This window comes from Excalfactoria chinensis, chromosome 11, assembly GCF_039878825.1.
Source record: "Excalfactoria chinensis isolate bCotChi1 chromosome 11, bCotChi1.hap2, whole genome shotgun sequence".
NCBI lineage: Eukaryota > Metazoa > Chordata > Aves > Galliformes > Phasianidae > Excalfactoria > Excalfactoria chinensis.
In genome coordinates this window covers 4,297,539-4,368,313 of record NC_092835.1, presented here as the reverse complement: position 1 = coordinate 4,368,313, position 70,775 = coordinate 4,297,539, and the positions used below count along the sequence as shown (strand labels likewise).

The 70,775-nt window shown below is 41.8% G+C and overlaps 5 protein-coding genes across 6 annotated transcripts in view; 3 read left to right on the top strand and 2 right to left on the bottom strand.

Moving 5' to 3' along the window:
- Positions 1-21,683: 21,683 nt before the first annotated feature.
- Positions 21,684-30,587, bottom strand: CMC2 (C-X9-C motif containing 2). The gene is made up of 4 exons (XM_072346538.1): positions 30,430-30,587; positions 27,177-27,301; positions 24,549-24,620; positions 21,684-23,456 (listed from the first exon to the last, which is right to left on the bottom strand). The coding sequence occupies exons 1-4, from the start codon at positions 30,452-30,454 to the stop codon at positions 23,382-23,384; spliced, it is 297 nt and encodes a 98-aa protein (XP_072202639.1). The 5' UTR covers positions 30,455-30,587; the 3' UTR covers positions 21,684-23,381.
- A 96-nt stretch (positions 30,588-30,683) lies between these two features.
- CENPN (centromere protein N) lies at positions 30,684-37,825 on the top strand. 2 transcript variants are annotated; one of them, XM_072346558.1, is made up of 11 exons: positions 30,684-30,776; positions 31,034-31,215; positions 31,560-31,605; positions 32,296-32,352; positions 32,666-32,742; positions 33,107-33,283; positions 34,021-34,122; positions 34,618-34,669; positions 35,116-35,228; positions 36,275-36,398; positions 36,674-37,825. In XM_072346558.1, the coding sequence occupies exons 2-11, from the start codon at positions 31,045-31,047 to the stop codon at positions 36,787-36,789; spliced, it is 1,035 nt and encodes a 344-aa protein (XP_072202659.1). In that variant the 5' UTR covers positions 30,684-30,776; positions 31,034-31,044; the 3' UTR covers positions 36,790-37,825. The 2 variants fall into 2 exon arrangements, with proteins under 2 accessions (XP_072202659.1, XP_072202660.1); XM_072346559.1 differs by having other exon boundaries at positions 30,734-30,768.
- A 127-nt stretch (positions 37,826-37,952) lies between these two features.
- Positions 37,953-51,640, top strand: ATMIN (ATM interactor). The gene is made up of 4 exons (XM_072346700.1): positions 37,953-38,170; positions 42,830-42,955; positions 43,973-44,172; positions 45,186-51,640. The coding sequence occupies exons 1-4, from the start codon at positions 37,967-37,969 to the stop codon at positions 47,014-47,016; spliced, it is 2,361 nt and encodes a 786-aa protein (XP_072202801.1). The 5' UTR covers positions 37,953-37,966; the 3' UTR covers positions 47,017-51,640.
- A 6,724-nt stretch (positions 51,641-58,364) lies between these two features.
- Positions 58,365-64,687, top strand: PPP1R3E (protein phosphatase 1 regulatory subunit 3E). Its single transcript, XM_072346832.1, has 2 exons — positions 58,365-59,976; positions 63,138-64,687. The coding sequence occupies exon 1, from the start codon at positions 58,508-58,510 to the stop codon at positions 59,477-59,479; it is 972 nt and encodes a 323-aa protein (XP_072202933.1). The 5' UTR covers positions 58,365-58,507; the 3' UTR covers positions 59,480-59,976; positions 63,138-64,687.
- A 3,199-nt stretch (positions 64,688-67,886) lies between these two features.
- The window catches only part of GCSH (glycine cleavage system protein H), a 7,561-nt gene continuing 4,672 nt past the window's right edge, over positions 67,887-70,775 (bottom strand). The window contains exons 4-5 of the mRNA XM_072346486.1: positions 69,782-69,913; positions 67,887-69,183 (exon numbers count right to left, since the gene is read on the bottom strand). Coding sequence (XP_072202587.1) covers positions 69,086-69,183; positions 69,782-69,913 — 230 coding nt within the window. The 3' untranslated portion in view covers positions 67,887-69,085. The remainder of the gene's footprint in view (positions 69,184-69,781; positions 69,914-70,775) is intronic.

Here is a 70,775-nt window from a genome sequence, read left to right as displayed (position 1 = left end):
TAGCACTCATTACCAAACATGCTTTAAAATACATCATACCCAGGGAGAGTTACTTTTAGAAATTACTTACTCCATCCTGACTGCAGTTCTAAACCTCAAACCTTCCTTGCAGATTGAGCTGTTTAAACTCTCATACTGAATAACTACAGCTTTTTTAGTATGACCTACGACAGAAGCTATGCATGAGAAGAATACACCTGACAACATCAGCTGCATAAATCAAAGGCTGAGTATCTCTAGAACTCCCTGCAAGACTCAAATGCAGCTTTATTTACTGAGCCTCCTGTGTTTGCCCATTTACAAACTAACTTTTTATGAGGTCTACCGGACTCCTAGTGTGAGAGTTCACAGTGATGCCTTTTGAAACAAGCAGCAGACATTTTTAACTGTGAGTATCCTAGATTAGCTGTGAGCTTCACATCTACTGCCCCACAGCTGAGGTCACTGCAATGTCTCTAACCACGGTTCCACAAGTAGATGAGTGGGAGAGATGGCACAGTTCAATTACTCATTCTTTCCAACATACATGTGGTCTTTTATTACAAAATACGTTGTTCACGTGGGGGAAGGAAAGTTATGCTATTAACATTCTTCAACATTTCTACCCTTCCAATAACTCATTTCAACAACTCAGCATTTCAAGTCATCTCTCTCCCTTCTGTTACCTTTAAGAGAGAGGGGTCACACCATCAAAACTGCACGTCTTTAAAATGGGGCACTCAAATCTCCGAGTTACAGAACACAGCTCCTAGTTTACACATACAAACAGAAATGTCTGCAAACTAAAACCTAAGACTACAGACACTCAGCTGTACTTGCATATTTTGCAAGTGCGCAACGAAAGGCAGTCTGTTCCAGGAAAGGGAAACACAAGCTACAGACTACAGTCTTTTGCATATAGTGCAAATGAAACCACAGATCACGGACAAGTTTCTCTTCTATTGTGCTCTATCTTTCCTAAGAATTTTAAAATAAACACAAAACAATTCCTGCTTAATGCGCCGTAACTATGCCACAAGATAGTCAATAGATTGGAAATATTAACCTCCACTACAGTAATATTACTTTCTGTTGTTACCTCTGTCAGCAGTAATTGCCAAAGGACATTTATATAAAATAAATTCTGCCCTGTGTCACCAAATAAGACCACAGTATTTAGGTGTGTGCTGTACAGTGGCCGGATATACATGGCCTTTGTTTCTGCAGTCACAAATTTTGATATAAATGACACAGTAAAACCTCTGCAGAGGTGCTATTAAACAATAAAAGATAGGATGCTTGGCTATTCAACACACTCGAGAAAATAGAGGGATACAAATATAGTGAAAGCTTAAACTAAACTGTCTTATTTTATACACAGAGTCAACCTATTGGCATGTAGCACGCATGAGACTCTCAGATGTAACTCATAGAACTTGCTCAGCAGTGAATACTGGATTTTTCACACCTTGAAACAAAATCCAAACTTGCTCTAAGCTAAGAGCAGCTTTAAGTGGTTAAATGCTCTTGTTCCAGGGCCAGCCACCAGACTGAGCTATGAGCTCACAGAGCAAGCTTGTATATTGCAGTTTTTATCAGAGAAAGTAGTAAGAGGTTACACAAGGTTACTCTGGTCCCATTTAGGAAGGGTTCTCGGCCTGATTATTTGCTTTATACTTTAAGTCAACAAATCATTACACATGAAGCCCAACAAAGCCTCTCTCACAAAAACATGCTTGGGTATTGCACAGCAGCAGCTCAGTAAGCTATAGCTATGCTACAGAAATCCTCCTGGCTTTGCAGCCCCAACAAGGTAAAGCATAGCACAGCAGCTCTGTTTTCAGATCATAATGTCTTTGCCAGACTTGAAACATCCAAGCCAGTAGTCAGTCTAGATGGAGGAGAACAGCAGATAAGCAGGGAAGAGAATTAAAGCATATTTGGCATGATAAGACTAAACAAGGGGGAGGGAACGCAAAGAACCTGGGAAGCACTATGCACAGTGCCAGCAGAACAAGTATTTGGGAAGCCAGTACGTAGTATAACTCAGCCCTGGATGATGCAATTCCATATTACTCTTTTCCTTTTGCTCAGGACAGTTACACACAGGGCATAGTCTGTTTGGAGAAAAAGGCTGATTCCTCCCATGTCATTGCTGAAGTCTGCAAGCTCATCTGAAATGTGATAGGCGGCAGTGGGAAGAGAACAGCAAGAAAAAAGGGGAAGTCTATGTTAGGGCACATGAATGTTGCATAGTGGAAATGGATTTCACCCCCACCCTCTGCTTTCTTTCCTCACAGATGGAAAATCTTTAGAATCAGACTTGTTTCACAATTCCAGAGCTTCTGAGTGGAGATCCTTGTAGGACATTTCTGAATGCTGACCAGCTGCAATGGGAGCCATTCCCTGATCATATGATGTACCACGTGGCGATGGAAAAAACATAATTCAGGTCCTGGGAGTCTCTGTTTATAGGCAACCAGAGCTACTTTAAACTGTCGTTAGGTTTGCTTTGCTTCAGCTCATTACCTGTAAAATGGGAATAGTACTCACACATTTTTTGGACCATTTTGAAAAGAAATGATGATTAGAAAACAAACACAGCAGAGCAGAAAGCCTCTGAAGGAATTAATCAGCTTGTCTACACCGCTCAGTGTGAACACTGTGCATAAGTCACTGGAAAAAAAAAGCCAAGTTGCTGGCCATTTAACATACAGGGAGTTCATTTACAAATCTCAATCTTGCAATTTGACAATGTTCTTTCAACAATATGCACAGAAGATTTATAGAAGGGGTACTGCGCTCAAGATTAAACTCAGCTGACATACGAGTTTAAAACAAACTGCAAAGAAGCAACACAAGTTTCAGCCTTTTGATGGAGGCAGCACATACTCAGACTCATGCATTTTCCAAGCACTGCACGATACGTTACGCAGCAGATCTTCCCCTGCAACACAACTTTCCTTAATGGAGATTATTTTACAATCCTCCTCATTCAGCTCCATGCACAGAAAGAACTACAGATGAATGCTTGCTGTTACAGAAAAGGAATTAACCATGAAACAACACTGAAAACTCAAAAAATAACTTACTCTTTTTGAACTCTAAGTACTCTGGAAAACACACACTGCCGGATAAGCATGCATTCATTACTGAAAGCCTGGCTTCCGAGCTACTGCCTCCATACTTGGCCATTACCAGCAACTGCAAGAATGGTTTCCACTGCTGCTGAGAGGAGGAGGAAGAAGCATAATGTAAAACGGAAGAAGTGTGTGCACTGCTTATGTATGTTAAAAACCAGCTGTGAATGCATGCATTCATGTGCAACAACTACTGCAGCAAATCCTATAACCACAGATAGAATTCAGACGATATTTCTTCTCTCCTTAGTCCCCATGTACATAAGCTCTCCTTGCTGACACACCCCAACACTTCCTGCATTCTGATCTCTTGGTCTTTCAGCAGTACTCACTATGAATTCCAATCCTCGTGTTCTAGTCAGTTGCACTCCATTGGATCTGCCAGGAGGCACTAACATTCAAACTGATACACAGAGAGGAATCTGAGACGTTCGGAGCATTTACAAGGTCAGAAATGCAGCTCTGCTGGCATATTTACTTAATTCACCCCTTACTTTTTTTGGTAGGTGGGGCAGATGAGAATGACAGCAGAACATTTCTTACTGATCTATAGGAAACAGTACTAGGATTTTATCATTCTCTATCAACTGCCAAAATCTACACGGATGTATCCGAGCGTACTGACACTCAATATTCTCCCCCACAGGTGTAAGCAAACACAGCAGGAAGCTGAGATCACATAATTTCCCAAACCAGGCTTCTCAGTTTTAAAAGCAATACATGACTCGGGTGAAAACTTTCCTTATTTTCACAGCCAGTACCATGCAGGTGCCTGAACACAACACTTAAGAGAGGTTATTTCTTCTCCCACATACTGTTCAAACATCACCGCTCTGGTGGGATGTATATTTTTAACATATTTTTAAATTATCTTTTGTTTTTACATAGGTATCTGCTAGTTGTTTAGCTAGGCTGTAAGAAGGATATAAATATCAGTGGCACGAAACATTGTACAAACTTTATTCTGAACCAGCTCTCCAAGTTGTGAATTATATACTGTGATCTACTGAAGTAAATGGAGCTGTAACAATTTACACACACGGAGAATCCTTATTGTATATGCAAACTGAAACATTGTTTCCCCCGTAGTGGTGAGACAATATCACATCTCGGATGTCTTTATTCCAAAGGTCTACCAGCACACTCTACACTGCACAAGGCATTCAACCCTAAGAAAAGCAGAACAGCCAGAAGTAACACTGCTAATTTCAGAACATGCAGCTGATATTTACTGTTAATCCAAGAACATCTCTAATTTTCCACCACCAACTACGACCAGCACTCTGAAAGGCTGAATAGCCAACTTCAGCTGCTACGATCTGCACAAGAGACTACTTCACTAAAATGTACTTGCTCCTATAATTCTTTAACATGAGTTTCTTCTGTACTAGATAATCATTTATCCAAGTTTTAATTTCCAAGCGCTGTGCGCTCTTGACATTTTACAACATTTTCTGAGGAAGAAAATAATGAAGAAAACACTAACAACAAAGAGAGAGGCAAAGACAAACAGAATCATGGACTCATAAAGGCTGTATGATCACCCACTCCAAACGTCAACCCACCCCCACCATGCCCACTAACCACGTCCTGCTCCCTGAACACCCCCTGGCAATGGTGACTCCACTACTCAGAGCAATCTTTTTAGCACACTGTTTACCTGCCTTAAGTTTGGTTTATGTTTATGTTTGGTTTATTGATACCTAATCAACAATTAATGGCACTGCACTGGCAGTTCTGCAAACACAACCTCTGCCACCAGCTCTTCTCTGCTTCATCTTACTGCAAATCAAGGAGTGGGAAGAGAAGGAAGTAAAAAAGTAAAATAAAGAGCAGTATCTTGCCAATACTTTCTTGCAACTATGAAATAAGAACTTTGTTAATCCTTCAACCAACAGTACATTCAAGAGCTAGTATACCTTCCTGAGACATGTCATACTACCACCTCCCTGTGCTCTGTATTCCAATCATCTAAAATACAGATTCTGCCAAATACAAACGGATAAGACAAACTAAGAAATGAATATGCAAAGATTTGAACACCAAGTGATATCTAAGGCTGTTGTAGGCAGGCACCTGCTTTATTAGATTTTTAGTTCAGCCCTGCAGAGAGAAGGAATTAAAGGTACAGATAAACACCCACTTTGCAAAGGCTCATTCTGGTGGAAAAGGTTTATCCCAAATGTTCATCACCAGTTCAGCTGCAGAGGTTACTGCCTTACAGAGCAGCTCTCGGCTGCTCCCTTTAAACAGTATGAAAACCACTTCAGGCAAAACAAACAAGATTAGCACAGACCTTCCTCTGGACACAGTCAGAAAAATCCAGATTAATCGAAGTTGGAAAGGTGTCCCCTGCCCTCACCCCTCCAACCCGCTTTTCCTCCCCCTCATGCAGTGAGCAGCACTTAACTGACCCCTTTCATTATCACTGGGTGCTGAACAGGTAAATAAATGACTTTGTATTGTACAGGCAAAAAATGGGGAAGGGGAAAAGCAGGGGAACACCCTCTTAAACTGCAATCTTGTTGTATCCTGCATTAGAGTAATCAAGAGCCATGGCTTCATAGCTTCAGTATATGAAAGGTAGAGACAAGAAAGGCAAATTAATTTCACTTAATGAGAAATATTACACGTCCTTCTGTCCTCCACACAAAAGAATGGTCTGGAAAGGAATAAAATAACTCTATGGCAAGAAAGTTTTAAACCATCTCAGGTCATCTTCTCCACTGCGTTTGTTATCTCCTAACATTCTCACAACAAGAAAATCTTTTACCGTGCAGCAATTTAGGAAGACATTCAGATTGCGTTGCATTTTCCAAACCTAAAACACCAGAGTGAATAATTAAAAGCATGTTCACCCTTGCTATTAGTTTTTAAAGCCCTCTGGGGCGAGCTGTGTAGTTCTTGCCTTCAAAGCTGAAAACTATTTTTCCTCCTTAAGAAGCCATTCAGAGAATGGCACGGTTTTGATCAAGAAATATTTGAAATATAGAATAAAAAGAATCCTTCATTATGAGCAGATGCTGGGAATCTCTTCCCCCCAACCTCTTCTCTGCCTTTGAGGAAGACAGATCACTAAAAGTTCAGACATACCAAAAAAAAAAGCCAACAGCAACATCAATTTGGAGGCAATGTATATTGCAGCAGACAGCACATCAGTCAGTTTGGTTTATAGAACCTCAGAAATGATGTTTTAACTTCTACTATTGCTACTGTCAGTGTAGAAAATATACGTAGTTTCTCTGCACTGGAGAACAACAGATAATACTGTCACGTTCAAAATTACTCTTATTGCTTACGCATATGGTAACTACATTTGTCCTGCAATTAATGCTGCGTGTTCTACTGCAGGCTTGGTGTATGTAAAAGCATTTATTAATGCAGTGTCCTCTTTATGGAAACAAAACCAAACAGCAGAGCTGCTGTACGCATTAGGAACACTAATTCAAAACTACTCTTAAGCTAATTACAGCTCACCTATGGCAACTGCATTTCTGCAACACAAGGGCAACAAGCTCAGACCAAAACCTCCTGAGCTCTTCAATTTCCTCCTGCCCGCTGCAGATAACAATCTCACCAACTGGCATTGCTCTTCCTTTGAAAAAGTAACAAAAGTTTTAATGCATTCTGAGGAAGTCTTGCAAGGATGAACTGAACCCAGTTCCTAAAACTGCTCTGTGCAGAACAGTCCAAGATTATTATTATTATCATTATTTATTTTTGTAACAGAAGATAAAGCCAGACTGACCTACTTTGTAACAGCAAATAAAAGGAGAACACATCAGGTTTGATGTATGCAGCACAGACGTGAACTGAGAGAGGAAGGTACCTCCTTTACACACATACTTCCTTGTAAGCTCTCCAAGGCAGAAGCTAGATATTTTTAATGCTGCAATGAGAAGCACTAAACCAAGTATGGCTTTGAGACTACTTTACTGTCAAAATAATGACAGCCTACTTTGTCCGAACACTGCTTGCTTGGTCAAGAACAAATATTCTGCCAAGAAGCTCCTCCTCTGCTTTTTTGCTGTAAGATTACAAAACCCTTCACCGGGTTAATCACTGGCATGCATACTTGAAGAAGGGGTTTCCTCGAGATGCCACTCATTCCTACTCTTGTGTCATTTTCTGTTGCTGACTTGGCCTTGCTTTTCTGACTCCTCCCCATTTGCTTTGAAGGAGAAGCAAACTGTATTTCAGAAAACACTATGAATACAGAAAGTCAGGTGTGCTGTTATCACGCAGCCTTATATACATGATGACAAAAAGCTCTGGTGAGTCCACCTTCCACATGTCCCATCCAGCAAGCTTCTGCCCTCTGGTCCTTTTGTCTTCAACAGGCATTTGAAGGAATGTGATGGCACACAGCAGCCTGCTGCTGGTCTTGGTGACAAACTCCCTCCCAGCACATCCACATGCAGCACTCCATACTCGTGCTCCTCAATGCCACGCACACTGTCCCTGCCCCAAGCAGTGCCTAGGCTAAAAGCCACAAAGCAGATGGGTAGTGCAGCCCCAGGTGACACAGTAGATGTGATTCCTGCCAGCATTCAGTAATGCACAAGGTAGAATCATTTGCTTCAGCAAATGACACACCCTAGTAAATTCATACCAGGGAAATACACAAGTCTCTTCTTTTTTTTCCTCTTTCAGACCAGCAAATGAGGCTATTCTGGACAGCTCAGGTATCTTGTGTCTGCAGATGAAGTTAATGCTTCTGTGGGGTTTGCACTACCAATTAACGTCCCCAAGTAATGAGGTACAAACCCCACAGGAACACCTGCTTCATCTGTGGGGCACTCCCTGCAGAAATGCAGCAATCTAGCTGTCTAAACTCAGATTCATGAGATTTGCTTTTTTAAATACTCTTTGAAAAGCTATAGGAAGGGAAATTTTACATGGGAATCCCTTCTACCGCTCTCTGAGACAAGCAGTGAAGAGTGTTTTAAGTGAGAAAGTGAACAATATTTTCTAACTGACGTTCACATATAACTGTGTCTATTAGAAACGTTCAGCCATCCTCTTTAGAAAACAATGAAGATAACTGACAGCTGAGTATTAATTTAGGGCTGCTATTATAAGAGTACTCAATTTCTCCCCTACTATACATACTTAAATTTATTATTTACTCTTGTTTCTATTCACTGCCACAGTAACAACAAAAAAAGTTTGGTAGTACCATAAATAGTTTCCCATTAACACGAATTGCATCAGCCTATGGACCTCTATCTGCCTTCACTTGAGCTCACATAAATCAGAAGTTATCCACTTTAACCCTTCTACATGAACTGTACCGACACAAGTTTAGCAATGAAGGAATCCGACACGGCCATTGATCTGGCATGCTCTTTGCTAATGAAACCAGCTCCACTATTGTTTGTACCCCAGCTGAGCACTATCACAATCGTTTGGATACAATAAATAGTTCGTGCAGATGGCTGACTGCTAAAAAGGACGGGGGGGAAAAAAGAGGTGTATAATGGCCACAGTAAAAGGCTTTGATAATAACACATTAACTTCATAAACTTGCATCCTGCAGTAATATAAAGGAACATTCAGCAACAACAAGTAACAAAGAGAAACACAAATGACTTCATCAGCCATAGAGTCTGCTGTGCCTTGATCTAACAGCATGATTCAAAAGTAAAATCACGGAAATTTGTCAACAAGCATTTCCTCAGCTCAGAATAATCCTCAATTGTTGTGGCTTTTACTCTGTGCCCATTTGGAAGTGTCTAACAGACCATGAATGGAGAGAATACTGAGTAGGCTGTTGCTGTGCTTTACCAATACCGGATCAATAAAAACTGGATCTGTATCAGCTTTAGCCAGGCTAAGACTGATATGTCATCACACTCTGAGGTAGAAAGGAGAAGAAGCAGTTCCATCTCTTCCTCCTTCACCCAGCAATTGGATGTTTGTACAACTCAGGTGAGGAAACCACTGAGGATCTCAGCCACTGTGGTCCTGAAAAGGTGCAAAGTTCATACTGCCATTCTGCAGTTCTTCGGTGGTGGGAATCAGACAGAGAACCAAAAATAGATGAAATTCGTTGTTCAAAAGTAAAACCAAGAAGTAAATGATGTTTTGAGGATGTGATTTATGAGACAGAATGACACAATCCAACACTAAGGAAAAAACAGCTTCTCAAACTGCCCCCGTACTTTCACACCCATTCTTTTTTTCCTTCCCTTAAATGTTAAAAGAGCTGAGGAAGAGGCCCAATGCACAGAAACTGCACATGGATACATACCCATTTTCCCATGTGTTTGTGAAAGAAGTCTGAGCTCTAGAGTATACAGAAAGAAACAGCACGTGCCAAAAATAATAATAATTTCAAGGCATATTTTACTACTTTATAGCCAGTAAGTATTTCTAAGTCATATACAAAGCAACATTTGACTTTTCTGATTTGGAATCTCCTTACGCAAATATAGAGGTAGTTTCCAATAGCAGCAAGAGCACTTCATCTGCTGCTTTACTGGCTTCACATTTTGCTTTGTCAATAAACTCAACCGTTTTCAATAAATAATCTGTGTTGAAATATTGTTTTTAAAACTTCTGATTTTAATCTAATGAACTGCAACACGCTCCGAGTTCTTCACTCCAGCTCCATCCTTACAAATCTACTTTTTGGCAGATGTTCAAGACAGCGTTTCTATAAACTGCAAGTGTAAAATGTCTCATAAAATGGTTTGCAAACAGGGAACTGAGGAAATGTTTAAGAAAACACAACCGAACAAAGCAGTAAAATGGATTATGGGGAGATTTTCTTTACGCACAGGTATTACAAAACATTCTCTTCCTGGCTCAGACACTCACATGAGTCACCTAACAGGGAAGTCCCTTTGCAGTTCCAATTTTCTAGTTTTTGAGTTTAACACGAACTGGAAGGATTACAAATATATATATTTACAAACAGAAAAGGAAAGAAAGAAAGCAAAATAAAGTAGCTCAACATACTCCACCCATGGCTGGTAATAATCACTATACAGATGTGAGGAAAGATGCAGACAAATAGAGTCAGACTCCCCAGACTCAGATCTGAAACCAATGGCAGAGTCAGGAACAAAAACCTTATTTCTAGCTCCTTAGCACCAAGCTACACTAAGAAATGTAAAAAAATATTCACAGTAAGCACAGTTTTATCCGAAAGAGGTTAAGAACAATCTCATTGAGGTAAAGACTTGTTTGTAGAGATTACTGCCTGTCTCACCAGCTCCCCAGTGACCACCCTGCCTGCACTCACAATTAGGGTAAGCCCCTCAGTAACTGCATGAGGTCATGTTTTCCTTTCAAGCAGCAGTATATTACCATGCTTGTTATCACTCCTCTCCATAGATTCTCTCAAAGATTAGATCATCTCCAGGGCATCGTTTGCTATTCTGAAATTTTCAGTATCATTCTCACAATAGTATTAAAAAGACCAAAAAAAAAATTAGACATCAGCTTTTAGGGATAAACAAAGATACGTATGTTCTGAGGAGGAAAAAGAATGAAAGAAGCAGATCATCCTAGAACTGCCAATTTTTTGTATCCTTTGAGGATTAGATCCAAGCTTATAATTTCAGTTCAATTATCTAAATAGAAATGCTCTAATTGCACTAGGATTGTGTTTTCCCTGGAGTGTTATTTCTTTCAAGTATCCTGCTGTTTATTTATATGCAGCTAAATAAAAGGTATGCTGAGCTACCAAGCGATTTACACTGCAGTAGGGATGCTTACCACTGGTACACAGGAGATTGCTGGTACAGCACAAAAAGCCCTCCAGGCTATTCTAACTTACTAGAACTAAGCCCATTCTAGTCTCTGTCTTAAAAACTCACAGTTTAATAAAGAAAACAAAGCAATTCTTTCTGGATGACAGTCAATGAGCTGCTTTGTTGCCTTTGGAATCACTGCCAGCTCAGGGAGAAGTAGGGAAAAATTAAGCATCGTGCACAACCACCCAAGGAAAACAGCTTAGCCAGCTTGGTACCCCGTGCAGCTGGAAGCAGCAGGCAGGGCAGGGGACAGACCATGCTGCAAACAAGCAGCCACACACATTGCTCCTTCAGCATGGCAGCAGTCCCAGTGACCACATCAACATGCCCTAATGGCTGCTACAGTCAGTACTACAAATACAATGGGAAAGAACAGCATTAAGACAAGCAGCCAAGGCATGAAAGACCTCTTATTAAAAGTTTTGGACTTTTTAAGAGCAGAAAGGTTGCAAGAATTGGCTGCTGTGGTTATGCACCTAACACACCACTGCACCAAAAAGGTTTTGTCTTAAAGATGTAAGACGAGCACACGTCAAAAGCGCTCCTTCATGGGAGACTGTGTCAACTGTATAAGCAGGCCCCTGTTCCTCCTTGTCCAGAATTATAGCAACGTGTCCAAAGGAAAAGCACTGAAGAACTCAGAGGTGGTTGAAGTATAGAAAAATTCAGCTGCAACATCACTCTGTGGTGCATCATTCTCCCATGGTCCGGCAGCAGAGGAGGGTTCCCACTGCCTATCCAAAGCTACTGAATATCTTAATTTGTGTTTATGCTTACACACAGTAATGGAGATGCAGAAATAAAAATGTGGAAAGGGACAAAACTAGAAGAGCTTAGAAAAGAATCAAACTCATGAGAACACCTGAAAATAACGCATTCTAGGTACTAAATATCAAATCAGGAATAATTCCCTAGAAACGCTTTATGTAAATCCTAATCAAGGGTAACAGCTTTATGTTAGCAGTAAAGAAGTAATGAGTAGCATGCTAATCTCTTCCTAATGTGCCACCATTAACAGAGAATTTGACAGGAGCACGAGGTGAAGAGGATCTTCATCTACTTTAAATATTTTATGTCTACATGGACTAAATCACACAATTCAGCTTAACTGCTTTTGGAACAGGACAGCAAGTTTTAGAAGCAATGGTCAGTTCTCACTTCAAACCAAAAAGCATGACAAATACGAGTTTGTATGTAAATACTATTTCTGTATTAATCTTCACCGTGCAAAACATGCAGAGCACCTGTTGATGAACCACAGGTTTATTCTTGAGACACAGATCTCAAGAATAAAGAAAACAACATGTTAACCAGCAACCAAAATCATAACAGCCAACAGATTCCAATCCCTGATGGGGGCCTGAAAAAAAGTTCACTTCAAAACTGCACCTACTTAGCGCTAATCTTCTGTGCCATTGTGAACATCAGCAGCAGAGAAACAGCATCTACTCACCTCTCCTTTAACAATGAGCAAGATTAATGGGAGGAAAATAAACATGATAATTTCCTGTCCAAAGCTGTCACTCAAATTGATGGAGCAACTGGATTTTTCCACAGCTGAATAAAAGGAAGCATGCACACCTATTAATTTTATTGCTTTTCTCTACTTACCTAACTAAGGGGAAAAGCAAAAAGGAACAGCCAGCGTGGGAACAGCTAAATGGTACTGTCAAAAACGCAAAACATTAATTAGTGGCAAAGGGTCAGCAGAAACATCCCACATTGAACAGAACTATTGAGCCAAAAAACCTGCTTATCCCACTGGATGTTCCTCTGGAGCAGCACTTCATTACCTTATGAGATAAAAGTATGAGTTGAGAAGTTCTGAAAACTACCTGTATCACCAACAAACCCATCAGTGCCTTCATGCTTCAAGGCTGCTCACAGGTCAGGCAGGACAGGTATGGAAATGCTCAGTTTGTAGCTAGAATTGCACTTCAAGCACAATGACAGCTTCCAACCATTCATTTCCTTGAGGGCTTTTTCAGGAGAGATAGCAGCAGACATCTGGATACCAAAGGAACTTGGTTAGTGGAAACATAAAGTGCCTCAAACAAAGTTTCCATACTTCAACAATGACTGAGTTAATGAGCTGTTCTACATCAATAAACTGCTAGCTCAAATCAGCTGCGCTAATTTCACTGGTTCAAGATCCAAGCTGCTTCTCAAACCATCATTACTGTGAGTTATGAGTTCTTCATAGCACTCATCCAAATTCTCTTCTGTCAGTGTGTTTATGCATCACTAGAAACGTTTGGAGCTGAGCAGCCTCTGCTCCCTCACTGCACACAGCCAGCCCAGCTCACCTCAAGAACACCCAAAAGGGCTGGCAGTTACCAAAGGAGTTCTCTTACTTTAGAATAGTCCTTGAAGCTGAAAAGCAGCAACAGCAAGGTATATGAAACCTCCCCTTTCAGATTTCTGTGCACCACACCTAGTCAGCTTTACAGACCTGTTTTGCAAAGCACCACCTCCAGCTCCACATGTGCTCTGCCTCATGTTACTGCAGTTCTATCTTTTAGGGTCTCCTCCTTTTCTGAACCACTTTCTGGTTCAGCAGGTGGGATTTCTACCTGTACAAGACAGAAGTGCTGATTCCAAAACACCTCCCTCACCCGCACTACAAAAGTCAGGATTTTTATTGTATTTTCAAGACAATCTTACGCTTATCGGCTCATCTAGAAAACAAGGAAGTTTAGAAAATTAAGATCTATCTAGAAAAGGAAATATTTTTTGAGATGTCTAATTTTAAGACAAAATATGAAGAAGAGTTTTCAGTGCAATCAATTCAAGGAAGAGGCTGCACACTGAAGGCTCACTCTTTGCAAGGTACTTCTTCTGCATTCCTCTATGAATTCCTCTCAGTTTGTACTCCAAGCTGAAGTTCTGCATCACCTCTGCTTCAGTATCTCCATCTCAGAGGAAGACGTGGTCTCTGTTATTAATGGCTGCAGCAGGGTTGTATTTCTGTTCATTATTAGCACAGTATTCGCTCACCACACATTTTTTTTTCTAGCTGCTGACTGTATTAAATCCACTCTTTGAACTGTACTCCTAATTTCCAGTGAATAAGGCTCTTATTTGCAGCTGGCTCCTAATACAGTTTTCTTTTCCTCATACATATTCAAATATCAAATAGAATTTCTATTTCTCTTGTATCTTATTCATATTTTCAAACACTAATTAAAAAAAAAAAAAAATCAAGATTTTTTAACACAAAAAAAACCCTGAAGCTGAGTGCCAGTTACATTCACCACATAAACCAACAGCAGAGTGCAGAGAATCAGCTGCCTCCCTGGTGGAACTTCACCTGGAGTATCAGTTGGTACACTGGTTAACGCAATGCAACCGATGTGCATCTAAACAAAGATATTTATTTACAAACACAGATACATTTATACTATCTTAGTGTTTAAGTGGCATAACTTAAACAATGGCACAATTTAACATATTTGTACTCGCGTCAGATCCACTCGATGCTTTGGGAAGGATTCTGCACAGAGTGAGAGGTGAAGGGAGGATGGGAGACCAGGGAGGAGGACGGCGTTTGTCATTAAAAAAGAAAGTTGGGAAAAGGCAATGAGTTGGAGCAAAGACTGAAAGTATGTGAAGAAATGCTATAACGGTACCTTCATCCCTGGATTGTTATTATTAAGTAGAAGGCAAACAAATGCTTATGTGCAGAAAGAGAGTTTGGAGCTCTGCCAGGAACGGTCACATATACCACATGTTATTTATGACTGTATAAAGCGCAAGAATATTAGTCATTTAATGAATAACTTGGAGGATGTTTGTTACAAGACATGAAAGGATCAGAACTTCTTAAAGGCGAAGAAAGTTAAAAATGGAAATTTCTCTGCTCATCCAGCTGTTGTAAGCTCATCACAGTCTCCACCTAGGGTCTACAGAAATACATCTTCCTGCTGACACAGCCATCACAGGCATCACTGATGGCCTTTTTACATTCATGTCTCAACGTCCTCATGTCTCTTGCAAAGCTCCATCAACATCTCTGACATTACAAACTGCCCATCCCTCACTAAGCCGCACTCTCTACACCTGATGAGTCCTATCCAGACCTACACTCAGCTATGATTTGCTCCTTCTCCTCCCTTCATGCACAGTGGCCATTTTCCACAGGGCTGTTGCCTTCCCACTTCTCCACATTTTCTCTTTCAACCCTTCTGCAGACCTCGATCACTATGTGTCCTCTCCTCAAAGTACAGACTGATAACCCTCTAATATCCCTCCTGCAGATACCCCCCCCCCCCCATTCTCTCCTCTCACAGACACTGCAATACTACAATACTAAATCTAACAACAGAATTACACGTTTATACGCCATATAACCTCCTTGCAACCACTGCCCTTCTCTCCAAAAAGGACTGTTTTGCTCAACCACTGACAAAGGTCTAGAAATGAAGCTGTAAGGTTTGTACTTTTCCCTGTATTTATACCTCATTTATTTTTCATTTATCACTGCTTCTGGTATTAAAAAATGCATATTAAAGAATTAATGAATGAATAAATAAATAAATGAACCCATAGCACAGAGCTCTCTGAGAAGAAATTCTCTTTGGATCCATATTCAAATTAGGAGATGAAATGGAGCAACCAAAAACATTACCTTTTGCTGTTGTTCTGAAGATACATGGCATTTCATTTCCATATGGAGCTATTAATAAATGGAATCTAGTTATAGGAACCATTCTGTACCCCTGACACCACATTCTGTAAAGCAGCATGGGCTACAGGGTTTGGTGTCCATTTGTTGAGGTTGTAGGTTTACGTTATTTTGCCCCCAGCTTTCCCCAAGCACAGATGTTTCCAGCTATCGTGCTTTGCCACCTCAGTTAGAACAAGCCAACCATGCCTGGCAAACTCCTTGCTCAATCTAATCCACTTCCAGCACAACTCAACCCAGTGCAGTACATCCGGCACCACGTATCATACACACTGCGCAGAAATTCCTCTGAAGCACAAATGATGGCTCTTAAAATCCAGACTTTGCCACACAATGACAAGGTCTTCACATTACCAGAATTGCACTCCCTCCTCCGCCGCCCACATCCAACTCCTCATCAGTCTCTAGCATGACTCAACCCAGACAAAAAGCAGTAGGTTTACAAGTAATTTCATTTCTCCTAAGCAAGGTACATCATACAGAGGAAATCAATAAAGATGTTTTTATTTTATTATCGTTTTTGGTTCTTGGTTGCTGGTGAATTATAGGGTCTATCTGTCTTCATAGGTTTCTTCTAAATTGAATTTTTTCTGCATTAGTTTTGGCTTAAGCAGAGTGGTATTTCCAAACGCAGCCTTCTCTGAAGGCAGCAGAACCCCCAGTAGCAGGTCAAGATTTCCTTCCAACTCTTCAAGTACTGACAAACGTATTTTGGAACTATTCCAGCTGTTACAGTGACAGTCTTATCTACAAGGCCATGGACAGGCTAAAAACTGCCTTTGCACAAATGCGTTTTTCCTAAGGTCTTATGCTGAGGGCCAACTTTTACTTGGCAAAACCCCAGAGAGCTCAGCTAGACTCTTACATTTTCAATATTTTTTAATACCTTTATTGATGATCTGGATGAGGGGACTGAGTGCACCCTCATTAAGCTGCAGATGACAATTGGATGTGGCCCTGCACAGCGTAATCTATTGAGAGGCAACCCTAACCATGGCACAGGGGTTGGAAGTGGATGATCCTTAAGGACCCTTCCAGCCTAAGCCATTCTATGATTGTTTCCTTCTCACTGGCCTCTTGTTAGTATTGTGAGCTGTGTAAAAATTTAGACAGAATAAAAGGGGAAAAAAAAGAAAACGACTATCATGTACCACCCTGAGGAAAATGAAGTTGAAGTATCTTACTTTCACAAGCCATGAGGGACAGAAACAAGAAAGAAAAACATATCTTGATGCTGCAGAGGCTCATACATCATTACGACGGCAGAATTTATTGTTTTGTCTGTCTGTTTCTTTGTCTCTTTTTTTCCAGTGTCAAATTTGGCCAAATGGATTATGCCAAATTCCGAGTCTCCCCTGCTAGCTCCTACTTGCCTTTCCTTGCAGCCAAATCACTTGAATTGATAGCTGTCAGCACTGCGCTGAATTAAGTGCCCTCCTGGAAAAGCATCAACAGATCTACAAAGTAACTGCAAAGGAATCAAGTGGGGCAGGTGTGAAAAAAAAGAGTAAGGAAGGCTAACAGAGCAGTTGAGTTCACTGAACTGAAAGGGGCCAGGTACTAGATGAAATTTCAGTATTATAAATAGAACATTATGTAGCTGAACTAAAAATAGGGGCTTTATTTTTACTTAATGTTCCTCACTGCTAGCTGCTGACCTAGGAAAAGTGGACTCAGAATGGAGAATTAATTCCCCACAAGCATGCAAAACAAAACCACTAACCAGGCTCCACTGTCTGTCTGGGAAATAAAAAGAACATTGCTTGTTAAACCAATTGCAGAAGTATCTAATTGAAAGAAATCTCACACGTTGCTGCAAAAAGAATGCAAAAGAATACAAGTTCTGCAGAAAACCGGCTGCAATTAGAATCTCCCTCTACATACTTTGCTTATAACAGACAACGTCTAGTGTACCTAACCTGATTCCATCCTGAACTTTCTATGTAACTGTTATCCTATGTTGTAAGCAGTCTCTGCTCAACGGCAATAATACACTACCCTTCCAGCACCAGGATTCAAGTCAAGATCAAGGGACCAAGTGTAAGTTTCCAGGAAAACAGCATGCAAACTTGCCAACTGTCTCAGGGAAGCATCTTGTGATTTTCCCTAACCACCAATTTTACATTTAAATGAAGAATCCTAATTTAGCTGTGATAAAACACTAAATGGCCAGCTGCTAAAATAGTTTTCATCTTTTGCTTCTTTAAAAAAGAAAAAGTTAAAACCAGCACACATCTAAATTTGGGGTTAGTTTCAAGCCCACGGATCTCATCCTCAGGATGAGAAGCTGGAAACTATGGTTTTGGTTCTTCTTACAGAGATAAGAGGAAGCTGTAAAACAAAAACAGATCTGAATCTGAACTTAAGTTCACAGATGTGCAAGTCCATGGCTTTGCTTCAGATCCATCACTAGCTAAGAGCCTTGATAGACCTGAGGCTTCTCCAGGCTATTTTTGTCTGTGTCTACTAGATGCTGCCTCTCCGTAATGCACCACAAACCCCAAGGGGCAATGTCGAAGCATTTATTCATCACCACTTCCAGAGGAAGCTGCAACAAAGATGAGAATATGGTGATTTAACTTTGGAGAGTAAGCCATAATTACTTCAAAGTGTTTAAGGCAACAACAAAAATAACTTGCATTGCTTGTCATTGCTAGTCAAGTTGAAATACGGGTATTTATGATAAAAAATTTGTTATTTTTAAAGAGTGCTGAAATGCTGGCTCAGTTTGCCATTTCCTTTCTTTTACTGCTGTACCTATTTTTATACATACAAATATACGTATACAAGCAGACACACACGATCCAACTTCAAACACAGCTTTGGGCCACAACCACCAATAATTTCAGAAAGCCTGCAGCACTGCCTTCACTTTTTCCTCTTTTCCTAATAGCCCACATAAAACAAGAACTGCTGTACAGTCTCTTAGCTGCAAATGGAAGGCAACACAACCAAGGAAAGGGCACAGCATAAATGAAGGCTTATGTGACCAACACTTGCCAGGCATAACTTAAATCACTATCATTTTTTGTGTAAGGACTTCAGGAAGCTTCAACTGAACAAGATGCTAAAACAGGCCTGCAGATCTGTAGCCAGAAACAACCAACCCCATCAAGCCACAAATAAGTCCCGATAAAGAACTTCTGAAGTTCTTCCCCAGATACTCAAACCTGATCCAATTAAGATAATTATGGACAATGCTCCTCATCGGCTGTCCTGCTTAAAAGTGACAATTCCCACTCCACTTCCAGGCACATCCTTTCTTCTTCCCCATTATAACAAGTAATACTGTATGCAGTATCTTCTAACACCAGGAGACATTAGAACATTTTCAGTGTGTACCGGACACTGCAATTGGTTTTCACCTGATGCGTGACTTTCTACATCAATATGCAACTTCCCAACTATACTTCGACTACACGATCTTCCCCCTCACAACAAACACAGCCTCAAGCATAGAAACAGGAACTCTTGAACAAGCCCAGCACTGAAAAACTCACTACAGCTACAAGATGATTTAAGAGTTTCCATTTTGCACACCAAGCTCCAGAGAGGAGTTTCAGGTTTCCTTCTTGCTACTTCTTTCTAGCCTTCACACTATCTATTCTTGGCCATTCTGCAAAACAGAACCAACAGCAGCATCTCAGCGGGTGCAAACAGGCTTTCCAGAAAACCTTTTAGTATTCCAACCTTTTTTCTCACACCAAATGTAATAATCAACCAGCCTCCCCTACGTTGCTGGTTAAAATAAGAGAAATCTCTGCTCACAGAAATGACTCATATCTCAAAATCCACCCTCCAGGAGTGCCCTCCATCAGCTGTACAGGGTTTTGGACTGTTGCTGTCACACACCACACACACGTGTACATTCACCTCAATGAAGGCACTGCAGACCAATTAGGAACGATCTGTTATTCCATTCAGTATTACTCATTTGGGGATTTGATTTTTGTTTTCCTCCGAGGTTTCTGGAAGCCCTAATGGGGTGAAGCTTAAATTAAATTGGGATCATAAGCATCCCAAAGACAACTATTAGGTGGAACATACTTAACACTGATTGAATATGATTACGCGGGCTGCTTGTAACCACAGCTGCCTCACTAACATCACTTACACACAAACTACTTTAAATGTTCGTTACTTGCAGCGTTAAAATATGAAGCAAAGCAGGATACAACAAAATGATCTACACAAATACGTAGCTGTGAAAGCTGCAGAAAAAAGTGCAACAAATGAGGTTCAGCAAATAACAAGTGCAAGGTCTTGCACCCGAATCATGGCAACCTCTACTACTGGCACAAGATAGGGGACAAAAGGACAGAGCTAGAAAGTACCTGGGAGTGCTGCTGGATGGCAAGCTGGACATCAGCCAGCTATGTTGCATCAAAAGAAGGGCAGCCAACAGGCGATCCTTCCTTCTACTGCAAGACCTCGGCTGGAGAACTGTGTCCATGTGTGGAGTCCTCAGAACAGGAGAGACGTGGAGCTGTTGGAGCACATCCAGAGGGCCACAAAAATGCTCCAAGGGATGGAACACATGAAAGGTCACTGAGGGAACCTCAGGATTTACCCGAGGCGCGGAGCCACGCCGCTGTCCACACGTGGCCGCAGGGGGCAGCGGGGCACCACAAGATGGCGGCCCCTGCACGTGGCGCGCCGCTTCCCGCCGGGACCGCTGGGCGGCGCCGTGCAGCGAGGCCGCCACAGAAGCGGAGCGGGACGGGCGCGGGATGGAGGTCGGGGCGGGGATGGCGCCGCAGCGTGCCGATGAGAAACGCGGTCCCCGCGCAGCCCCCGACAAAGCCCCCTCGGTGCCGGGCTGCTGGATGGCGGAGAGTTGAGCCGGACAGCCCCAAGCTGAACGCCCCGCGGAGCTCTGAAGGATGCTGCCCGGAGGGAACTGCAGCCCCGGCCCCTTTGGCGCAGCACCGCGCGCGGAACTTCAGGCACGGAGCGGCCGGAGCTGAACCTGCTGCTGCGGCACGAGGCTGCACCGACACCTGCTACCAACACCCGGCCAAACAGGCCCGGTTCGCTGCTAGCCGTTGTGCCCGGTAGAATCTGAATTAGCAAGTTAAAAGCAAAAGCTTCTATAAAATACATCTCATGGGACAGCCAAGATTTTCCTTATTTCACCTTAGTGAATGTTAATGATAATTGGTGCAGGCAGAGCTTGAGAACAAGCGTTAATTATTAACTCCAAACCATCAGATTGTGAAATCTCATTCACATTGCTTACATCAGTTTGGGTATTCTATAAACGTCTCCACATATATCATGTCATATTAGATGCCATGCCTTCTTTTAAAACACGGGCAGTGCCAATACTAAGAAATGCCTGTTAAATCACTATTCTTGCCTAAAGCTTTATATAAATAACATCAGAAATACTCGTTACAGTGATTCACACCATGCATAATTCTAACTTTTCAGCTGCATACTTTGGTTATATAGCTAATCGTATTAATCATTCCTGTGCAGTGTTTATCAAGACTGCATTTCTTATGGGACTGTTTTTAGTACACCCCAATTTCCAGCACATTGCATGTGTCTATGCTAGTCCGCTCAGTGCTGTTTGTGAGCAGTTACCCTAACTATATGAATACCCAGTTTATCAGCTGGGAGAAAGACAACGGTTAAACTGGATGAAGGTAGACAGCAACACACTGAATTTTTATCTCTGTAACAGCATGGAGCTACAAAAACATAAGCAATAGGTGCCGCTTATGCTCCAGTATTACACTTGTGAGGCACAGCAAGCTATGCTGCACCAGAGCACTCGCTGCAGATGAAGGGTGTGCTGAGTTAATTTACAGCAAGCTAGCCGCCGAGCACTCACTGCAATATAACTCACGTTAATTTCCCCTGACGGGTAACTAATGTTCCAAGCTATTCCTAGTAGAATTGAGCACCAGTACAATGATCTTCACAGTCAGAGTTTAACACTCGAGCAAGAGGTAGCCCTGCTGTACGTACATACATTATGCTGTTCAGCAGGCATTCCTTCTCCTGAAAAGATGCCAGCATTTGATTTCCCAGCAAGAGAAAATACACTTGGGCCTTCATTTGTTAGATGCACCGACCCTTGGAAATATGACTGTGTACTCACACTGTAATGTATCTCTTCAGTTCTTATTTTATTGTTATTTAGTGAAAGAAGAACTTGGTAAAAGGGTAAAAGAAAGCTTCAATACTTGTACACTCAGGTATCAGCCTCTCAACCTAATCTTTATGACACTTCTCTATTTACAGATTCCAGGTAACACCAAATCTTATTTAAGATCCTTCCAGAAGTAGATTTTGTCCTCACAAAAGGAAGGGTTAAAGATTCAAAGTTCCCAGTCTGGAAACTCCATGATGAAGTCCTGTTCAAAAGTATCCTTGTAACACCAACAAAAAGACGGCACCATTTCCGACCACTAGAGCATTTAATTCACATAACACATCATTTGTTTATCCTAAGAATGTAGAGAGCACATCAAAAGATACAGCAGCAGTAATAGTTTCAGTTTTTCTTGGATCTCTCACCTTCTGTGTGTATACCTTTGCAGACAAGCTTTGCCAACATAACTGGGTCCATCCAGGTATTGAAAAACAAGTCAAATACTTCTAATTAACCTTTCAAAATAGAGCTTTGTTCCAAAACAGATGCAAGAACTGGATTTAAGACCATGGCAAGAACTAGCACTGATACACAAAGTGTTGAATTCATTGACAGTAGGCACTCTTTCCTCAAAAGGCTTCAAGAGATTATATTTATTTCAATAAAATTTAATTTATATAGTCTTCTTGCTAAGCAAAACAGAAAAGTCATTTAAAATAAAAGAAGGGGAATCCAAGAGACATTCAGCAAAGCAGCTCCATTGCTGCATAAACCAACAGCATCCTCATATCAAATTCTTGGCGTTCATAAACCTGTTCAGAGCTTTCTACAGTCAGATAGCAAATGAACAACACTTGTAACTAATGAGGCAGCTTGATTAGCACACTGCTTATCGATTTGAGCCACTGAAAGGCAAGATGCATCTTCTAACCGGAGTTTTTCTTCAATAGCAATAATCATGACTTGACGTCCCCTTTGTACCAACATATGTAGATGAACAACTTGCTTGTTTTCTTTGGCAGCAGACAATGGTTGTACTCAGTATAAATCAAAGCCATGCTTTAGAATCCCTGAAGAAGTTCCATTCTGAATTTCTAAAGCAATTTGCATCACATATGATAAACAAGTTAACTTACAGCAGTCTATTCTGTACTTACAGTTGGCAGGAAGGATTCTTAATGTTCTCAATGGAAAATACTAGAACTCCACTAATTACTTGATAGGCCATCTCCAATTTCAAGCCACACTGGTTTGAAATTCATTTCTAGTAATCCATTTAAAGAGTGTTTTCATTCACTCTTCGTAATGTGATAAATCATTCAGCATTTTGCTAGGAAAAAAAGATGAAAGTGAAACTACTAACTCTAGTCAGTAAATGCAACTCAACACAAGATTGGGAATGTCGCAGCTTTGAATGCATGATACTCCACACACATCGATGCATCGTTAGTTAACAGTCATAACAGAACTATGACAGAATGAAGAGCTGTCACAACAGGTGTCCTTTTGAGGCCAAAAATTAACTTGTGAGCAATCATTTTATTTTTCCCACATTCAGTTTACCTTTCTGGAAATTAGTGTATGTTGGGTACATTTATTTTTTCCACCATTTCACAAACCACAGGTTGAACGTTGGCAACTTGAAAGAGACATTGTGTCAGCTTTCAAGCGAGTGTCCCTGTTGAGATGCAATTGTCCCTGGATGGTATAGCTCACTTCTCAAAGTTTTTGTGAGCATCAATTATTTTCCGACGCACCTCCCGGTTCCTGGCCCTTTTTTCCTCATACTAGAAGACAGAGGAGGGAATGATTAAATCAGCTATTATCATCAAACAAATACATCAAATTTTAAACACATAGAGCCTTTATTACTCATGATCAGAAACAGTATCTTTGACCAATATTAGCTGTGTTCCTCATATCTATATACCCATTCATTTTTTACTTTGAAATTAACATTTATTTTATTAAAATACATGTTTCTAAGTTAGAGGTTATTAAGCTAAAGAGTATTGGAACATTCTAATAGAGAAGGTTCCATTAATCTTGAGAAAGAAGTTAATTATGCATCCATCTTAAGTTTGACAGCCACGCTTCACACAAACTAGAACAAGTTGCATTAATGCTGTTCTAAAGCCCTGGTCAGGCCCTTCTTCTTTTAAAAGATACAGATTAACATGTGTGCCTGTCTTCTGAAATATGAATTTGTCATCACAGACTTAGTCTGTTTTTGATCCTGGTCATTAATTATATGCACAGATAAGGCAGTATACAGAAAAGAAAGGAACAAAGGCAAATATGGGTTGAATTAGGGTAATTTTTTTTTATAGAAGAAATGGGATTCCACTGTGAACAAAATCAAGAAAGCATTTGTGTGTATCTCAAATGTGAAGCCCATCTTTGTAGTATGCCCCTGCATTATTAAAAGTTTAAAGACTGAAGAATCTTTCATTACAGTCAAAAAATGAAACATTCCTATAGGCTAAAAAGAAGTGGGGAAAAAAAATCTTTACAGATTTGGTATGTATGTCATGAGAAGCAAATAACTCTTGATGTATCATTTAAAACATTTAACAAACAAGTATGAAAGACTAAGGAAATGACAAATACACAATTCCCTACATAATGTAATAGACTACTAAGCAGATGGATGTTGGAAAGGGTTTGCAGTTTTTCATTCATTGTACTGACTGTTTTTACAACTGAAAGGAAGGCATGAAACATCACTTAATGTTAACAGAATGCTTTTTTTCCTATGCCATATTGCTTATCTTTGCTTTTTCACTGATCTTCCTATGATATAATTCAGAATACAACGATGGACTTTTAGCAATTTCATCATTTTATTAGTTATTTAATGAGTTAAATTTATTTCTTACCTCTTTCTTTAAGCACTTCCGCATCTCACGGTCTATATCATTGCAATGGCCAAAAAACCTCAGAACGTTGTGCTAATAAGTTGGGGAGAGGGAAAAACAAACAATTCAAGAAATTCTTCCTCCAATGCTCCACATTTCTTAATAGCCACTCGCATTCTGCAAAAAAACCCAGCTGGTTTTTCCACTTCTCCTTTTGTGAAAATCGCCTTAACTTTTCTGCTGAGTAACCAGGAGCTAGAGCTACTTCTCCTTTGAATGACCTCAATCTTGCAGAAAGTTTAAGGTACTCCCCATATTGTAAAACCAGACTGAAATATGATTACCTACACTGAAGTCATTGAGTCTAGATGTAGAACATGCACTTTGGTGACTGAAGAATCAGTTCTATAAATTTCACTCAGCACTAGCTTCACTAACATACAAATCTTTGCATTCTGAACTCATTTGCAATTAAGAAAGATGTGGGAAGATCTACAGGCAAAGGACTTCATTATCCCAGCTATGTGAAAAATGGGAGGTGTTCTGGGTCCAGAAGATTCATCCACTGGACATAAATGACTGAAATGTTAGAACTAACTCAGGGTGAAGGAGTAACATTTCTCCAAGCCTCAAGAATGTATTCACTACCTTTGTAATATGGCTCAGCTGTACACTTGATGCATACATAAGTGTTACCCAGTTTTTATCAGGGAAACCAATGCACGTTTCTGTGACTGATGAGCAGCTAGATGGATTCAGAGGTATGCTGAACACTATTAAGAGTTAAAGTAGTAGGCAAGGTAGATGTCAGCTAGCAGAACATGGCTTTACTTAGGAGTGTGTTAATAAAAGTCTGTCATAATCTTTAACTATGGCAGTGCTATAATTAACTTGTTTATATCTCTCTGCTTTATAAAGGGCATCAGATGACACTGAAGCAGTTGCACGGGATAAATGGTTGCTTTACTGAAAGCTGAATCTGCTTTCAAAACATTTCTATTTTAGCTAATACAGACTTAACCTTTTATTCTGTTCTTATACCAACATGCATGATTTCAAGGTGAGCGCTCCTCATTCCAAACTAAGTCTACTCTTACTAGTATATACAGTGAGAAGAATCTACTTTTATTTAACCAGACTCCTGAACTGTCAGCTGTCTATAACTCAAGATTATGAGGAAAAATGAATCAGTCTTTCAAAAACAGATGTTATCCCCATTACAGCAATACGACTGTGAGACAATATGCAGCTGTCTATAAAAATAAGGCATGTGTATGGCACGAGAGCAGAGTTGTTAAAAAAAAAATTGAAATAATGATATCAAATAGGAATTAACCTCTCTCCACTAAGTATGACTTAACCAGCAGGTTCTAGATCAGAAATAAACTGAATTTTATTAAAACACAAATACAGGACACAGAATTCAAGATAAGAATTTTTAGCCCTCAGTATTAGTTTAAATTACATATGAAGGTTCTTAGGCCCCTCTGGCATTTCTACAAGACAGCAGATAGTCACCAATAACTATAATTAAGATCACAAATTCTTCAGATTTCAGTGATTTCAATTTCAGTACATCTACCTTCAATTTTAAACAAAGATTATTGCTCCTTTTAAATGAATGTGAAAGTAGTCTTCACTCTGTTCTGAGGAGCACCAACATGCACTCATAGGTAAGCTTAAGACTGACAAAATGAGCTCATCTTCACATAAAAGGACCAACTTCAAACCAAAATGAAAGACTATAACCCTGTGCATGAATGTATTACTGCTGCTCCTGGAATCTTTGTAAGTCAAACATGCAATAGATTGCTTTGAATCGCTTCTATAGGAATCAAGTACAACCTTCAGTTCTAATTCTCTACTAAACTCAAGGTAGTCAAATAAGTTACAGTTCAGGTTGGTGATGTTCTGTTCTACACAGAACTGTGCATCTTAGGTTCAAGATATCTACACAGTGCATAGGAACAAACAGACAACAGTATGAAAAACACCACGAGATATCACTGACCAATTCCAGTTTGCATACATTTCAAAACATTGTAGTACTATCTAACAAATAAAATGTACTGAATGAGCCTGGTACAGTATACTCATTTACACTAACATTTAGTTTTAAAACTATAGAATGAATTAAAAACAGCTTCTGAATGAGTGAGATGAAGTTTCTGTACCACATCAATGAAGAGCCTTGAGTTCCTTGAAGACAATTAGGTATTATACATCTCTTTGTACATGCCTACTAAGAATATTCAAACGTTAATTCCCACTTGCTCTCCAAGCATGGAATATAAGGCACAGCAGCATACCTACATGTATACTAGCATATCTGGCAGCTGGTACACAGGAATCCCGTGAACTACTTTGTTGCATGCAGACTAAAACACGCAGAAATTATTTCAATTTTTAATATAGGCCCACCATTAGAAAGCTCCAACACAAGAAATTCCATATCCTAATAAAATCACTGGCTAAGTTTTACATACAGCTGTCAGTGCTGCTTTCAACTTTATCAGTGAAAACGTAGCAGCTCTGTTTTGCAGCTGCTCTGCCTACTGGAGATTTTTTTATGATCGCATGATAATCGCACCCATTCTGACACTCATTTCCCCAGCCCACCCACTCTTTTCTCTGCTCAGAACTCCTCACCTCCTTGTGACACTTCTTGAGCAGACTTATAATGAGGTTACATTCTTCAGTGTGCAGGTGAGGAGACAGGTCTGGATGCATCTTAAGTAGTGATGATTTTAGCAGTAAAAGAATCTGAGTTCCACCTGCCAATGTTAAAATATGAACGTTTAAATAGAAGTTCAAGTTGATCACTTAAGAAATTATCACGTAGTATTAATGTTATAATAATAGCACTTTGAATCAAAATGCAACATAATATGTATGGTTTATATAACACACTGAAGGTAATTAGAACCAGTATATGCCTCTTCCTTATCTGCAGAGCTCAAATATTAACTATGAGCTTAAATTCTTTGTGATCATGGACATTAAGGATACTTTGGGGATTTTCCTTTTAAGGGACAATAGGAGAACTAACCTTTATTGAACTGCAAATTATCTTCTCATCTTCCTATTTCAGTGTCCATTCTAGCACACATTATATATTATAGCATACATAGAATCAAAATGTTTCAGGTTGGAAGGGACCTTTAAGATCACCTACTTCCTGTCAATATATCCAATAGATATGTGACAACTACTATGTATATGTGTATTCTAGAATATGTATTTTTATTCTTCCTACTTTCTATATACAGGTGGAGCAGAACAGGAAGCAACCTGATATTTCATTACAACACTTTAAGGACTGGCATCTTTTTAGTTACCTACATGCTTTTTGAAAAATCCTGATCCAAAGCTTTGATGATGCTTTAAGAACTAGATGTGACCTCAAGAGCGCCAAGAGGAGGGGAACAACAGTAACCACTTAACTACACTTTTTTAATGCAACTCAGTATGCTGTTAGCCTTTATTGCCACAAGGGTGCACTGCTAAATCATGTTTAACTGCAATGTCAACAAGGACCCCCCAGGTGCTCTTCTGTACAGCTCTATGGGGCACAAGCAAATTTCATTCTTGAAATATATATATTTTTATATAACGTCTCACTGAAAAAGGAAAACATTCCCAGAAGCCATTTTCAAGATCTTTTGTCAAAAAGGATGAAACTGTCATATAATAATGGCTGAAATAAAGACTACTTGGTTGTGGAAAAATCATTGTACCAGAGAGGGAAGAAGAAAAGTCCAGTTCATAGTAGGACAAATGGACTCATCTTAACAGAATTGTCCTTGTATTAACCATACCGTCATCAAGTTAAGTAGATGTCTTTTGGCTTGTTTACTTGGTATTTTATCATTGTCATTCCTCCAAAAGAGAGCAGCTCCCTCGCTGCAATACATCACACAAAAATCACTACACATGCTAAGTAGCCATCCTTGTTTCAACACTCCACAGCTAAACCACCTAAATACTGGTTAGCAGTGGTCAACTGCAAACTCCAATATTCACCTGCAGCACTGGCAGCTATAGAATACTCGACTATTCCTAGAATACTCCAGTAATATATTTGTCCTGAAGAGCTATCTAAATTAATTTACCCTGTATTTCGTATAGCACGTTCTGCTTAACAAGAACTACATTCCCACAAGCAAATAAAATTTTAAAATTCTAAACAAATTTACCAGCTCCTGGAGACACACGAGAGAGCATTCTGCATTATATTGCAATCACATTCAGTCATTTCTTTCAAGAACTGCCCCATACCAGCTGGAAGCCTAACATTATGTTTCACACAGAAGTTAGAAGCCACACTGGATATAGCATTCCCTTGGGAGAGTGACCAGCTCTACGACCACTTGAATTAATTCTCATATAACACCGGTATTAAAATCTTGCAAGCTGAGTTGTGTAACATGGTACTCACTTCACGTAGGCTACAATGAATTAGCAAACATTAAAAAAAGAAAATGTTTTATTACAAAGTAGCAAAGCATCTTACAATGGCCACTGGAGGCTGGGCTGGAGCTGTCAGATACTTTAGAAGTTTATGACAGAATAGTGTTATCAGTGCTAAACTCTGTATTTATGCTTAGGAGTGCCGGATGAGGCTGTCATCTATAAATGATCAGAGAAGGTTAAAATATTTTTGCCAGAGGGAACTGTGTTTACTGTGTCCAGTTCTGGGCTCCCCAGTACAAAAAAGACAGGGATCTCTTGGAAAGAGTCCAGCGGAGGGCCACAAAGATGGTGAAGGGCCTGGAGCATCTCCCCTATGAGGAGAGACTTAGGGAAATATGTCTGTTTAGCCTTGAGAAAAGAAGGCTGAGAGGGGACTTGATCCAGGTTTATAAATACCTGAAGTGTGGGAGCCATAGTGGCGAGGCTGGTCTGTTTTCAGTAGTGCGTGGGGACAGGACTAGGAGAAATGGGCTGAAACTTCAGCATAGGAAGTTCCGCACGAATGTGCGCAAGAACTTCTTTACAGTGAGGGTGACGGAGCACTGGAACAGGCTGCCCAGGGAGGTGGTGGAGTCTCCTTCTCTGGAGATATTCAAGACCCACCTGGACGTCTACCTGTGCGACGTGGTGTAGGGAGCCTGCTTTGGCAGGGGGGTTGGACTCGATGATCTCTAGATCGATCTAGATCCCTATAATTCTGTGATTCTGTGAACTGATGGACAGATGAAAGGGTTTCAAAAGGTAACAAAAGCATGTATGAAAAAGGAGAGACCAGGCTATTGGTTTCCTTAGTTTCTTTTTAGTGATGCTTTAACCTAAACCAAAGATAGCAAATCATCATCTTGCAAGAATTCAAGTTAACATGGACAGAATTTTACGTAATAGCGCATATGGACTCTATGCATGAAAAAATATTAAAAAAAAAAAAAAAAAAAAGGGAAAAAGCAATACAAAGTGTGCTGAGGAAACATGAACAGAACTGCTGGATAAAGAGCACCAAGTTAAACACGACATCGGGGTAGAAGAAATAATAGCAGTAAAGCAGAATTTTAGGAATACACTGCAATTATTTTAAGACAAAAACGGACTGTGGAATGCTGAGCTGACATTAATAACTGAAGCGAATAGTTGGAAAGAAGTGCTTAGATGAACGTCTTGCACAAACGTACCAACACAGCTCACTGACTGTGCACGAGCATTTAATGCATTTTATAAGAGATACCGCAGTTTGCACAACCTCTTCCTGCCTCGTTAAAGCTCTCCCATTCCAAAAGCTGCACATCTAAGAGGCATTTCAGCACACCTGACCCCAACCAGCTCTTCCATATCACACACTGCGCTGCTATGCAAAACATATCAATAAAGCCTTTATAGAACGAGACCAGAGAGCTACAGATCCCTTTCCTTTGCACACTAACTACAGCGCTACCGTTGCGGTACGGCTCCAACTGCATTCGGGCACTCTTCTTGAACGAGCAGCTTTTATTCACAGCTTACTTCTGTTCCCAAAAGGACGAGCCCAGCCAGACGCGATCGGAGCTGAGGGGAACTACCACGACCCAAAGCACCGGGAGAGCGGAAGTAGCCGGACAAGCTAGGCCGGAAGTTTCCTCAGAGAGAAGGGGCGGGATAAAGGGGGCGGGGCCTCATCAGATTGGGCCTTTCTGGCACCGGGCGGCGCCTGATTGGGCGCTTCGAAAGGCGGGAGGCGGTTGGCGCGGCGCGTTGTCGGGCTGGTGTTGTGGTGGCGGCGGTAGCACCGCCTGAGGTGTGGCGGTGAGTGGGGGGGTCTGTGCTCTGAACGCGGGGATATGGGCGAGATATGGGATATGGGGATATGGGATATGGGATATGGGCGAGATTGCTTTCTCGTGTGCAGGACGAGGGCTACGGAGCCACAGAGCCACGCTGGGAAATGATGCCGCTGTTCTGCCGGCTGTCCCTAGGGCCGCTTTCAGCGCTTTTCTACACCGCTTTCAGGGAGCAGATGGCCTATGTGTTGGTCTGACTACTTTAATATCTCAACTTTATAGGTGTCCTCGCTATGGATGAAGTCATCGTGGAATATATCCGAAGAACTGTGCTAAAAATCCCCCGCGATGAAATCATGGCAGTGCTGCAGAAGTGGGGCTTTCTCTCAGAGGCGCAGCTACAAACTATCAACTTCCGTCAGACCAAAGAGAGCATCTCTCACAGCGTCGCTCAGCTCTGCGAGGTAATCAATACGACGCCGCGGCATCTGCCTGTTGATGACCCACGCGTTAGACTGCAGTGCCTTGCGATTGAAGCTGCCTGTCCTGGGATCTCTCACTTACTGAACGCTGTGTGGGCGATCAGGCAGTGGAGCAGCTTCGTTGGTGGGCATAGCACCGAGCTGTCAGAGTTCAAGAAGCATCTGGACATTGCTCTTGGATATATGGTCTCGTTTTTGGGTGGTCCTGTGTGGAGCCAGAAGTTGGACTCGATGATCCTTATGGGTCCTCTTCCAGCTTGGGATATTCAATGATTCTGTTCTGTGTGTGATTGATCCTCACCATGCACTGTCATTTTTCCTTCCAGGAAAGTTCTGCAAACATAAAGCAAGCAGCCCTCCTAGACATCATCTGTAAGTGAAAATGAATGAAATTAACATCTTTGTGATTTTTAGTGTTTTGTTGTTTTTTTTTCTGAGTAACTTAATTACTCCTCTAATTACATAGCAATGGCCCTAGTGGTGCAGGGATGCACTTAATGTACATAGATTGCATTTTATATTAATCCCATTGGATCTGACCAATTATTTTTTCATTTCAAAAGCTCTTCATCAACATGAGTGTGTTTGTTTCTTTAGAGTTCCAGGTAGCTGTCAACTTTAGTAAGTAACATCCAGAGCACATTTATATATGTAGAGTGAGAGATTCATCTCCAGTATATACTGAGCCCTAACATCTTGCTGTGATGAGAAGTGTCATAGGGAAAAGCTGCCTGCAAGTACTCCAGGTGGAAATTTAGTTCCAATATTAATTCACAGCATGACTATTGCACCTCTCAGTTTGAATTTGGACTGACAGTTGTTTTAGCTGAAGTGCTTCTTTAAACACTGAACCTCAGAGATATCCTTTGTTATGAAGATCTTTTGTGATTTAATTAAGCAACTCTCTTTTAATAAAAACCGTTCTGCTTTTAGGTTTGCTGAATAAGTTATATTGCATTGTCAGAAGTAATCTTTAAACAACGTGGTTATAAAAGTAGTGTAAAGTGATTTTTAATTACCTTTTGATAGCATTTGTTATTGAGCAATTCCTGTTTTCCCTAGACAACCACATCTATGCAAACAAAAGAGCATGGAGTGTCTACCAAATGAACAAAACAGGTAAAGTTCCTTTCCTTTCTGTAGTCTCACTACCATAACTCAGCAATGAGTATGGATTTATTTTTAATGTTTTTCAAGTACTTTAGATTAACTCTTCTGGCAATTATTAGAAACTAATAATTTCTAATTGTCTTTTATATGTTAATATACGCATAGCAATAATGAGACTCAAATTTAATATCCAGCTTTCCTAAAAATGCTATGCAGTGCCAGCTTTTTTTCTTCTTAATATTGTTTCAGTGAAACTAAAACCATCATTGAGCCAGTTCTTGTGAATAGAATTCAATAAACTCTTTATTTTCTTGTTTAACAGGGGAAGAAACAGACTTCTTCGACTTCAGAGATTTCAAAAAAAGATTCAGAAGGCGAATTCAATCGGTTCTGATAAATGTAAGAACGTCTGGATGTGTTGACTTTGGGTGTCAATAGATTTTCCATACGTTGAGCAAGGCTTTTTTTTTTCTTACAATCTGCATCAAAACCAGAATAGATTTAACTCGGGAATGGTGAGAACTATGTGGAAAATAGAAAAAAAAAAAGTTAAACTCCACATCCTTCAGAAGGGCTAAAATAAAAATCACATTAAAGTTCAGAACCTTCATTTGCTGAGGTTGCCATTTTCCTGTGGAAATTTGATTCATTCGTTTCTTATTCAAGCAGTATCATGTTTGTGAACACAGGCATGAGGGCATGTTTTAATTTGTCTGGACACATGAATGTGTGTTTAAAGCAAAGCTTTCCGTTTTCCGTTCAGGTCACCATCAGTTTTAAGGAATATGAAGATAATGCAATCTGGATTAGAATTGCCTGGGGAACACCATATACAAAACCAAACCAGTACAAGACCAGTTATGTTGTGTACCACTCACAGACTCCTTATGTCTTCATCTCTGCCTCTGCCCTTAGGAGCAACTTACCTCTGCTGTGTCAGGTAGAAAACTAAACTGCACGGGCCATGACTTCAACACAGTCTTTTGGATTTGTAATTCTTTTAGCTTTGCAGAGGAGATGTAAAGATGAATCTCTTAATGAAGTTTTCTAATTTAACTTAGATTTTTTTTTCCCCCTTAGCTCCTGCTTATTTTTTATTTAAAATTAAAAAGCTGGGGGTTGCAAAACCCAATCTTTGTGAATGTCACATTAAAAATCAATTCATTTTATTAGGAGTTTTGTTGATCTCAAATTATTCTAACTCCTCAAGCAAATGTTAGGCAGTATCAACTAAACTGTCTCAGAGAAGTTGAAGAACATTAAAACTAAACTAATTAAAACTGTTAACTAAATGTATGAGGTCAGCAAGCAATGCTGTTAATTCGCTTTTTCTACAAAATTGTGGTAATCAGTGTTTGTAGTCTTTTATTTGTGTCTGTTTCATAGATAACCGTAGTAGTAGCTTCATGATTTTATTAATGTTTACTTTGTGTTTTTGGCACTGATAAGGCAGCATGATTATTCACTAAATCCTGGGAAGGCTCTGTATGTTAACCAAGCCTTAATGATTCTCTGCAACATGAAAACCCTGCTAGTTAAAAAGCAGCTGCTTCCTTTGAAGCAAAACATCTCGAAGTCTAGAAATAGAAAAATAGAAAATAGAAAAAAGTCTTTCTCTATTACACCCACAGTGATTATTAACAGTCATGCTAAAACAATTTCAATTTTTATTTGAAGGCAATGGTTGTTGCTTCCAATTACCACGACATCCATGAAATGGAGCTTCGAAGTCACTGTTTAAACTCCCTTAAAGATATTGTGTTTAAGAGGTACAGCCAGGTGAGCCACTTCACAAGTACATCCAAAGATGAGTCTTGCTTCTATTTCAGGCCCCCTACCAGGGGGAAACTCCACTCTTTCAAGAGATCATCAAGTTACAATAGTATTGAACCACTGACTTGGATAGCTTTTCCTTAAGGTAATGTTACAGTGGTGATGTAATTACTTGATATGCCACTTACTGTTTATTATTATTCCTGGATGGTTAAACTTAGTCTGTGTGGCTGACCGATTCACTCCTGGGACTTCTTGGCACTGTTTCTTAGAGAAATAATTGGGGGAAGTATTCGGACACTTAACTCTGTTCATCCACATAATGTATGATAGGATGGGGGGTGTTTTCTCACAATAAAGCTGGGCTTTGTAGTCTAGTACTTATCAAAAATGTGACCACTCACTTTCAGAACGCAAAATGAAATCTAGAAAACTGTTTGCAGCTAAAGACTCTAAAAGCACAACTATATATTCTTTCCTTTTCATTTTTTCCTCGTTTAGAACTTCCAAACCAACTATCCACTACAAGAAAGGAATGTACTCACAGAAAACGGTATGTGTATTTTTAGATTAAATGGAAGCGTGAATGTCCTCACTTGGAAGGTTAGGGCTTAAAAATGTGTATCTGTATATTTCTGCCTTATGAAATGAAATTCATAATAGGAAATGCATGTGTTATATTGACGTATTATCCACCCGTGGATAATATTGATGTCACTAGGAGATATGAACACTTCCTCATGACCTTCCATGCATTTATGAAACTAAAAATAAGGAAAGATCGGTGTCTCCTATCATATCAGCTTGTCTTCTTTCTTGGTAAGAACTGAACGTGTATGTCATGCAACCAGTTAACTTGTCAAACACAGATAGTGATGAATCGTTTAAAAATTATTATTTCCATAATTTTTTTGAGCATTCACCTGATCAACAAACGCAATGTTTGTACTTGCTGAGAATTGCCTTTTTTTTCCTTTTTGTTTTCTCCATACCCTGCAGTGGATTTAAGGATATGTGATGAAAACAGAAGTGAGAAAGAAAGAATACACAGACTGAATCTGCAAAGTTTTGGTGATGGTTCCCAACCCAAACTCGACTTTGCACAATATAAGGTAATGAATGCAACAAGCTTTGTTTTGTTTTTTCCTATAATTTTAATAGAGTTACAACTACATAAACTTGCAAGTAAAAAGATGGCATTTTTTCAAACTTTAGAAAGGACATTTTAAATGGGATAAGAGTAGTTTTAAGAAGCCTGTTTGCACTGAGATTTGGTCAGATACTTGGTCAGATCTTTTGGTCAGATATTATTTCAGTCCAACACGTGGACTTAGTTTTGTGACAAAGCCAGACTTAAACCAGCACTGCTTTGAGGCATAAGAAATCAGGGTTGCTTGAGGTACATTTGAAGATCATGTCACATATAGCACGAGAATTTAATGACACACCAGTTTCTTTTTTCTAACGAGCAGAGGTATTTGGAATTCTTGTAATGATTTACTACATAATTGAACTGGCTGCCTCTTTCACCAGAGGACTGTTTACCACATGGTGGCACCCTCTGATTTTATTAACGGGATATTCCTCCAACTAGAATCATGTTAATATTAAGGAATAAAAAGGTGATTCTTCTCCTGCCTTACAGTTTGCCTGTTCAGACCTAACTGATCATTTCAGAGATAACAGCAGACCCGTAAACACCTGCTGTGCTGGAACTTGTAAAATAAGTTTTTATTACCAGGTTGGCTACAAATGCCTTTTGTACTAAAACAGTTTGAAGAAGGAACTCAAGTTAAGTCACGCTTGTTTGAAAATAGGCTAACATTCAAATCAATGGTTAGTTCCATGTTCAACTTTTATCAGCCAGAACATTTTGAGCTTAAACGTATGTTAGTCATTGGGAGATTATTTTAAACAATGTCTGTATCTATATGTGTGTATGTATAAATGTCCATATAAAGACACATTGCAGCTGTAACTGCCCTCATTGTTCTACAAGCTATTTGGCACGTGGCTGTACAGTTCTTCTAGGTTGTATCGTGGCATGGAGAAAATGCAGTTTCTTTTCCATGATTCTCTAGTTCTAAATATTAACGTGAATGATAAATACATAAAATTCATGCTTAGCTTATAACGCCTGGTAATTTTATCTTAACAGCTTGAGACGATGTTTAAAAGTGATCCTAAATGGAATGTTTTGGAGAAAAAAGAGCCATTCCGATGCTTGGTCAAGTTTTCTAGTCCACATCTTTTAGAATCACTGAAATCCTTGGCACCAGCAGGTAAGTCTTCCACCTCTGTCACAAGAGAGGAGAAATCTGTGGTTAAACATTTAAATCGTTTTACATTCTGCTTGTGTATTGCATAGAAGAACATGCATGGTTGGGAAATACATAGAAATAAATAGAATGAAATCATTACCTCTAAAACGTAATGTGTAAATATATACCTGTTTGTTTTCAATAGCAGATATTCAAACTCTGTTTTCAATTACATGACAGTAGTGAAAGGTGAAGGCTGCCCGAGTTAAGCTGTAATTACCTGTTTGTCTCTACAGGTCTGGCTGATGCACCTCTTTCCCCACTACTTACATGCATTCCACAAAAAGCTAGGAATTACTTTAAAATTAGAGAGAAGAAGTCTTTACTTCCAGGAAGCTTTGTGAGCCCTTAATTGAAATAGAAATGTTTCTATATCAAAATATGTGATTCGTTTATTACTGGTCTTAATCCAATCCTTAATCACCTTTAAAACAGATCTTAAAACCAACCTCATTCTTTGGTAAACCCCTTTTTTTATTCCTGCCTTTGGGTTAGCCCTTAAAAACTAAAAAGTCACTGTGAATTTTAAACAGAAATCACGAGTATTTAATGTTTTAATGTGATGACTGCTTCTATCTGTATTGGCTGTAAGGTGCTAGAGCCTGGTATGGATAGGTAAGACATCGGTTCATTGCCATAACTGGAGGTGGCCTTATTTCAGCTGCAGGACAGCAGTGAAACACAACACATGCCCACTCTGAACACGTGAATAGCCCCATTCAAATAAATGGAACTTCTACTTCAAGCCAGGCGTGTTATTGTCTTTGTAGATGCAGATTACATTCAAAGACCATGGCAGGGTGTAGGGGAGAAGAGACTGATAGACATCAGTAAGAAACTTCCATGCAGCACTGTGGGCTGTTCAGCTCCAGAGTTCTCCCTCACCGATTGTGGCAGCCAATAATAATTACAATCTTTTAAAATCCTATCTCCTGCTATGAGTATCTATGAAATACCACCTCACAGGGACACAGGGACACTGGCAACGATCTTCGTTGCAGATAGAATGTTTTAGAATGTCTGTTTCATGAGCGTAGGGACACAAGGATTGCAGAAGCAAGATAGCAACGTCCACTCATGCCAACAGCAGCTTTGCGGTGGAGTTCTCTAAATATGGGAAATAGTAATTGCTAATAATGTAGATATTTCTGTGTAACTGCCTGTATTATTCATATTTTACAAGGTTATTTTGCACCGAAGACTCAAATACTTAATTCTTAACTCTGCTACCTGGCAGCATATTGTGTGTGTGTGCCTTGTGTATGGTATGCTGATAGACAGAGAGTCCTTTGGAAAAGGACTCGTGGCAAAGTGTAACTGTTTGGAGGGGTTGTATGGGAATCATATTGTATTCAAACTGTAAATAAATGTGTAAATTAAGACCTCTTACTGAAGTTTGATTTCCTGGCTCAAGCCCAGCTGTGGGGCAGACGCCACAGTCTGTAGGCCGGGCCGCTCCGTGACGTACCCGCCGTGGCCCCGCCCCCTTCCCCGCCCCCGGAAGCGGAGCGCGAGCACCTGACAGCAACATGGCGGCGGCGGGGAGGCGCGGCGGGGGCCCGGGGCAGCCACCCGTGGGGGACCCGCCGCCCGCCCGCGAACTGGTGCGGCCCTCGGTGACGGAGCTGTCCCAAGTGAGGACCAACATCCTGTGCACCGTGCCCGGCTGCGGGAAGGTGCTGCCCAACAGCCCGGCCCTCAACATGCACCTCAGCAAGGCCCACCGGCTCCAGGTACCGCCCGGCCCCGGTGATGGCCGCCGCGCTGGGAACCGCGGGGCGCCGCCGCCAGAGATACTGGGCTGTGGGGAGTCCCCGGGGCTGTGAGGGAGCGGGTATCACGGGGCGTTTCGTTGAATCCCCCTGAAGAAGCGTGCGCAGGTTCATGTGTAAATGCATCGGCGTGTGCGCGCGGGTCGGGCGGGCAGGGGAGGATCCCAGCGCAGCCGTGTGAGGAATATTATCCGTTATGTGCCGCTGTGCATCGCAGCTGTGCCGGCACAAAGTTTGGGACTCGGTTTCTGTTATTCCCTTCAGCGTATCGCTTGTTTTAATATCGCTTGGGAGGTGCACCCGCAGCACGGGCAGCAGCTGGCAGTGCGTGCAGGCCGAGCGCTCGGTGCCCGGCCTCTGCTGGGTCCTCCGGCTGCTTTAATTCTTGGTAACGTCGTTGAGCAACGACAACAAAAAGCTGTGGGTGCCATTTTGGAGAGAAGCACTCGTTACTACCGCACAATGCAGCGTGTGTGGGGAGGAGGGCGGGAGGAGCCGCAGCTGAGCAGAGCCTTGTGGTTGAGGATGGCCTGTCAGCAAGTTGCTCTTATTTCTCTCCAAGTCACTGTGCACGGGGTGTGGGGGCGAATGCCATTCGTGGAGAACTCTGAGCACAGCGTTCCTGGCTGCGTTTGGAAGAAGCAGCTACAGTGGGTGAACAATTAACTGTTGTTTGTGGAAATGGTGAAGGAAGGAATCAACAGCACGTTTCAGCCCATCGTTTGTGAGGAGGAGGAAATGGTCTCGAGGATGCTTGCAGTCTCTAGTTGCGTTGTTTCCATGCTCACGTGAATTGCGCTCAGTAGTGTTTGCTGTGAATTTCAGCATTATGATTCCCGTTTGAAAACAGTGAAAAATACAAAATGCAGAAACTGAATAGAAACGCAATATGCGCTAACAACTTTTGTCTTAGGTGTGTATTACGCCTTGCATATATATATATATATGTATGGATAGAGGCACAAAAGTAGTTTAAAGTGGTCCTTCAGGTTCAGCAGGCAGTTTTGAACTTGCTCTGAGTGTTTGCAGCAGCCCCTGATGCATCACCTTAGCTGATGTTATACAGCTAAGGTGAGTGAGGAAGTGCTTCTCTCTGAGCAGTACTGACTTCCTAGTGCCCTGTGTAACTGTGATGTGTTTCCTGCACCTTTCCACTAAGAGTAGCTTGAGGAGGTAGCTCAACCATATGAAACGTGGTTGCATATAGCTTCTCAGAAACACTGTAGTTGAAGGTGAATATTACCAAGGCTAAAGGGAGATCAAATTTTCCATGTTGTCTTTTAGGTAAAACATATTCAGTGTTATGCATGTCTTCAGTATGCATCTTGAATGGGAGAATAAAGGTACTAAAGTAAAATGTCAATGTAAGTTTGTTACTATGTGTCTCCAGAAGGGGATGGGATTGAACTAATACAGGTCTTTTTCCCTTTAAGAGAGATTTGATTCCCAAGATAAAAATTATAGAATCATAGAAAAGGACCACAATGATCATCTGGTTTCATCACCCCCTGCTACGTGCAGGGTCACCAACCACCAGACCAGGCTGCCCAGAGCCACATCCAGCCTGGCCTTGAATGCCTCCATGGATGGGGCATCCACAACCTCCTTGGGCAGAAAAATAGTTCAGTGGACTGCATTTGTCAGTGAAACATGAAGGATTAGTGCAAGTAAGGCTTAGCAAATGAGAGAGTAAGGAGGTGCTGGGGAATGTAGTAATTGTGATGAGAAGGGAGGCTGGCTTGCTTAATTTGCATTAATGACAGTAGTACCAGCAAGATCTTTTGATGACATAAACAATGAGGCATTGTCACTGCAGAAGGTATTTGCGTAGAAAGCAAGACGAGCCTGTTAAAACAGAGTTACATGCAGTAGTGCCATTATTCTCTTGTGAACCTGTAACAGAAAATTATCAGTCTTGGTCTGTAATAGAAGTAGTTGAGATGGGAAACGCTTGTAAAAGTTATTTGTTCACAGATGTAACCACTAGGGCAGTGCTGTTGTGGGATGGACAAGCGTAAAATATTGCAGAAGGATATTGGCTTTCTGCAGCAGGGTAAGAATCTGATTCAAATAAGCTGAAATGTGTGGAAAAGGACAACTATAAATGGCAAGTGTGTCTGATGAAGGGAAAATAGGAAAAAAAAAATGGCTTGTTTGGCCTATGAAAGAAGAAATGGCAAAATGTTATTTTCTAGCTGTGTGTTTTCTGGCGTCTTGGTTTAACTGAGCTAATGAAAACATGAGAACAGTGGCATTTAATTTAGAAACTGGCACTTATATTAGGCTTGAAAACTTTTGAATACTTCTGTGTTTTGTCTGTGTTATTTGATGGGAGAAGAGGAAGGCTTCTGCACAGTTTGAGTCTAGTGGAATTAATGTAAAGGAGAGGATTCAGTAGGTTCCTGTGGTAGCAAGGAGTCTGCAGTCAGTGCTGGACTGCAGTGTGCAGCTTGCCCTCTGGGTAGGTGACCCAATGCAAATGTGACACTGCCACAGTAGTTCTTACAGTGAGGCAAAGTGGATTTCTTTCCTCAGTGCTATCACCTCCTACTCCCAGGGATGTTATGAAAGGTTGCCTATAGTCTACTGCAAGGTACTGTTTTAAGTTAATCCAGCAGACAGAGTAAACCTGCTGCAGGGAAGACAGACATCACAAAGTTCACATTGGCTAAATCTGTAGCACAGACCGGTGCTGTCTGCTCCTCCTTGCTGTTGGTACAAGCCCCAGGTGTTAGTATTCCTTACAGTGCAACTGGCTGTACTGTGAGGTGTCAGTGCAACAAATACCTCCAGCAAAGGTGTCAGTAGGCATTGTGGAAATGCAAGGAATAAAATCAGACATACAAAGAAAGGACTTGTGAGAATGCCTAAAACGTGTGTGATTTACCATGTAGAGCCAGGAGGGCTTTGAAGAAAGTCAAAACAAGGATGGTGTCTGGTTAGGGTTGCTTGTATACATACAGAATTTCTCAGCTTCTCACAGCAGATCTGTGCTGATCTGCACCTGGAAAACCCGTGTTCCAGCTGTTACATCTTCTTACTTACGTTTACATGTTTTGATATCACTTGGCATTATTCCACACCTTAGTACTGAAGCCATTTCTTAACCCTGGCTGTGGTATACCTGCTGAGTGCCTGAACATATTTCCCTGTCATTTATTAGATTGTAAAGTTAAATATAGCACACTTGGAATAAATTCTCACGTGTTCCTAAATAACTTAACCTGCTGCTTACTAAGCCTAGTGATTTCATCTGCACTTGGAGGGTACAAATGCATCTTTGATTAAAGGGATAAATCTTTTATTCCTTCTGAAGACTTGAAGACTTGCATCCAGTGAAATTATTGCTGGGAAAATTTGGAGTTAAAGAGTGTGATTGCAGGCAATGGGGCTGGAACAACCAGATTTCACAGTGGTTATTCAGCAGAGATAGAACATTCCTATTATTGAATAGCTTGTCCATGGGAAAGGCTGCTGCACACCCAGGAAGATGCTTGATGTGTTACAGCATTACAGAAAATCTTCCCCTTGAGAGAATTATTCTGTAGTGGGGGTTTTGTGTGAGACATGACAACTGTTTACTTCACCTGAGCCTGCTGCACTCTGCGAGTCCTTGCGTATGGTCTGACCTGTGCAAACATGACAGGGCTGGAGGTCTGCCCAAAGAAAGCAGTTGGGGAGTCCCTGCCATGGTATCCATGTCTCACCACTTCCCCTGCTTCCTTCCACTCTTATCATACCAGGGAAAATCAGGTGCAGATCTCAAACAGGGTCTGTGCTGGTAATTCTTACCTGAGCAATGAACCTGGAGAGGCCACTGCAGGCTGCTGAAATTGGCTCTGGGTTGGCCTCCTGCTCAGTCTCATGGTGTAAGGAGACTCTCAGGTAACCAGAGCATCAGCTTTTGCTCGTGGTTTGCTTTTAATTTTTTGGTAATGCAGGTATTTGGTATTTCCACAGAGACTCCTTTGGTTAGGTTATATCTAGAGGGATGTGTCTTGTCTGGTTTCTGTGGCTGTGTCTTCAGTAGCAGTAGGTTCTCTGTTGTTGAGTAATTTGGATGTTCCTATCAGTGTGTCCTTTTTATAGGTATTTTTGGTTGTCTTTGAGTCACTTAATGTTTCTTTCTTCTGCTGTGTGCATGTGATAATTCTTGTGAGGTATATTATATATTTTTATTGTATTTTAATATGTATCATTGGAATGCACGGATAACTTCATGTTTGGAATATCAGAATTGGCAGATCAGCTGTTAGTTTTGTAGACTAGGTGAATTTTGGTCTGTGACCTGATTTCCTGCGGGAAAAGGTTTTCGGCTCAAATAATGGGATAGATGGGTGTACCTTGCAGCCTCTAACAAATACCTTGGAGGAGGTAGATAGTGCACTACCAAAACTCTGTGGAGCTTGTTATGGTTTCACTCAGTAATTCCAATGAATTTTCAAGATAGAGCCCATAGAGGTGGAAAATTCCATTATAACTTCCCAGACATTTAGTAAAGTGCTTTCAACTCATTGAGGTGTATAAAATAATTGAGCCAAAGTTGAGGTGTGTTCTGAATGCTGCCTTTCATTACAAACCTGTAAATTGTTGTCAGCTTCTCAATTTATTGTTTTTTAGGATGGAAAATTTAATGCACCAATAAGGAAGGGTTTGAAAACCCCACAGAAATTCTACTGCTGCCCTATTGAAGGCTGCCCCAGAGGACCAAACAGGCCATTTTCCCAATTTTCTCTTGTAAAACAGGTATTCCTTTTTCCCATGGCATTAATCTCATACCGCTTTGTTCCTGACCATCTTTAGAGAGTGCATGCTTTCTCATTCAGATAGGAGCAAGTCCACAGCATGTATATAGGACTTGTATGTGCAGAAGCTCCATGTGGGCATATGGTTGGTTAATTTGCATCAGAGGACTCGAAGCTTGTGATCGTGCAGGTGGTGGTGTGTTCTGCTAAAATAGACCGCCACTATCCACAAATTAAAAGACCGAGAAAGATCAGAGAGGGGGAAAATCAGCAGCAAACAATGGAAGTTTGAAGTGCAGCAGAGACTTTTAAAATGCTTTTTCCAGTGGTCAAGGTTTAGCAGTTTTTCTGTTTTACTATCAAAATACATTTGCTTACAAGATACCTGAATAAGAAAACATATAAGATGTGTTTCTTTGTGAAAGATCAAAAACCATACTTCTGTTGGTCACCTGTGGAAGCCTGGACCGAAGGAGATGAATGCTATGTGGTGACATAAAGGAAAGGCAAAAGTTCTGCTGGTTGCTCTGCAGTTGTCCTGTTGACTTGATACTGTTTGCTCAGTAGTAGATCCTCAGGAGTATCTACGTGTTGCAACATAGACTTGCTACAGTCTTTGTCAAGACTCCTCTTCAGCCAGTAAGTCCAGGACAAGAAGAAAATTCATATATTATCAGGACATGCAAACTTGTATCTGCATTTTGCAGTGGTGGAAGCTGCTGATAGAGAGCTAACATGATCAGGAGCCTCCCAGTAGTTCGTTCTCATAGTTTGGAGAGCTGAATATAGTACAAACTTTGTGTACACACCAAGTATGTGCAAATAAAGACTCATTAATTGTCACATTCCACTTCTTGCATGCACTGCATCTTGGGCAGCCCTTCCTACTGAGACATTTCAAAAGATTCTAATCCTGCTTTTCAGTGCTATTTAACAGCTAAAGAAAAATATACAGATATTGTTTCCCTAGAAATGGCTTCGCTGAAGGCTGATGTTTACTTTTCATTGTGTGTTGTAGCACTTTATGAAGATGCATGCTGAAAAGAAGCACAAATGTGATAAATGTAGTAACTCCTATGGTACAGAATGGTATTTGAAACGGCATATAGAGGACTGTGGCAAGACTTTCCGGTGTACTTGTGGGTGCCCCTATGCCAGCAGACCGGCATTACTGTCTCATATTTACAGAACTGGACATGAAATTCCTGAGGAACACAGGTAAAATTTAAGCAATTAAGTACTGCTACTCGTGTGCTTCCCTGAGCCCTCTGTCACCCACATACTGGCTTTCTGTCTCCTTTCTGTTGACAACGTTTGAGATTAGCAGACATTGTTTCAGCTGTAAAGCAATTTGCCATTTCTTTGTTCTGTTGCTCTTAGCAGTTTCTGTTCTGTTTCAGGCAAAGACAGTTGTCTAATCAATAACATCAGTTTTCCCTGTACGTAAACCAAAAAGTTCCATCAGCAAGTTACTGATGACACTTTGCTGCATGGCATAAATGTTTGTGGTTCTTGTTGGAACTGCTTTTACAGTTCTGTGGAAGTAGAGATGATTTGGAAATGCTTATGGCTGGTAATGGTGGTGTGCAATGCAATTGAGTTTTTCTTGTATAGCCTAGTCAACTTTGCTACTAAGTGGATTCTTTTGTTGTTTTGTTTTTTTTTTTTAATGCATGTTTTGATTAATAGTTGTTTTAAGGTGTACCTGTATTTCATAAAGGACAATCTGTTTCCTGAGACGTAACCTATCTTCCTTGGAGGTTCAGCTGCTGCAAAATTAGTGCTCCTTCACACAAAACTTAATTGTGTCCTCAGTTTCTGTGAGAGACCTTTACCTGACAATAGTTTTGTAAACCTGTCCTGTCAGTGCTCAGTCTGAGCTAGCATCAAAATCACGGAGTAACTGTCTTCAGATCAGTGTTTAACATCTAAAGGGGAGAAAACCTCTAAGCCTCAACCTCCATTTAGAGCATAGATCTTCATAAAAGCAGAAACCTTTTTTTTCCCCTTTTTTTTTTTTTTTTTTTTTTTTTTTTTTTTTTAACGGGAGAGTAAGGCATGAAATTTTACCAAACAGAAGTTCATGGAGATCTTTTTTATTTTAATCAGGATTAGTCCTATACAGCCTCATCTGGGACTAGAGTTTATATTTGCAATGCAGTGACTCAAAAAATGGAAGGCAGATGTATTGTGCTTGAAGGGAACATAAATTATTGATCTCGTATTCACAGGGATCCTCCTAGTAAGAAAAGGAAAATGGAAACTTCTGTACATAATCAGCAGTTGGCAGAGAAAGGAAATAAAGCATTCATCGATACACACAGTAATAACCCTGGGACTCAGGAGCTGGAGTCATCTGAAGTGAAACTAGTGGCATCTTTTGAAGGTTCCTGCAATTCTAACTTCACAAAGCAAGTGCACCCGAAATGTACGCCGAAGATGCTTTTGCCAAAGCCCAAGGTGGCTTTGGTTAAACTTCCAGTGATGCAGTTTGCTCACTTGCCTGTGTATGTATCTGCAACAGATTCTTCTGTCAAGCCTGTTGTAGTGGCTGTTGATAATCAAGGTTCAGTTGTAAGTACTGTTCATTTATTGCCTCAATCTGTGGGAATTCTGATTCCAGCACTGGAGGCGGAAACACTTGTATTTAAAGATACTATGCCAGTTTCAAAAGTGACAAATTCTGGTGATAACGAAGCAGTAAGTACTGGTGTACAAGTCGACTTGGATAAGGTTACGTCAAATAGCCCAGGACAAGAGCTGGGGAATGTTTGTCACAAGAATAAAATTTCTTCAATAAATGTACAGACTGACTTATCTTATATTTCTCAAAATTTTGTACCAGCTGCGGCCTGGACTCCTGATTCTTCTGTATCTTCTTGTTCTCAGACAGATCTGTCATTTAGTTCACAGGTTTCGTTACCCATCAGTGTACAAACGCAGACATTGCTGCCTGCTTCCAAAGTGACTTCATCCATAGCTGCTCAGACTGATGATTTTAGTCAGGCTTGTTTTCCAACATGTGGCATTTCTAGAGAGACTCAAACCAGTAGGACACAGGATTCTATCGATGGACGAGCACAAATGGACCAGGCTGTAATGTGCAGTGACATCTTTGAAAATGTTCATTCATCATATAACGTTGCTACTCAAATTGAACTTCCAGAAAATAACTTAATGACAACAAATATAGATCAAACCTTGCTGCAAAGGAATAATTGCAAGAGCCTCAATCAAGACACAGTGAAGTCTGAATCTCTTATTGGCTTCAATACCCAGGCTAATATACTTCCACCTCAAAATACGATGGATAATCAAACCCAGACAATGGACTTGCTAAGTGATCTGGAAAATATCTTTTCAGGAAACATGTCTGGCCAGACACTGGATAATCGTGGCCTTTTGTCTGAGACTAGTTCTAATGCTGACACGCATCTGCCATCTGGTTCATCACAAAGCACTGGAATAGACTTTGACATTGAAGAGTTCTTTTCAGCATCCAATATCCAAACTCAGACTGAAGAGAGTGAGCTTGGTACCCTACCCTCCGAGCCAGTTCTGGAGTCACTGGACATTGAAACTCAAACTGATTTCTTATTTTCAGATAGTGCCACTCAATCATATAGCTGCAGAGGAAATTCTAACTTCTTAGGCTTGGAGATGTTTGATACGCAGACGCAGACAGACTTGAATTTCTTTCTGGACAGCAATACCCATCTGCCTTTAGGAAGTATTCTGAAGCAGTCTAGTTTCTCCATGAGCACTGACTCATCAGATACAGAAACCCAGACAGAAGTATATCCTGCCACTAAAAACGTACCTAATCAGAACATAGAAAGCAAAGTCCAGCTCAATAGTGCTGAAACACAGACTATGGATAGCTGCTTTGAGAATCTTGGGAATTTATTCCTTACCAGCAACGAGACGCAGACAGCAATGGATGACTTCCTTCTAGCTGACTTAGCCTGGAATACAATGGAGTCCCAGTTCAGTTCAGTAGAAACACAGACCTGTGAAGAGCTGTGCTCCTTATTTCAGAGCTCTGACAAGCCCAGTCATTGAGTGCTGTGCAACAGAACTGTTTCCTGTGGTTTGAAATTAAGTTATTGGGGTGGGAAAGATGCATCGACCAAGTAACCCGTTTAACATTGTTGAATGTAGTTATTGTGTGCGGTTGGCCTAAAAGACTTTTCATGCTGAAGGTACTTCACTGAAAATGTAACTTCAATATAAGTTATATGTGCATAAGGGGGGGTGCTGGGAGGGGCAAAACGTGTTAATGTACATTTGAACCTTAAAAAAACAGTTTGCGGTGCCTATGTTTTTTGCTCAATCTTCTTTACAAACTGCTTCATTTAAACCGAAGAACCTTTTGAAAGTGTCCCATATATATCTCCATGTATATCTATTTCTGGCTTATGTATAGGGTTCCACTGTGCTAGACCAAAACCTGCCCTGTCCAATTCAGATGCTTCCCTGAATTCTCTTAGTGTGAGCTACTTCCGTTGATGGTTTTTAGGAGCTTAGTGTCCGGTATGAACATAATGAGCCGTATTGTCTTTTCCTTTATGCCTTCACAGCTCTTTCTCCTGTTTAAGTCGCAATGTTCTGAACACCCGTCCAACAGCCATAGATACATGTAGACTTGAATTATGGAACGCCAATGATTTGCAAAATATGTAGAAAGCAGTAGTTGTTTTTCCCAGATGCTACTGATGCCCTCTGAAGGGTAGAAAAAGAGCTTAGAGTGCATAATCACTTGGAAAATTGTTATGATGTCCTTTTAGCTCGTGTCATAAATGGGACTAAAGTAATTTAAAGTCTTCAGAAGGGATTTGCTTGAATTATTTCTTCTGTAAGACACAAATGTTACAATGTTTGTGCCTCAAAAACTGGAATAGTTTGTTTTCTCTGAAATCCCCCTAGTTTCCACAAAGGTGTAAGTTGGGAAATGTCACAGTGGTTTATATTTTCACTACCTTAACAAAAACCATCGAAGTTGAGAAACTGAATTCTTTACCTGTACTCGGATTTCGGCTTCCAGAACTGAAGCAAACTCAACTGCATACAACAAAGCTGGAAGATGTGCTCACAAAAACCCTTTCAGAAAAGATGTATTTTGTTTTTGCACGTTGATCTGCAGCAGGTGCTTCCTGCAGCTTTTGGAAAGTTTGCTGAGTTATAATCAAAAACTCGGACTGATCTGTCAAAGACAAACATGTGACCTCTTGGATTTCTGTATGTTTATTTTACCCTTTGTATTGTGCTTGTAGCAGATGTATTGACATGGAAGAATACAAAGCCGGTTGTGAATGTATGCTGGAATTTGGCCTTAACTGATTCTTATCTTGTTGTAGTGCCTGCAGAAATGTAGGCCTCTGGTTTTGTCCTGGACAGGTTTTAGTTTCTGTTACATTAACTGAAAAATGAAACATCTTTATGTCATATTTCTGGGCTTTGCTCCTCTGCTGTTGGATGTACTGGCTATGTGTTTACTAGGCATCCCACCAGTAACAGATGTCTAAGCTGTAGTTTTTGAAGACTTGCTATGCTTTGTGCACAGCTTCATATCCTCAGCTCACGGATATGGGAGTGCAGTTACTCACCCAACACAGCTAGCTTGTTCTCTTGAAAATGAGCAATACCTTTTGATTTTATTATCTCATCCCACCACTCTTTAAATTGCCATACTTAAGTCAATACAGTAATCTGATAGGTATCAGAATCCTACACTGGTGCCCTGTGTTCTTCAGTTTGGATATATTAAAAGCTTTTCTGCAAACTCAAAGGCTACAATCAGACTGTTGATAGTTGCTGGATCCCACAGGAAAGCTACTGAAGCCTGGTCTGAAATATCATGGGTCAATATTACATATTCTTAAAAATGAAACGATTTATTTTAAATGGGTAATTGACTATTTTGAGCATTGTTTTCAAAATAAACTTCGCTGAGAGCTGTTTCTTGGTAGTACTAAAATGATACTTATCTCCCTTTTTCTGCAGTTTGTCTCTGATTTGATTTTCAAGGCACTGACTCTATTGTAAGTATTGGTCAGTAGTGACTTACTATTTTGTTAATTCTCTCCTCTGTGTCCTCTGCTGCCGTTTGAGCTGCTATATGAGAAGTAACATCAGGTTGTCCACAACCTCATAGCACAAACTTTTATCTGGAAGTGATACTAATATTACTTGTGCTTTCTCTTTGCATTTCCTGCTTCATCAAGTTACGCTGCCATTACTAGCTCTTGATCTGGAAGTCTGTGTAAATACTGTTCTAAAACTCAATTAGTAGTTTAATTAATCTAATTAGTGGTAGACTTGTGCATTTCCTTTGTACTGTCAAAATACAGAGTACAAATATTGTCCTCCATTGGCTGTTAGTGTGCATGGGTGGGCAAAGCTGAGTAGGTGTACCTGAAACTTCTGGCTTCTGAGAGAACGCTGTTAGAAAAGTTAACTGTGTTCCTTTTTCAAGGTATGTGAAAACTTTAACAAGAGAAACAAGTAAATGTAGGATACACATTCTACTAGAAGCACAAAACAGCCCTCAAAAAAAAGAGGAAAAAAAAAATAGAGTTCTGTCTTACATCGTGTCTTGTTGCCTTATATGTTTCTCTGTATGACAGTAGATGGAGTTTCTTCTATATTTGGAATTAGGTTTGTGTCTGTTTCTACAACCATGGCTGTAAAAGCTTGTTTCTGCTTTGGGAAAGGAGGGAATCTTTCCTCTGGCTCTTAATGGTGGCCTAAGAGATCTTGCTAGTTTAAAGTCAATGTATTAATGCTCCAGAATCTTAGCTGTGCAAAGCTGTTTGTGTCTAGAAACTTCTCACTTCCAAAGGACATGGAATCTTAAGGAAAAAGATACTTGCAGCTATTTAACTTTAAAAGCTGTAAAGAAAAGTCCAGCTTTAAACAAGTCAGTGTCTGTAACTTAATGTATGTAACTAACACTCCACATTTTCTTCCAAGACTCACTCACACATTTTCTCTGTTGAAAACAAAAGGTTAAATTTCCCTGTTAGCCTTATACTTTGAGAGTGTAGAGGCAGCAGAACAAAGAAAAGTGACTGCCTTCCACTGTTCTGAGTCTTTAACACACTGTCATGTGCTGAGTCAGATGCAGACTGGTCTTTCTGTGTGGCTGGGTAAGAGATGTAAGCATTGGCAGGATGGGATCTTTGGGTCCTCAGGGCTTTTTGGTTGTTTGATTTTGACTTTTTTTAATAGCCTTTCAGATGTGGGATAAGTAAGATCAATAGAACCATATTGAATCAACGTAAGGTGCTAGACTTGCAAAATGTTACTGAAATGACAACTCAGAGGTGAACCAAACTCTCTTGCCTTTATTCCCAGGTTGTACAGCTTCCTTTTGGCTATTTTATTTTATTTTAACATCATCTTAATGTGCAATTTACAGTTTCAAATGCATTCGCACCAAAATACTTTTAATATTATAAGCTTTTTCATTCCTGTTTGGTTGAAGGTGCTGCTATGCTTGTGTTTGTAATAGACCTACTGTAAACAGACCTCCTTAACAATTTCACTTGAACACTATGAGGATAGGGCTGTTGAACAGCAAGCTGCTTCAGTGCATGGTTCAAACATGCATCTTTTGTTCCTCCTGTTGTGGTGGGTTTTGATTTGATTTGTTGTTTCTTTCTATGGTTCATGAGAATCAAAATGGGTGCTAAAAGGGTTTGCTGGTTAGAGCATGACTGCATTTTCTCGTTTAAAGTGCCATTGCTATGCAGTGAGCAGCATCAAGGAACTACATTGTTCAGCTCTGCATTGCCATGCAGTCAGGTTGATGTTTGTCTTGGTGTGTGACTCTTCCACTTTACTGAAAATGTCATCTGACAGCCTGAAACAGTAGAAATTCCTGACTGAGCTGCAGATCTCTGGTAAAATAACACAAGTCCTTCACTTCGGACTCTTTCTCATGTACTGGTTTTTTCAGGAGTATCTTCAACATAACTAGCAATGGAGTATGGTGGATGGCTTGCTATGAAGTCAGCCATGACGTATCCATTTCACAATGAGTAATGCTTTACATGCATGCTTCAGGCACTTGCATGCAGAGCTAGATTGACAATACTCTGTTTTACAGGTATTTATCTATGATAAAAATAAAGCTAGATATGAAAGTAGCCATATTTTTTCAACTTACAGAATTCAAAACCTTATAATGATCTAGTTTAAACTTCTAAGTATTTAGAATGATGAGGAATACATCTCATGGGTGAGCCTTTCCCAAAGCATGTGTGAGTTAATAAAGCTGAGAAAAGTCCTTAAAATATTCTTCTCATAACTGGTGGGATTTTGATCTAGCAGACAAATCTAGTTTTCAAAGGATGTTCATGTTTGATTCTTGCCATTTAAGCCAATAAACTTGCAATAAGCGGAGAAAAGCAAGTATTCGTTTCTGATACCTGTTTTACGAGTGACAATCCCAAAGAAGGAATGTTGTCCTAGCAATTGTGAAATGTTTTAAGTATGTTAATGCATGCAGGAAAAACAAAACAACTGTGCCAAAATACTGATTTATATTTCCTTATGTTGGGAACTGAACTGTTACACAGAGCTACTAGTAAGTTATTCACACAAGTATTGAAACCTTGTGTTCACAAATGAAGCACTTATTTAGTCCTGTAAATTATACATATTTTGGAATAAAGTGAATTTCAATCATTTTTTGCCTTCTGTTTTCTGCTGTGATCTTCTGTAGAAGCACGAGTAGGGCATACAGTGCCTGTTAGTGAGTACCACCCATTGCCCCATAACATCTAATCTTTGGAAAGCCAGATATCTTTTAAATTGGTAGAGTTTTTGTAACTTGCAGCAGCAGTCTTACAATCAAAATCAGACAGGGCAGATCTGCCCTGCAGACAGCAGTCAAACACTTCAAACAGACTGTCCTCATGAAGCTTTCAAAGATGTCAGGATGGTCTACAAGGCAGGACAGATTCTTAAGCTCGAGAGGAAGATTATGGCTATTTAGAAATCAGGGAAGCTCTGCCCGTTTGTTAAATGCTTTCTTGTTTGGTGTTGATGAGAATTTACTGTTATTCCTTCTGTTGGCGGTGAAAGCACCCCTGACCAGTTTGCATTTAGATTCTGAATTTCCTTTGCCTAAAGAAATTGCATCTTGGCAAGCTGACTGCATTCTGTCAACACAATTGAAAGGAGAGGCAAGTTTTCTTTCTAGCTCCAGGATTTGATATGTCCTGTGGAATTGGTCCTTGAGAGGTTTGGACATCATAATAAAGAGTTGATTTAACTTTCAGGTGTTGTCTCATTGTATTTTTACACTTAACAACAGTTCCTTTTTGCTTGTTTTTTTGGGTTTGTTTTTTTTGTTGTTGTTATTGGGTGTTTTTGGCACCTTGAATACAGGAAACCCTTCCAACTTATCTAGCACTTAAGTTTGTTTCCTTTCCCTAGGCAGGAATGGCTTTATTCCTCAGGGAATCTGATTGTAAACAAAAGCTGCTGTTTCCTGTGGCAGAAAAAAGCGATGTCTTCCAGGTCACATAACTTAATTAGGCCTTATCACATGCTGTGAATTTATCTTTATGTTCTAGGCCTTTACTTGGCAGCCTTTCTGGGTGCCTTCTGTTACCTTCCTCCCTTCTTTCTTGGCATATTCTTAACGTTTATTTTGTCCAGTATCCCTTTCTTTCAAGCCTTCCATGTAGGAAGCACAAAGGAAGGTTTGCTTTAGTAAGCTAGAAATGTTCCCCTCCTTGGAAAATGTGTTTCTTGCAGCAGACTTGCTGGAAATTAAATTGTAATCAGTTTTTCATTCATTTCCTGTAAACTTGGTTGACTGGGCCAAGTCTCCAAGCTACCTCTGCCATGCTTACACAAGGCATGTCAGTAACCATTTTGCTCACCCGTATTTTGGGAGTGCTTGGTTCACACCTGATAGCATCTCTGTGCAAACCTTCTACCTGCAAAACAACAGTAGAGCTATGTTAGTTATTAGAGGGCACTTCCAGCAATGTTTGTCTGTGAAGCTCACTAGGACTTAGCACCTTTAAGGTAAGAGTATTATTAAATGCCCCATGGAGTAGAATGTGCTTTAAGTTAGGCATTGATTCAGTGATCAGCAGTATCAAATACCTTATCCCCATAGTAGGCTATGGCAGTTGTTCTAAGTGAATCTGAATGAAGAGGCTGCACTTCATCCCCAGATAAGCTGTTTAAGGCTCAAATAGATCTATCTTATGATCAGGAAAAAGCAACCAATGTGAAAGTAACTAGCATTCACCAGCTTATGATGCTATTAGTAGTATTTTAAAAACTACAAATATCCCAGATATTTTATATCCTGGAATGTTTTATTCTTTTGTTTGTTTGTTTATTTCTTTTCCTCTACAGGTTAAAAAAGGAGAAAAAACAGACGTGAAAATGCAATATAGAAATGTCCATTCAGTGTAGATGGTAGTGCAGCTCTTACAGTGTGGTGAAGCTTTAAGGAAGGTAATGGCCCAGGAGGCAGTGGAACAACCGGTATTTCTGGTGTGTTTCCTTCCTTGACTTCAACATACCTATTCCCGACATTGTAAGCTAAAGATCCGTGGATATCCTGCTTTGTGTACTCTGTTATTTTTCTGTGTGGAATCTGCATGCAGGCACGATGGATGACTGCTTCTTTTCAAGGCAACAAGATTAGAAATGGCCTCTATGCTTCTGTCTGATGTAAGAGCACAGTCCCAGGATAACTGCTCAGGATCTTCTTGCAGGAATGTGACCTCTATATGACTTGAGAAAAATTGTGGTAGTTCATGAATTGCTGCATTTCCCCTCATTTATCATTCATGATTTCAGCTCCCTTTTTATCCTTCTGCTCTGTTCACTTAGCATCCTGGCTGCGGGAAGCAATCTCGACTGAAGTACCACTGAGCACCTTCTGAGAGATAATGCCTTTTTATTCTTGTAAGAGGGGTCTGAAGTGTCCTTGGGAGCGGCATCTTTCATAGGTGGAAGTATCTGTGAAGATTTTGAAGTCAAGGATTCAAAGTCACGTGGATCAAGCACATCAAGTGCCTGGGGTTTTATTGCTTCATGGCTTCTGGATTGTTCACAGCTCCACAGTTCCACATACAGTCGGCTTTTATTAACAGGCTCTTCTTTTCACCATGCTGTTTGAGCAGAGTGAACCTTTTCGTTACATATTACCATTTTAAAGCCATATGTTGTAGAACAGCAATTAGACTTGCTAGAATGGGTCAACATCCCCTCCTGAAGTGGCATCACTGATGGTGGCATCTACACTTAACTTGTTTTCTGGTTTTGACTGGTACTTTGTGGTCTTGGCTTCTTGACCTGCACTTCTGTCAATAGGTGGCAACATGTCGAAGCAGAACAGACACTTGAATGCTTTGTTTGCCTTAAAGTGCTGGACTGTTCTTTGCAGGCGAGAGCAGACAAGTGGTTTGGTTCTATCCCAGCCACTCACCTGGTCATAGAGAAATGATAAATCCAAGGCAGCCCAGAGAACTGCAAAGAGAAAAATGTAGAGGAAATATTCTTTGCTGATGCAAATAAGCATGCCTGCTATTTGAGTTTTCTTCTGAGAACCAGCTAACAAGCAGATGTCATTCCTATCCAGGTACCTTGTCTTCTGAAACAGCTCTGAACTGAAAAATAGAGCGGGTAGTTTTCATAACCCTTCTGTGTGGGTTTCAGTTTTATACTAAGCTGGAACAGACTCATCTGGTCTCTGACGTGTTTATTTGTGACAGGTCAACACTGCTGTCACGCAGCTTTTCTTCAGTATGTGTAAGTGATTAGCAAAACAAATTCCCACACCTCCATGAATTTGTTTCAAAGACGAAAAGATGTTATTTCCCATCCAGCCCTCCAAAAGGAGGGAAGCTCCCAGTGATGAGGAGAACACCACTGTGGCTGAGCTTCCTCTTCCCTGCATTACCCCAGAGCCAGGGGCTGGCGGTGGGCCTGGAGTGAGCCTAAGGAGTGCTGTTCTGACAACTGATGGAACCTTCACCTCTGTGAGAGGAAATGAGGCGGTGCCAGCCTCATTATTCAATCCTATGAACTGAATGGTCTTTTTCACTTCCAAAGAACAAGATAGGTCTCTTAGTTTATTCATTTATTTATTGCTTTTCCACTGCAGTCTTAATTGGGGCTTTTTTTAGCTCCCACACTTTCCCAAAGCCTTAAAGCCAATCACAGAGTCTGGAGAAGTTGTTAATGCTTACCTAATAAAATTGCGTTGAGCTCCATCAGGGCACACTGAAGGCAGACTCACAAGGTCATGAACTGAAGTAAACTCTTACAACTCCATTTTCTTGTTATTATCATTTCTTTGGATCCTGATATTTAAAGTAAAATATATATTCATCTGTATAAGTCAATCCAAATCCCCAGCTGCAGAGTAACCCTTCAAGCTGTTATTTCTCTATTCATCAGAACATGCGGTCCTTTGGAAATCATTCACTAACCCCTCAGATACCTCTGGTTAAAATTGTGTGCATCCTACAGCGTACAACTTCATAGATAAAGACCACAAGTCCTGGTTAGGTGGGGATAATAACTGAATGAGAGCAGAAGCTGACCTTTTGAATGCACGCACTGAGTCACTGCTTCATCTCAGAAGCTAATGTAATCATAATGCACTTCATCTTTACTTCCTTTTAATGTCTCCACAATTCTCATTACTATAAATAAACCTGTTATGGAAAGTTGAAGCAGACATGGGACAATGGCCACTTTGGATAAGTCCCAGCACTCAGACATTCCTCTCCCCGTTCTATCGTTGCTCTGCTTAATGCTCCCCAGCACCAGCATCTGCTTTCTCCTAGATTACCTGGAGTCAGGACAACAGCTAAATGCAGCAGAAGAGAGCTCAGTTCATTGCCCTCGGTGATTTGGATCAGTTCTGCCTTTTTTCCCTCTGAATTGTTTAAATGATAATAAAATAGAGGACTGAATGCAGTTGGGCTGGAGGCTCTCAGGCATCAGGCCGACTTGAAATGCAGTCTGGCACTGTAGAAGTGTCAGGGTCAGGCAATGCCGTGAAGCAAAGCAGAAGCTTTCTTTATCTGCTTGTGTCAGCTGGAAGGTCTGTAGAAAGTGAGTAGGACAGTGCTATTAGGAGAACATTTTTTTTCTATGATTGTGCCCCTTAAATGTGCAAAAGGATGCCAACAGTGCCTGACTGATTGCTGTTTCCTATGTCTAACTGTAATGTAAAACCTTTTGCTTTTCATGCAGTATAATAGAGCAACACTACACTAGCTCCAACATTTACATGACAACTGGTCTGTTCCTGCTGGAACTTTCATAACTGTCTGATTGTAAAAATACTGTTTTACAGCAGAAAAACGATAGCTGAAGGGGCTAGCTGCAGCAGAACTAATCGTTTTGTTATCTGCTTGTTAACATTCCTATTGAAAGGAGAGCCTTGGCTAACATCCGTGGTGTAACTAGCACCGTAAAACAGCAGACAGATTCAACTTCTAAACGTACATGTTTGTAACACTGTGAACTAAATTAAGGCACAGAGGGGGTGGTGTATGGCTGCCTACCACTGCATATATTAAGGCACAGTTTCTGTTGATGCTGTAGCACTTGCTCACTTCTAAGAGTTCAAGCATGGTGCACAAATATTTACAGCAGGCAAAGCCGAAATCGTTTCCTGTTAGACATGAAGGTGTCTGCTGCTTCCCATTACAAACCCTTAGCACGCTTTCCACATCAGAGCACAAGGCTGCAGGCCACTGCAGAGCCTGTCTGTGCATGAGTGGTAAATTTCAGTGCCCAGCAGAGACAAGGCTGAGATGTTTGTGAGAAGCTGAGGTTTGTAGGGGGAAACTGCGGCTGAAAAGCTGAGCACTTGCAGGATTAGCTGCTACGTGGAGCTTTTCATTATTTAAGTCCCATTTCATTCCCAGTTTTTAGAAGCCTTTAAAAAGCTGCCTTTCAGCTTTACTCCACAAGGAACATCTGTGAAATTATTTACTGTGTCCATGTATTTCTGTTCTCTCTTTCTACTCTTTCCTTTGCAAAGAAAAAAGAGATGCTAAAAAAAAAAAATAGGTTTCAGCTGATGATGGCAAGAGCTGAACTCAACCCAAGTTTCTGAGCAGCGCTCTCAGGACATGGCTCTGTTAATGGGGCTGCCCCTCTTTGACCTGACCAGTCCAAAGCTTAACACATGCTGCGTTTTTGTTTTCTTACCATGGGATATTTTTCCTTTATTCTTTATGTCTTTGCTTTACGAGCTTTGGGGAATGGACATTTCCCAGCTCTGTTACGTGAGCTCTGTAGCTTCCAGTCACCAATCCAGAAAGGAGTTGGTGTTTCTTTCCTTTCTCTTTTCCACGATGCATTACTAAAATTGTGTGAAGCAAAGCTTATTAGTTCTGATAGTTTCACCGTTGTTTAAAAATACAAAGACTTTACATATTCGTGTAATACACAACGTTCTGTTTAGTGGTTTTAAACTGAAATTAACGATAGGCAATAATAATAACAACAATGGTGTCAAATTTAACACTGCAAGGCATAATTTTTCCTTGCTTACATGTCATTAAGGAGACTTGGAACCCAGTGGAAATAACATGGCAATTATTTTCACGCTTCCTAAGAAAGCGATTTGAGCTGATAGTCCCGGTTTGAGCCAAGAGGGAGCTCTGCCCTGCGTTCTGCTGGCGGTTTGGTTCCTGGTGGAACCAGGTTCGCTGGTCCCATCGTTAACCTCATCACCGGACACAGAGCCGTGAGCGGAATGACGAAGGTGGAAAAGCTCAGGAGTTAAACGAGAATTACACGTCGACACAGTTCAGGCTCAGCCTCTGGCAGGATCACTGTTTTTAATGCAATTTACTAATTAAAAACGAGCACCAGATTACGGAAAGACTGGAGCGAGGCGGCTTGGACAGGCGGTATTTCAGCTCCCTGCAGCGCTGCGCCACTGCGCTTCTCATCTCCTACCATTCGTTGGAGCTCCGTCCGGCCATCATCAGACCAAATCCTGCACATCGCACGGTTCGTGCCGTGAGAGCCGCCCGCAGCGGGGCCGCTTCTGCGCTGCGGCTCGGCTGGCCGCATCCGTTTCTCTCAGCAGATGCACCGTAACCGCATTATCGCGGATTAGCTGGATTTCTTCCTTTAAATGTACACTGCGAGAACCGACCTGCCAGCCAGCTGTTTCTTATCGGCCCCTTTAATCTGCCCGAGCCCGGCTCCGCTCCTTCCTTTCGCAGCTATTTCTGGCACCGCTCGGCGGGGCACAGCGCCGCGCGATGCATCTCCGCGCCTCCACCGGGGAATCCCTGCGTGTGCCGCCTCCTCCTCCTCCTCTCCCACCTCCTTCTCCTCCTCCTGGCTGAGCTCCTCGAGGAAAGACCCAGAAGGCGGCGGCGGCGCGGGGCTGGAAGTAGGGCAGCGGCGGGGCAGGATGAGTGGGGGCGCGCCCCAGCCCGGCCCCGCCGCAGCGCCGCATGGCCCGCGGGGCAGAGCGGCCGCGGCTGCAGGACGGCCCCGTGCTGAGCGCTGAGCGCTGAGCGCCGCCGCCGCCCCCATGGATAAGGCAGCCTCGCTGCACAGCGCCGTGCCCGCGCCGCCGCCCCGGCTCTACCTGCCGCGGAACTTCAGCTGCAGCGCCTGCCTCTATGGCAGCCTGGCCGAGCGCTGCAGGGGCGGCTGCAGCCCCGACGGCGACGCTCCCCCGCCGCCGCCGCCGCCGTCCGCCCCGCGGGACGCGACCCCCGAGAAGCCGCCGCCTCCGCCCCGCGGCCGGGAGCCCACCGTGCCCGCCGTGCCGCCCAGCCCCACGCAGCGCCGTCGCGCCAAGTCGCTGCCCACGCCCGGGGATCGCAGCCTCCGGCCGGCCCCGCAGCACAGCCCGTCGCGCCGCAAGACCGTGCGCTTCGCCGACTCGCTCGGCCTGGAGCTCATCTCCGTGCGGCACTTCTGCGACGCCGACCTGCCGCAGGTGCCGCCGCCCGCCCCGCCGCGCCACGCCGACCTCTTCAAGACCAGGAAGCCGCCGACGCTGGGCGAGCTGGAGCCGGTGCCGTTCGGGCCGCCGGTGCCGTTCGGGCCGCCGCTGGAGCCGCTGTTCCCGCCGCATCCCGGCGCCGGCTCCGGCTTCGCGGAGCGCGTGCGGCAGCACAAGGTGAGGCTGGAGTGGGTGCGCTGCGAAGCCGCGGTGCTGCGCGGCGCCGTGCGGGTCCTCAACCTGGCCTACGAGAAGGCCGTGTCGGTGCGCTACACGCTCGACCGCTGGGCCAGCTGCAGCGAGGTGCCCGCCGCCTACCAACCCGCCGGGCCGGCCGACGGCCTCACCGACCGCTTCGCCTTCCACCTGCCGCTGGGCCCCGCCGCCGCCGGCTCCGACGCCGCGCTGGAGTTCGCCGTCCGCTACCGCGTGGCCGGAGCCGAGTACTGGGACAACAACGGCGGCGCCAATTACCGCCTGCGGGGCCGGGCGCGCTCCCCCTCGGGGCCGCCGCAGGACCCCGACAGCAGCGCCTGGATCCACTTCATCTGACGGACGGAGCGGCCCCGGCCTCGCCCCGCGGCGCCGCGCTGTGAGCCGGCGGAGGATGCTTGGAATCGGTTCGCGGATCAGCGGCGTGTGCTCCGCGTCCCGTCCGCGCCGCGCGGGGAGAGCGGTCCGACTGCAGGCGGCGGTGCGGGCTGTGCGGGAGAGCTGACCGTATGCGAGCCTGTCTTGGAAAGTGCTGCGAGTACTGCGTAGTCATTGAAAGACAGCGCTGTGCCGTAAAGCTCTGTCACGCTGCGGTAGGGCTGCCCCGCACGGAGGCGGCAGGAGCTCAGCGGTGCCGGTGGCTTGCAGCCCTGCGGGTTGATTCCCATTTCTCGTCTGAATGAGGTTCCTGGCTGAGCTGTCGGTGCAGCAACGCACTGCTTGCAAAACACTCCTTTCTTATTTTTTATCCCTCCCTAACTCTGGAAAAAGGCAGATTTCACACAGCTGGATGAGCTCTGGCCAATTGAAGAAAAGCCATATCTTGCCATATAAAAGTAAGTGTTCCAATAAAAGCATTGGGATGGCAGAGTATGTGGACTTCTGCCTTCAGAGCCGTGCATTAGATTGGTATGAGCAGTGAAGGGTTTCCCTTTTCTAGGCTGCTTTTTGAGGCAGTGGATGCGGGTTGTGCTGCTGCATGGTGCTGTCCTCCGGGAGCTCTGTCTGTCTGCAGGAAAGGGACCTCCAGAGTGTCACTGCTCAGAGTGGCAACACTCATGTTGGTATCATAGAATCCTTTGAGTTGGAAAAGACCCCAAGAGGCCACCTGGAGCAGCTCCCCTGCAATGAACAGGGACACCTACAGCTCCAGAGCCCGTCCAGCCTGACCTTGGGTGACTCCAGGGATGGGGCATTCATCACCTCTCGGCACAACCTGTGCCATTACCTCACCACCCTTACTGAGGAAACTATCCAGTCTAAATTCCCCCTCTTTTAGTATGAAACCATTTCCCCTTGTCTTGTCACAGCAGACCCTCCTACAGAGTCTGTCCCCTTCCTGCTTACAGCCCCTTTTAGGTACCAAAGGGCCACTCTCAGGTCTCCCTGGAGCCTTCTCTTCCCCGTGCTGAACAGCCCCAGCTCTCAGCCTGTCCCCATAGGAGTGGTGTCCCATCCCTTGGGGCCGTTCTCTGCTACCTGCTCTAACATGATCTCATGCATGGCTGTGAGATGACATTACATTGAACATTTTAGATCTTCTTCAGGTTTTTCAGGAATGACATTAATTCTGTTAATTCTAATGTGTTTTTGGGTCCCTCGTAAGTATCTTGGACAGCTTGGTTGGTGTTGAGTTCTCAAGGAACCTTTTGACTTTGATGGGAATTGGGAGCACTTTTGTCTCCTGGTTCTGCCAGAATAATTGAACTGAGGAATTCTGGAGAAAACAATTTGGCAACATGATGGGAAAAGAGCATTTCCTTCAATTCTTCTAGACCTCTTGCTGGTCTAATAGAAAATCACAGTGCTAGTGGCTGCTCTATACTATCATAGCTTGGTTTTAGTTCCAAGTTTTCCCATCCCTGTGATCTTAAAAGAAACACACTGCCAGGACCCACTGAGCATCTCATACATTAGAATATTAAGGCTTGTAGTCAAGTAACACTGTGTATTTGGTGCACATCTATAAAGGTATATCTATAAAGGAGCTAGGTCTTAGTTTGTGATAAAAGCACATTGAGTGGTGTATTTGCTCATGAAAGCCCAAGTGTCTTTTAGTTAACCCTAGCTTTTTGTAAGAGCCTTAATGCTGGAGAGAAGGGAAAGGACTTATCTCCGTTTGGAAGCACTTTCAGATATGGTGGGAATGCAGCCAAACATCTCTTCAGTTTTGCTGTACCTTTCCTAAATGCTTTTTCTTGGCCTTCTCTGCCCACATACTAAACCAGCAACTTATTCTGGAGCATCCCAGTGCTGTTGCTTGTGGGGAAAAAGCAATTTCCGTGCACTGTAGCTTAACCAGAGCTATAACTTTATTTATGAAGGTTTAACCCCTTTGTCAAATAAATATCTGAATATTAAACCTCTGTGGGATGTAGCACACCAGAAGAGCATTTTGCAAAGCAGACTCCTGAGCTTTGAAGCAGCTCAGCCTGTCTTCAAATCTCAGTTCTGTGGGTAACTTTATGGCCTTGAGTGTGAACACAGGTTATCAGCGGTGTTTGTGTAGCTCCAGTAAAAGACCAGGACTTCTGGAGGCACACGGGGACTTCTGAAAGCCTCAAAGGTGGCCCAGAGGATGCTACTGGAAAAGTAATGGAACAAGTTGGAGGTGTTTAAATAGAAACTCCTCAGCAATATATGCCAAAGCTGCACTGCTTTGCTTTTCACCTCTGTCACATTAGTTTATTCTGAAGTCAGATTTTAAAAAGAAATGACTGCAGGCACACTGAGTGCGAGGCAAAGCAAAGTATTTGAATTAGTTTTCAGGAGAGTAAATTGCTTTCAGGCCAATCTTCTTCAGGAGCAAAAATATCACCTCAGCTGTTTTCATTTGCGTGACTGAAGCCCATGCGGCCTTCCCCTGCAAGTGATGTAGAGTGGTTTGGGCAATAACCCTTAGGTAGCATGCTTCACTTCTAAGTGAATTACTCATCACTGATGTCTTTGGTGACACAGAGATGTCCGTCATTCATTGTGCAAAGCCGTAGCTTTATGGAACGTGCCATCTCATTTCATGTGCAATACGCTGATCCCTTCCGCAGTAAGTTGTACTGTATGATGTCCAGAGACATCGATGTCTGCTGTTGCACAGTTAGTTAAGCTGCTTGATTTTTTTCGCGTGCAGTTCCATTCCTCTTACAGCAGTATTTCTGAAATCTACCCAATTAGTAGAAATCCTAACGAGAATCAAACCAATTAAGTGGCTGTAGGCTGAATTTCAGCTTGCTGGCGGTATTAGCCTAACAGCAAGAATCAGAAGGTGGTACTCATTGTCAATACATGCAATTTGCAGGTAACTTCTTGATGCATATGGATGTGCCTCAGTGTGTCATTCACTAGCAGAGTATGTGCACACTGTTGTTCCAGCACGTGAGGGGGAAGGTGGGTCACTGCAGTGAGCAGAAGTCATTTATGTAAGAGCACGGTCTCTTTACACATACATGAAATGCTTCTCATTTGCACCAACAGGCACACACCTGCTAATTGTGTGTTTTAACATCACCTACAGAAATACTCCAAATCTGCTTTTTAATGTGTTATTAAATATCCGTATTGGAATCTTGACGTGCCTTTCAGCATTTCCTAGGAAGAAATATTATTTGTTCCTTAACTCTCCCACTGAATGTCCATCCATTCTTATTACAATGAAATGAATACTAAAAATAATAATTCTATTTCCTGAAGCACTTTCAGCTGTTCTCCGTAGCAGCCAGCAGAATTTGATAGTATCTTCCTGTATTACCACGAAAGAATTTACTGTCTGAACCACATCTTCCTGCTACACCTCTACAATTACGTCGTTGGGTAAAAAAATACTGTGACTGTAGTTAGCATAAGAAAATAGAATTATTGTATATATTCACCACTTACACTGATATTCTAAATATATTCTGTCAGAGCAGAAGTTCTAGTTTTTTATGAAATGTGGCTGTGTAGACGTGATCGCCTTTACAGCTTTTCCTGTGATGTCTCTGATGCTGCGTAACGCTTATAGTTACAGCTTCTAGGTGGACTTAATCTCTCTGCACGCTCTGTGCAATGGGATTCGAGTGCTCACTGGCCTTCTGGCAGACTACCCAACTCTCTTCCCTTATGCACTCTATGTACCTGTGTGCTGACTGTGACAGGATTGCCTACTGAAATGAAAATACGGCTGAGTACCGACGTTGAGGATCTACGGTCACGTACAGTTTGAGGTAGGAGGTAAATGGTGGCTCTTTATTTACTCAGTTCTCGAATTCTGCTTTTAGTTTATTTTGTGGAGAGTCTTTTTTAACCCAGGATTTTCCTAACTTTTCTGAATTATTTTCCATTCCATTCTGGAGGGAGGCAGAAAAACAGCTTTCCTTCCAGTTTTACTCTTTTAATATCAAATAATAGCCTGCAGAATAAAAGATGCTTGAAATAACATACGCACTAGCAATTCCAAAGAATATAGCTAAGAAAAATGTCATACGTGAGATGTGCTTTTAAAAATGTATGTGCTTTCGTTTAGCAAGGCAGGATAAACCCCCCAAGTCCCAGTGTGTTCTACCAAGGAGTTCTTTCTATGCAATATTACGGTGAACCTGCTTTTGTTAGGGGTAAACCTGGTTGGTATCATCGCTGTGTTGATGTGTTGTGTGTAGAGTATTCTGTTACAAGTGTCATTAGGGAAACTGGGTCTTAAGTAGTGATAGATTTTGAGGCTCTTTTGTCTGACGTCACTAAACATAAGCATGGTCTGAGGAGCAGTGGCTTAGACACAGTGCTGTGGATTGTGCTTTCCTCTACTCCATGTCACCTTCCAGCAGGAAGCATTGCATTGCATTGCACTGCATTGCTTTACCATTGTGTTTTCAGATATCATATTCCTGTATCTTAACAACAAACCAAACTGGATTGTACTTTTACACTCACGCAGCTAACACGTGTGGTTTTAAAGCCCTTCAAAAGCAGTAGGCCCAGCACTGTTAGGATTACTGTCGAGTCCCATCTCCAAGCAGTATCCCAGGCATTTGTGTGCATCATTATAACTGGCCCAGTGGGCAGCACCCAGGCACCATATTCTATACTTTCAGGGGGTCAGGACACTCCAGCTGTGCCTGGGTGCAGACACCTGTATGTGGGGGACAGGAAAACTGCCAGGACACAAAGTTCCTTTTCTTGAAGTGATTCAAACAAACCTGACTCCTCCAGTACAGTGTTAAAGTGCTGCTCTTGGTAACGGGGATGCTGTCTGCTCAGGACAGTGTGTGTGACGTGCAAGTTTCTGTTGTTTCCTTGATTTACACGGGCTTTGTTGACAAAAGAATTTGTTCTAAATGTTACAGCTCTGTTCCTTTTGGTTCCAGTTTCTTTCTGCAGTGTTGATACTTCACTAAGCAATGTTTGTTTCTAATGTTTGTAAAAATAACCTAATATCACCACAAGTTCAAAATCAACTTTTTCTAATAATGCCTTGTAATGTAGCCTTACAGCATTTCAGGTTATTTTCCACAAAAACAACATCTAATCACCGGTTGTCACCTATATTTATAAACCTGTAGCTTCTCGATGTCATTAAAGGTTAACAAAACAAATTGCGAGCATGTGGTGAATATAAACCTCGTGTTTTATTGTGACTTCCTTTGGCTGAGGGTCTGAATTCTGTTCTGTTCTGTCCATGGTGTATGTGGAAAGCAGGGGGTGATGCATTGCCCACCCAGAGACAAACAGCAATCTCCAAGGTTTCCATTCAGAATGTTCTGTGTGGAGCTGGGTTGGCAGTCTGCTCTCCTGAAGTATAACCACTTCTCAAGAAGATAAGATGAGATTATCAGTTGGCTATATAAGTGCGTGTAGCTATCTTTATAGTCTTGTATCTTTAGCACATTTGCAGATAAAGGCACTGCAGCAGTCTTTGTAGTCCAGAAAGGGATGCCTGTGTTTTAACTGCTTGTGGCTTTAATCCTTCCCAGCTCAGCACTGCTGTGGTCACCAGCGCTGAACCATTCTGTGCAATTGAGCATTCAGCTGCCAAACCCTGTGCTAGGTATGGCAGGTATGGGAACAGCAGTCTGTCCTCCTTGCAGGAAAGTACGAGATATGTGAATAGTGAATTTATTATTGCACAAATAACAGTTTCAGTTTTCTAGTGCTGGAGGGCTGCTTGGTCTAGGAGGATTTCTAAGCCTGGCGTATACTGAGCACTAACTGTGGTAGAGCTGCTTCTGTAATGAGCACATGTTCATTCCCCAGTGGTGATGCAGTTGAGGCTATTTAACTATTAGCTGGGTGAAACTTAAGGATTCTTTCAAACGTGCTTTTTCTGACATCAGAATGACTGCCTGTTTTTCCTTACAGCCCTTCACTTGCACAGGTATAGGTAGGAAGGAGGAGGAGGAACTGGCTGTGCCAGCTGTGAAGTCTCTTTTCAAGACTGTTAGATTCTCTATCAGAAAAATGACTTTAGATCACACAGGATCACATAGGGATGACATGTTATCCTTGCTACCACAGTATGGAAAGTAGACATATTCCTTCCATGGCATTAAACATCCTCATTCTCTTCTACCTCGGCTAATATTTGTACCAAACAGCCTGATTTAAAAAATGCCCCTTAGTCTCATGGAAGGCAGACAAAATGTTTCAGTTGTAGCTGAGCTGACTTTGCTTTGGTAGCTGTGGCACAAGTGGGGCAGTTGGAACAGGCAGGAATGGCCAAGAATACTGAGTTCTCTGTCATTTTCTCTTGATCCAGCCCCCTGCAGTGAGGAAGGGAGGGAGTGATTGCTGAAAAGCACAAGTGCTGGTAGGTTCCAAGTGCTAACTCATCCTCCTAACTTATGGAAAGGTAGAAGTGCTGTACTTCCATTAAAATGCATCTCTGAGGGAAAGACACTCAATAACATGAATAATTGAACACTATAAACAAATAAAAAAGCCTAACAGCAGGTGATGTAGGACAATTGTACTGCATTAAGATAGATCGGGTCTGAAGTGACTGAATTATGCTTTGTCAGGAAGAGAGGGATATCAATATTGTAAGGTAAACTATCCAGTGCAGGTACCACAGGCTGCATTCTGCTGCCAAGGAGTGCTGTGTCCCAAGCAGCCTGGGAGCAGAATCACACTGAGAACACTCCTAAGCTGCTCTTACAGTTCATCTCTGGCTTGTGCCAGCTGGAACATCGTTTGCAGCCTTAACAAGCAGGCTCCTATTGGCCTAGTGGGTGCCGTCACACTTGGAACCTGGTATAAAATTGCACTCCCAGGCCAAATGCCTCACCTCAGCAATCTGACAAAGGTGGCAAAGATGATGGGTAAGATAAAATGAGCGGCACGGTTCTGTGAGGAGTGATTGTAAGCATTTCCAATGACAATTTTCAATATGCTTAATATTTTTTTCTGACCTTGAAGTTGTGGTAGGGAGCTAGCTGGCACTGCAGTACCTGTCCACGTGGAGGGGTCCATTGCCCCATCTCTAACATGCTGAGCGCCACCGTGTGGGTAAATTATACAATTACTTCTTTTAAAACGAAAAGATTAAATCACCATGTAACCATCTGATAACGTGGAACACTCCGTCCCACCTGCTGGAGAACCTGTGCTGCCATTATTCACCATTCGTAGTTGCCCTTCTCTTCGCCCAGGTTGGCCATGCAGGTGCTGACACTTCCATTGGCTCTTGCACTGCAACAGAAAAGCCTTGCATTTTTGGTTGAGGAGCTGAGGGTCGCTCTGGATCAGCTTATTGATACAGTTCTGAACTGCTACAGAAAGATCCCAATTCCTGATCCATCAATACAAAGCAGCAGCAAAGAGAGTCCTGACCCACCGGACATCAACTCTCTGGAGACTCCAGTTAAGGGAAGCATTAGAAACTGAGATCTGCCACGCTCCTAATCTAATCATGAGAGGCTTAGGTAATTGTCTTACAGCTAATTTAATGACAGTGAAGTTCACATTGTCCTTATTTTGTGTTCACAACAGGCTCCTGACAAACCAGAAAGATATTTTCATAGAAACATGTTTCCAGTGCTTAGGTTAGCACTAGACCAGCATACTATTTAATCTATCATCTTTATAGCTAAAATTAGATGATGGCTCGCTAACAATGCATGGTGGTGCTTTGATACACCTGCTTAACACTGCGTGATGAAAAGTCATGATTAACAATCTACACAGACAGCAGTACTGGAACGTCACCACCTCAAAACCCCAACTATTATTATTTATGTGGTTTTGTTCTTCCAGCTTCATCCCATCTACTTGTTTTTCCTCTTTGTTCATAGTAACAATTAGATAACTTGCACTTGTGTGCACGATGGGTAGCAATTCATAGGGAGAGGCAGTGAAAAAAAGGGCAAATCTTGAGGCATGCATTCTTTACAGATAAAAACCTTCAAAAGTAGATGTGGATTGCAAAAAAAAAAAACCAAGCTTAACTTATGTGATGCAGTTAGATAATGTGAGAGAGAATGGGGCTGGTATTTGTGAAACAGACAGAAGATGTGATGACATAATTAACCCCTACGATATAAAGAGACATAAGTATTAGTTGAGGGAGAAACGTGGAAATCATGATTTCCCATAAAAGTAATCTTTTCAATGGGTCTGTAATGTTTGGTATCCAGTAATTACGAGTGTTAAGTTCCCAGGATTAGGACATAAAAAGCCACAGAGAAAGTGGTTACTTTGTAAAAGATTATCTCCTTTATTCATTTTCTGTAGGAACACGTTTAAATTTCCCCTCAGTTCACACAGCATTTAGAATTGTCATGGTCCAAATCTAAAATACGCTCACCCCATTTTATTTTAATGAAAGGCATTCATTACACGTTGATGCTGGCAAACTCTGAGTCTATGCTGTTGCAGTCTGGCTCCAGCCAGTGTGTGCTGGCCTAACTGAAGCTTCTTCCTGATGATGAATGCAGCAAGGTTGTGGGATGCCTTGGAAACTAGGAGCTCCGCTTGAGTAGCACACAGCAAACTTCCAACAGAATTCCGCCTGTGTCACCTTACACGGATTAAGATCCCCCTATTTCCCTTTAGAGCAACTGAGAGGCACTTGGTTTTCCCTCCTGATTTGTGCTTGGCTTCTGATCACTGTTTTAAAATCTTGCTTTTAAGAAAAGCTGTATTCCAAGCCTCTGCCTTGCTGTTATGTTTCTGTAAGATGCAGCTCTGTACCACTCAGACTTACCTTTAGATGTCACGTCAATTTTGACTGCACGATTGTGGAGTCATTAAATGTCAGGTCTAATATAATCAGCTTCTTGGTTTGCAAAATGGAAGTTTTAGTCTCATTCATTCTATGTCCTCATTACAGCAGCGTGCCTACGTGATCTTAAAGGCACACATGGCAACATTATGTACTAAGGTGTTGCTGATCACATGATTTTCAAAGAGAATCATTCACAATTGCTAGGCACATGATGTAGAATCCTCACCTACCTGTGACACGTGTGGTGTTTATTTAGTCCAGACAAAAGAAAACACAGCCTAAACAGCACCCTCAAGAGCCTCGCTAAATGGTCAGTGCACGAGCTTTGCATAGTAAGAAAGCAAAACAAGGAGCATACCCTTGTAAAGGCAGAATTATTTGAATTTATTAATTCTTTATGCTTTCCATCTTCATAATACTATGCAAAGAAGTAAAAAACCCAACATAATCATGCAAAGAGGTAGCTGATGTAGTTTCTCTTTTTTTTGGTATCGTCCTTGCAACTATAACTAAGGTTAGGAGGTTAGGGAAGCACTGTTTTTTCGTATCCTAAAGTTATATAAGTCAGGCAGCTCATAATAAAAATCCCTTACAAGTATGCACGTGTTAAGACATTTTATCACTGTAATAATTCATGGCATGTGTATGTGAACGTGATACTTTTCAGCTTGCCAAAACTCAATATTCCTTACTTCAAGTGATCGATGACAGACTACATTGAAATATTTTATACGGGTTTATTTCATTGTTCCAGTTCAATCCTCAATGGATTTTATGTATTTCTCATAAGCGTCTTCACTCATCAGTTCATCAAGTTCAGCAGGCTTTTCCACAGTCATCTTGATAAGCCAACCTGCAGTTGGGAAGTTAAAAAGAACAACAGCTGCAAACAGCCTGCACCAAGGGTTCATTCACATCACCTCCGTAGAACAGCACTGCCACCACTCAAACAGAGCTCTGTCACACTGCAGGAGTTAAGGGCACTTCCTCTGCAGCAAAACAGCACTGCAATACTTTAAAAGCAAACACAAACAACAACAAAACCAAGCAAGTAACCTGAAGGAGCCTTCTGAGTCAGACTGGTTAGTTCAGCTTTGTCTCTTACAGTGGCTTTAGGAAGGGACTGTATAAGAAAAGAGCCTGACCACCAGGATCATGAGTTGTTACAGAATCGAGAACGAAAAACATCATCAAGGGAAAGAGATTCAAACTCAACCTCAGTGCATCTGAAAAGAACACACTGCAATGAAGTTGTCAGCAAAGATAAGGTTATAATAATATTATCATGCAATAAATTTTATTGGGCTTGGACTATATTCAATATCTTCAATTTTAAGCCTCCATACAATTACATTGGAAGAACTAGGAATCACAGACCTATCTGTGATCACAAGCAACACTGCCAGCATCCAGGTGCTGTTTTTTATTGAAAGATAAGAACATCATCTTACCATCTTGATAACAAGATTTATTGACGAGCCCTGGGTTGTCTGTAAGGGCAGCATTAATGTCAGTCACTTCTCCTGTGAGAGGAGAGTAGAGCTCACTGGCAGCTTTCACACTTTCCAGAGCCCCAAACTCATCTGAAATACAGAACAAGATTTCACACTCTTAAGAGGAATTCACAAAGCACACGAGTTTCAATCAGACATTGTAGTGACGACCTGCCTGTACAGCAGTGCCTTTACACTGAGGGAGGAAAACTATCGAAGAGTGGAAGCGACCATCTCTGCATCGCAGACAGCAGCACTGAGCTGCTGCAGGGAAGTAGCACAGCACTGGCTAGCTGGTTATTACAGGAGGAACAGGAATTTCTTATGTTTGGCTAATCCATTGGCCATGAGCTGACACAGTTAGGAATCCCATTCAACTATTGCTGCAAGACTTCTAAATGAGCCTTCTATTTACAGTGTAGACCTTTTTTAATGCCTAATTTGGTTACAAAATAGAACTCGAGGAGCTCTCTTGTTCTTCAGAAACGCTATCAGCTGTTACATTCGCACTCACTGGAAAACACTCATTAGTATTCCAAAGCACCACCCAGCTGCTCTGCTCTCCTTTCTATTTCATATGCAGTTATGGAAACAGGGCCCAGAACAACATTAGACAAGAGCAGCCCTAAACCATAAACAAAGAGGCTGGGGAACGTGGAGTGGTCAGAAAGCAGACAGGAGACAGAACAGCACGTTCTGAGAAAGCTTGGGATTAAAGTAGAGCTGCAAGTGGTAGAAAAGAGAAGTGGAAATGAAATTCCTTCAGATAATGCTACAAGTTGGTTAATTAGAACCCGAAACACAAAACTTCTGTAAAGCATTCACCATTCAGTGTGATGTAACAGCTGTGGCCTGAACAGCCTGATGCAAAAGGATGGGGAGAGAAACTCCTGCTACTTCACCTCAGTACATTTACACTCTCATTCTGCAATGCGTGAAGCTAATGACAAGC

Bases quoted from the DNA above. Each gene is read 5' to 3' on its own strand.
- CMC2 (XM_072346538.1), bottom strand. From the start codon at position 30,454: ATGCAGTTGGAGCCGTACCGCAACG. The intron at 24,621-27,176 runs GTGAGGAGTTCT...CCAACTTATTAG, and splicing joins TCAAGAAGTGTCACAAGGAG to CACAACGTTCTGAGGTTTTT. The intron at 23,457-24,548 runs GTAAGAAATAAA...TCTGTCTTCTAG, and splicing joins GGAAGTGCTTAAAGAAAGAG to TATGAGGAAAAAAGGGCCAG.
- CENPN (XM_072346558.1), top strand. From the start codon at position 31,045: ATGGATGAAGTCATCGTGGAATATATCCGAAGAACTGTGCTAAAAATC. The intron at 31,216-31,559 runs GTAATCAATACG...TTTTCCTTCCAG, and splicing joins GCGTCGCTCAGCTCTGCGAG to GAAAGTTCTGCAAACATAAA. The intron at 32,743-33,106 runs GTAAGAACGTCT...TTTTCCGTTCAG, and splicing joins TTCAATCGGTTCTGATAAAT to GTCACCATCAGTTTTAAGGA.
- ATMIN (XM_072346700.1), top strand. From the start codon at position 37,967: ATGGCGGCGGCGGGGAGGCGCGGCGGGGGCCCGGGGCAGCCACCCGTG. The intron at 38,171-42,829 runs GTACCGCCCGGC...ATTGTTTTTTAG, and splicing joins GCAAGGCCCACCGGCTCCAG to GATGGAAAATTTAATGCACC. The intron at 44,173-45,185 runs GTAAAATTTAAG...TCGTATTCACAG, and splicing joins GAAATTCCTGAGGAACACAG to GGATCCTCCTAGTAAGAAAA.
- PPP1R3E (XM_072346832.1), top strand. From the start codon at position 58,508: ATGGATAAGGCAGCCTCGCTGCACAGCGCCGTGCCCGCGCCGCCGCCC.